This window comes from Aegilops tauschii, chromosome 7, assembly GCF_002575655.3.
Source record: "Aegilops tauschii subsp. strangulata cultivar AL8/78 chromosome 7, Aet v6.0, whole genome shotgun sequence".
Classification (NCBI taxonomy): Eukaryota; Viridiplantae; Streptophyta; class Magnoliopsida; order Poales; family Poaceae; genus Aegilops; species Aegilops tauschii.
The window spans coordinates 129,377,696-129,449,784 of record NC_053041.3 but is presented as its reverse complement, the minus strand read 5'-3'; the positions used below and the strand labels follow the sequence as shown (position 1 = coordinate 129,449,784).

The window sequence follows — 72,089 nt, the reverse complement described above, 5'->3', positions numbered from 1 at the left end:
CATTGACCCTCTATCAAACGGGCAGCCTCTAAGACGTCTTCAAAATAATGCTCCGGTGCGTGATGGTCCTTGCCCTTGGGTGGACTCTTCGCCGCAACATCGATGGCCTTCATCTTCCCCCAGTATGTCTTGACACGGGCAAAGGCCATCCATGCACCCTCAATGCACGCCGACCGCTTCACAGCGTCGATACGTGGCACCGCATCAACAAACGGCTGCACCAAGCCGAAGTAGCTATTCGGAACAGGCTCAGTCGGCCATAGCCGGATTATGACGTTCTTCATGGCAGCGCCGGATATCCTAAGAAGCTCGGCCCATTGGGACATTTGTTCATTCAGCAACAAAGGGCGCTTTGACGCGCCAAATTGTGACCAGAAAAGCTTCTCCATTGCATACCCCTCTCGCGCTTGGTAAAACTGCGCCGCATCGGAAGAACTCTTCGGCAAGTCTAAAAACTCGTCCAGAGAACTCAATGATAACCCACAAGTATAGGGGATCAATTGTAGCCTCTTTCGATAAGTAAGAGTGTCGAACCCAACAAGGAGCTAAAGGTAGAACAAATATTCCCTCAAGTTCTATCGACCACCGATACAACTCTACGCACGCTTGACATTCGCTTTACCTAGAACAAGTATGAAACTAGAAGTACTTTGTAGGTGTTTTTGGATAGGTTTGCAAGAATATAAAGAGAGTGTAAATAAAATCTAGGGGCTGTTTAGGTAAAGACACAACTAAATTAGTTTTAGTAAAGAGCTTTTGTTACGAGAAAGTTATTTGTCCCTAGGCAATCGATAACTAGACCGGTAATCATTATTGCAATTTTATTTGAGGGAGAGGCATAAGCTAACATACTTTATCTACTTGGATCATATGCACTTATGATTGGAACTCTAGCAAGCATCCGCAACTACTAAAGATCATTAAGGTAAAACCCAACCATAGCATTAAAGCATCAAGTCCTCTTTATCCCATACGCAACAACCCCCTTACTCGGGTTTGTGTTTCAGTCACTCACGCAACCCACTATAAGTGAATCATGAACGTATTGCAACACCCTACAGCGGGGATCCCTCACGCTTGCGCGACACGAAGAGCACCATAGGACAGCACCAATAATAAAACATGCAACTCAAACCAATCTTGATCATCAAATGTGACACCCAAAATTTTATTTGGCCTTTTCAAAAAATTTATTTGACTTGAGGGAGGTGTTTTAAATTTTTCTTCAAAAGAACCCTCCCTTTCAAAATATTTTTTTCTTTATGGCAAGAGTTTTATTTGGATTCCCCCAAGACTTGATTTTGGGTCTTGGAGGTTCTTTCTTTTTAATTGGACTCAAACCAAAATACTTTTCACTTGGGAAAAATATCCTTTGAAAATTTCTTTGAAAATGCCCTATGGCTTTTGGAATGATCCTTTGCCTCTTTCAACAAATCTCTCTTGCCATGACCTTAGTGCAAATCCACTCTCATAAACCTTTCCTCATCTTTGAATCATGATTTACTTCAAATCCAGCAAGTTGAACCTCTCCATATAAATTTTCCCATTTATTTCTTATCAAAAACAATTTCTGCCTTATATCTTGATCCTTGGAGGTTTACAAAGGAACTACTCCTTCTGCTTTGATTTTTGCCCCAAACCAATTTCCCTTCCTAGTCCTTTGAACCCTCAACCAAGATCCATGAAGATCCACTGGTCTCCAGTTCAAATTTTTCAAACTATACTTGCTGCAAGTTTGGACCAGATTTGCCAAATTTGATGAAATTCATTCAAATCCTTCTCCAAAAATTCTGAGAAAAATCAGGCAGCCTCTGGGTGCATTGAGAGGTCACCTCACCAAGTCCCAGCTCCAGGAAAAAAATTCTTCATACCATATCATTTCATCGAACACCTTCAGAGCACTGTCAATGTCATGTTCAGTCAAATTCAGTTAACAGTGTCTGAACCACTATCGTTTCTTCAGTGTCCGTTGCCAATCTCACCAATGCCCCGGCGTCGCCGTGTTCCCTGTCCCCTCCCCCTTGTCCTCTGCACCGCACGAGCGCCTGGAAGCTTGCGGACGTCGGCGACGAGCAGCAGGAGGTGCGCCGCCCCGTGACCGACGCCAGCGGCGGCTTTGCGGCCGTCAGAAGAGAGACGCAGCGCAGACGGCGCCGTCCGGCGCCGCCCAAGCCACCGGAGATCGCCGCGTGGTCTTCCACTCCCCAGTGCGCGCTGCCACCGTCATCGTGAACCGCTGGGCGCGGAGCGCGCTCTCTGCCGCCGCCGTGCCAGTACGGCGACCCCGACGAAGACCGACGCCATTACGCCATGCCCGACCGAGTTTAGCAGTGGAACGGGACCAGTAACTCTCACTGGTGCTGCCTGGCCACCTAAACCCTCTGCCAAGCCACTGCCTCGCCGTAATCGCTCGCCGGAGATTCTCCGTTCACGGCCACCCCCTCGAGCTGCCTATAAATAGAGGCCCCGAGCTCCAGCTAGTACCCACACCACCTCTGCACTCCACCAAGACCCCGCCTAGCCACTGGAAGAGCCCCGAGGGAGTCTCCTTCCTCAACTTCGGCCGCCGCGACCCGCCACGGGATCCAGCTCGATTCGCTCCCGTGCATGCACCTCTGCCTCCCATCTCTTGCCAGTAGCTCTCTAGTGCATCCCTCCTTCTGACCCGCGCTTCAATTCGAAGTTTGCAGCACACCACCGGAGTTCCCCACCATCGCCCGAGCCGCCGTCCGCCGGAGAAAGTGTCGTCGTCGACGTGGTGCACCCCGACGCCCAAGTCCACCACCCACCGACGCGGAAGGACACGCTGATACTCTTGGTACACTCCGATCTCCCTGACTCGCCGTGGTTCGACGCCGGCGACCACCGCAGCCTTCGAGCGCCGGCGAGGTTTTTTCAAACCTGACATGTGGACCCCCACGTCAGCCTCTCTTCTTTCACCCCCGAAGCGTTTTCTATTGGCGCCTTCGGGCAGAGTACGTTTTCTCTGTGGGCTGGCGCGTTTCTATTCGAACCGTCTTCTGTTTTCTCAGTTAAGTCCCTGGATATTTTCTGTTTCATTACAGATGAGTCCCTGGACAGAAACCCTTATAACTTTTTAATAAAAAGTGATTTTTGAGTGATTCTTTTTTTGGCAGTCTTATAATTTTTTCTAGTTTTTTATGGGATTTATTTGGAAAAAATTTGGAACAATTTTTATGCACGCGTTGGTTTTCACGTTAGTATGCATTTTTCGCTATACCGTAGGTTCCGGGAGAGGTGACGGAGCCGCGAACTTCGCCGAGCTAGACTCCGACTTCTCCGAACCAGGCAAGCATGTTTGAATCTTTGATATGATAGGTGTTTTGCATGTTTGCGTGAAAGGTTGTGCATGGCATATGAGTATCGGTGAGTATCTCGTTGCATGCGAGGCAGCTACCCGTGTGTTCCAAAGTTACTGTGATATCTGATGAGAGATGGCCTAGTCATGTGGTGACATGAAGGGCAGTAAGGTGGTACTGTTGTAGCATGCCAGCCTTACGTCATCCGATTTATTTCCGACGTTAACGTGGACGGAGTCACGTTATCGTTCTTCCCCCTTCCGTGCTACCACATGTTTTCTGCCAGAATGCGGTTTAGTAAGTTGGTAACCTCTTTCCGTGTACACACCAAACAGAGGGGCCGGGATGAGGGTTCCATGGCCCTGGATTAAAGCCAGTCATCCGGTCAGGGGGCATGGGTGTTTCCGGTTGGGACCGAGAGGGGGGCACCCCTTAGAGCGCGCGTATAGAAATTTGATCCCATGCTACGCGAGGTTGTAGCCTCCCCGTCTCAAGGTTTTTCTTGAACGTTGCCGAGGGTGATTCCTGGCTTCGGAATGTTGAATGGGTGTGTACTGGTTAGATGTGTTTCTTCCAAAACACCGTAAACGGAACTAGTCCCCATGACTACTGATATCCGTTGGCTGTGGTTAAAGTACAAACTCTGCAGAGTCAAATCCTTCCGAGTCATCGTATCCAAGGTCAAGTATCGTGATCAGTGTATCCATATCTATGTCAAGTCCTCGTGGTATTATCCCCGGTAACCAAACTTGAGTGGTAGACTTGGTTAAACATTTTTCTAAGGATGGACTAACCCCTGTTATTTACCTTATACTTGATTATTCCTTTGTTATGATTTAAATTCTTGAGCTACTAAGGTATTAAGTTATGAAGCCCTTTATGTGATGTCGCTCAGACGTCCGACTGTGGTACTCTTGTTATTTACTCTTGATATAAGCCCTTTAAGTGATGTCGCTCAGACGTCCGACTGTGGCACTCTTGTTATTTACTTTTGATATAAGCCCTTTATGCGATGTCGCTCAGACGTCTGACTGTGGCATGCACTATCTTTTATTTTCTATTATAAGCCCTTTATGTGGTGTCGCCCTGACGCCCGACTGCGGCATTGTTATTCCTGCATTTTCCTCTCAGGGAGTCATTCAGACCCTCGTTTGGCACCCAGTATTTATTTTTGGATTTTGGGAGGTCTACCGCCCGACTTCTCTTTTATTTCCCATGCAGTATTATCTCTATTTCTGAGTGCACTTGTTAACCTGTTCAAATGCATCATGTTTACATTTGTTATATGTTATGTCCGAACTGTCTTGCGAGTACTTTCATAGTACTCACCTGGCTGGTTGATTTGGCCAGATGTTGACGAAGGCGACCTCTTGGATGAAGAGTTTGATAGTGAGTCCGACGCCTAGAGGAATCCCAGTCAGTCCCGTGCGATCCTGGATATTGGTCACTTGTATTATATACGCTTCCACCACCCGCAATAGATCTCCTCGAGCTTCACCCCGACGCTCGAAGAGCTGTAGTTTTCAGGAGTCATATCACCCGCTCCGCTGTGATATTTCCACCACCGTTGTTATCGTGAGTTAGTAGTTATGCCACCCTATCCGCCGTTATGTTTTATCGGTGTACATGTAATAAATTGTTGAGAAGTCTCCGCTCGACCTTGTATTATATTCAGTACTCCTGGTATTTTTCTTCTGTGACCAAGATATTGTCTACCAGTGAGAAGGAATTCTTCTTTACTGGTCCGTAAAAGGGATTGGTCTCTCAATAAATATTTTATTGAAAAACCGGTCGTGACAAGCTTGGTATCAAAGCCAGGCTGACTGTAGGAAGCCACTAGGTGCGATCGCTAATCGGTTATTAGCGTCTTTTGCGCTTTTTCAGCATTTTGCAATTGTAGCTATTTTCTGTTGGTCATCATAAATTTATGACATGACTATTCAGAATTTTTGCCTACTTTTGCAGATGGCTGGCAGCAACTGCGAGACTCGGGTGTTCACAAACGTGCCCGACGGGTTTGTCAAACTCCTCGTCTCCATCACCAAGCTCGCAATCGGGCCAGCGACTCGTCCGGAGTTCACGCTTTACCAGCACAAGCTCAGCGACGACGTGTCTATGCACCAGGCCGTGGTGCAATTCAAGGGAGGACGTTCTGCGTCTCGCCACTTCCGTTTTGTGGGAAGGGCCATGCCTACGGAGAGGCATGCCATGCAGATGGTTGCCCGTGAGGCGATAGCTTGCCTTCGGGATATCCTTCCTATGATGAAGACTCGTCGCTACTGCTACCTCCCATGCCATGTGCCATACACTTGTCACTATGCATTCGCCTGCCATCGGGGAGAGCGAGATGAAGCCATCGAGATGGTTGTGGAGTATCTCAAGGCTCTGGAGGAGTCTTTCGACAACCTCATGGACGATCTTGTGGCTGCCCGGATGGACTTAGTTCGGGGCGGTCCTGCCTGCAGGAAGGAGCTTCTCCACACGGCACCGCCTCTGACATTCGTCTCGTCTTCAGCCTCTTATGCACCGGCCATTTTGGCCACTGCTCTCCGTCTGCCTACCACTGAGGAGTTCGACAGAGTCATCGCTCCTACTCCAGTCAGAGCTGCACCGCCTGCCACACCCGCGCTACCACCTGTCGCACCCGCGCCATCACCGCAGCGTAGTGTTACGCGCCAGGAACCTGCTAGAGAGGAGGTGGAGGTTGAATCTCCTGTACCGCTGAGTCTTGCCCTCGGCAAGGGAAAGGACATCGTCACCATCTCCGACTGAGAGCGCGGAGTAGCCGCGCGTTATGTCTGCTTGTATGTTGTGTTTTATCTGTACGATAGTTTGTAGTAGTTGTGAACGCTGCTTTCCAGAGGAGTGTGCTAGTCTATATAACATGTCAGGATTGTGTACGCACATCCTGAGTGCTGTATCATGTGTTTGCTTTTCGCGTGTAAGATTGTGTTATGCAATTCGTCTCCGTGCGAAATCATTTATGCTTTCTTGAAAAATCTTGAGGTCTTTTAAATTTTTGCCTTTGCAAGATTTTCCTTGTGCCACACAGTTCTTCTCATGAGTGTTGCAAAATAATACCCCAGACTGGAAAAATGTCTCGTCCGTGGACTCGTTCCATGCCCAATCAGCCAGAAGAAGTTTATGGGACACAGACTAGCAACAACTTCACTCAGGGACAGTCCAGTCAACAGGACAGCGAAGCAGCCCTGTCTCAAGTATGCCGTCTCTTCGAACAAAGCCAGCAACAACACCAAGAGATGATGAATCACGTCATCAATATGGGAAATCACCGTGAGCCGTACCAACCCCACTCCAAGTTATCTGAGTTACAAAAGACTCGCCCTCCAACTTTTGCTCACACTGATAGGCCGTTGGAAGCCGATGACTGGCTTCGCGACATCGAGAGGAAGCTGATTATTGCTCAGTGCTCAGATAATGAGAAGGTGCTTTATGCACCACACTACCTTACTGGAGCAGCTGCAGCATGGTGGGAAAACTTCCTACACATGCATCCCAGTGAACACAACATCACCTGGGAAGAGTTCAAGGAAGGCTTCCGTGGGGCACACATCCCCCGAAGCATCATAAAAATCAAGAAGAGAGAATTTGATGACCTCAAGCAAAGAGGCATGTCAGTGACCGAATACAACGGTCAGTTTACCCAGCTATCTCGTTATGCCTACGACGAGCACATGACAGAGAATAAGAGGATGGAAAAGTTCTTGGACGGCCTGGCACCGGCACTAAGATGCCAACTGGTTGTACACACTTTCCCGGATTTTAAGACTCTGGTTGACAAGGCCATTACCTTGGAGAATGAGCGCTGTAGCCTGGAGGATATCCGTAAGCGAAAGAGGGATAAGACGACCCTTGCTCGCAACAACCGAAGCAAGACGGATGTTCAGAGGACTGAAGCAAGGAAATCCACAACTACTGCTGTAAGGCCAACCAGACAGTTTCATTCCAGGGACAAGGACTTCTCATACCATCCAGGGGTCACATGCTATGCTTGTGGTGAAGAAGGGCACTATGCTAAACAGTGCCCAAAGCCGAGGAACTCGGCCCCCAAGCCAAACAATGGTGGGAATAATCCAGCCCCCAAGCGCAACAATTTCAATCCCAACAACAACCACAGGAAGGGTCACCTAAACCATGTGACCAGGGAAGAAGCGCAGAACGCCCCAGACATCGTGCTCGGTACGTTCCCTGTCAACACAGTACCTGCCACGGTTTTGTTTGATTCTGGAGCTTCCCATTCGTTTGTTTCGAAGAGTTTTGTTTTGCAACATGGTTTTTCGATACTTCCCTTGGAAAAAATTATGGTCATTAAGTCCCCCGGAAATAAGCAAATCGCTCAGAGTTACTGCCAAGGAGTGATCATTGAGTTTGAAGGACTACAGTTCCAAGCTAATCTCATCGTGTTGGAAAATAAAGGACTGGATGTCATTTTTGGGATGGACAGGTTGACCACCAACAAAGGATTCATTGACTGTTTCAATCGGACCGTGATTCTCACTCACCATCACGGCAAGACAATAAAGGTTACAGCTCAAGAAAGGCCCCGGTCACGGCAACCAAAGCTGAACAAAGTGGACATTTCAGAACTGAGAAAAGTTCCAGTGGTATGCGAGTTTCCTGGCATATTTCCTGAAGAACTACCAGGTATGCCACCAGACCGAGAGATAGAATTCAGCATCGAACTAGCACCTGGCACCGCTCCCATCTATAAGAAACCTTATAGAATGGCACCCTCAGAATTGGTGGAGTTGAAGAAGCAGATAAAGGAATTATTGGACAAAGGATTTATTCGAGCCAGCTCCTCACCATGGGGTTCGCCAGTATTATTCGCCAAGAAAAAGGATGGGACACTGAGACTGTGTATAGACTATCGAGCTCTCAATATGGTCACCATCAAAAACAAATATCCGATGCCACGGATAAATGATTTGTTTGACCAGCTCGCACAAGCCAAGGTGTTCTCAAAAATTGATTTGAGATCGGGATATCATCAATTGAAAGTACGGACAGAAGATATCCCTAAAACAGCATTCACCTCCAGATACGGATTATATGAATTCACAGTGATGCCTTTTGGACTAACGAACGCCCCCGCATTTTCGTCCACCTCATGAATAAAGTGTTCATGAAATTCATGGACAAATTTGTTGTGGTGTTCATCGACGATATTCTGGTTTACTCAAGGACACCGGAAGAGCATGCTGAGCATCTCAGAATTGTTTTGGGAGAATTAAGGAAACATCAGTTGTATGCCAAATTTAGCAAGTGTGAATTTTGGCTAAGGCAAGTTGGTTTCCTAGGCCACATATTAAACCAAGAAGGCGTGGCCGTAGACCCAGAGAAAGTCAAAGCCATACTTGACTGGAAGCCACCCGCCAACGTGACAGATGTGCGGAGTTTCCTGGGAATGGCCCGATATTACAGAAGATTCATTGAAGGATTCTCCACTGTGGCAAAGCCTATAACACAGTTGCTCAAGAAAGACAAGAAATTTGTATGGACGGAAGCATGCGAGAAAAGCTTCCAAGAGCTCAAGGAGAAATTAACAACCGCACCGGTCCTAACTGTGCCAGATATACACAAGAGTTTTGAAGTATATTGTGACGCGTCCCGAAAGGGCCTTGGGTGTGTACTAATGCAGGATGGCAAAGTCGTTGCGTATGCCTCTAGGCAGCTGCGAAAACATGAGGAAAATTACCCAACACATGACTTGGAGCTAGCAGCAGTCATACATGCACTCAAGGAGTGGAGGCACTTTCTGTTGGGAAATCGCTGTGAAATATATACGGACCATAAGAGCCTTAAATATATTTTCACGCAACCAGAGTTAAACTTACGCCAACGACGCTGGTTGGAATTGGTCAAGGACTATGATGTCGGTATTCACTACCATCCAGGGAAAGCAAATGTAGTGGCTGATGCCCTTAGTCGAAACCCCAGCCCGGACAACGACGGCCCGCAAAACTTGAGGCCTGAGTTTCAGCAAGAGTTCGCTAGGCTCAACATGGTGTTAGTCTCTGAGGGCACCGTATCAAATCTGGAGATACAACCCACCCTAGTGGAACAAATTAAGATGGCTCAACAGGGACATCCCAGCATCGAAGGTATAAAAAAGAAAATGAACCTTGGTAAGGCTTCAGAGTTCGTCACAGACGGTGAAGGAATATTATGGTACGGAGACAGACTTTGCGTACCTAACATTGAGGAACTCAAGCAACAAATCCTAACCGAAGGCCACACCGCTCCATACTCGATCCACCCTGGAGGAACCAAAATGTACAAAGACATTCAGGAGAGATTTTGGTGGCACGGTATGAAAAGGGATATAGCCGCATTTATTGCTTGTTGCGATTCATGTCAGCGCATCAAGGCCGAGCATCAAAAGCCAGCAGGGCTACTCCAGCCAAACAGGATACCGGAGTGGAAATGGGATGAAATAGGAATGGACTTCATCATCAGACTACCTCGATCACAACGCGGAAATGACGCCATATGGGTCATCACAGACCGACTAACCAAGGTTGCTCATTTCATTCCCGTGAAGACTACCTACTCCACACAAAGGCTGGCCAAGCTTTATCTCTCTCGTATAGTTTGTTTGCATGGAGTCCCAAAGACTATAATATCCGACCGAGGCACCCAATTTGTCTCCAAATTTTGGGATCACCTGCAACAAGCTCTGGGCACGCAACTAGCTTTCAGTACAGCGTACCACCCTCAGACTGATGGACAAACGGAACGTGTGAACCAAATCCTAGAGGACATGCTGAGAGCCTGTGTGCTCACCTATGGATCCAGTTGGGAGGAAAGTTTGCCATATGCCGAGTTTGCCTACAACGACAGTTACCCAGCCACCTTACAAATGGCACCCTTTGAAGCATTGTACGGACGGAGGTGCCGTACCCCACTGAATTGGTCAGAAACAGGTGACAGTCGTATCTTCGGCCCAGACATGCTCAAGGAGGCCGAGGAGAAAGTTAAACAGATCAGGGACAGACTCAAGACAGCACAGAGCCGACAAAAAGAGCTACTACGATCAAAAGCATCGTGAGGTCAGCTTTGAACCCGGTGATTCCGTATACCTCCGAGTATCTCCTATGAGGGGTCTGCAACGGTTCAAAATTAAGGGGAAGCTAGCCTCGAGATTTATTGGACCATTCTGTATAATTGCACGAAGAGGCACGGTAGCCTACCAATTAGACCTACCCAAGGAGCTGCCAGACGTTCATGACGTGTTCCACGTCTCACAATTAAGAAAATGTGTAAGTAACCCGGAGAAGCATGTATCTCATGAGAGCATTGATGTGCAACCAGATCTCACCTACAGAGAGCGGCCAGTAAAGATACTGGAAGAGTCTGAACGGAGGACCCGTCAGAAAACGACAAAATTTTTCAGAGTTCAGTGGAGCAACCACACTGAGGATGAAGCTACATGGGAAAGGGAAGATTTGCTTCAGGCAGAATATCCATATCTATTTGAGGATCAGCTGAAATCTCGAGGACGAGATTTTCCTAAGGGAGGTTTGTTGTGACACCCAAAATTTTATTTGGCCTTTTCAAAAAAATTATTTGACTTGAGGGAGGTGTTTTAAATTTTTCTTCAAAAGAACCCTCCCTTTCAAAATATTTTTTTTCTTTATGGCAAGAGTTTTATTTGGATTCCCCCAAGACTTGATTTTGGGTCTTGGAGGTTCTTTCTTTTTAATTAGACTCAAACCAAAATACTTTTCACTTGGGAAAAATATCCTTTGAAAATATCTTTGAAAATGCCCTATGGCTTTTGGAATGATCCTTTGCCTCTTTCAACAAATCTCTCTTGCCATGACCTTAGTGCAAATCCACTCTCATAAACCTTTACTCATCTTTGAATCATGATTTACTTCAAATCCAGCAAGTTGAACCTCTCCATATAAATTTTCCCATTTATTTCTTATCAAAACCAATTTCTGCCTTATATCTTGATCCTTGGAGGTTTACAAAGGAACTACTCCTTCTGCTTTGATTTTTTCCCCAAACCAATTTCCCTTCCTAGTCCTTTGAACCCTCAACCAAGATCCATGAAGATCCACTGGTCTCCAGTTCAAATTTTCAAACTATACTTGCTGCAAGTTTGGACCAAATTTGCCAAATTTGATGAAATTCATTCAAATCCTTCTCCAAAAATTCTGAGAAAAATCAGGCAGCCTCTGGGTGCATTGAGAGGTCACCTCACCAAGTCCCAGCTCCAGGAAAAAATTTCTTCATACCATATCATTTCATCGAACACCTTCAGAGCACTGTCAATGTCATGTTCAGTCAAATTCAGTTAACAGTGTCTGAACCACTGTCGTTTCTTCAGTGTCCGTTGCCAATCTCACCAGTGCCCCGGCGTCGCCGTGTTCCCTGTCCCCTCCCCCTTGTCCTCTGCACCGCACGAGCGCCTGGAAGCTTGCGGACATCGGCGACGAGCAGCAGGAGGTGCGCCGCCCCGTGACCGACGCCAGCGGCGGCTTTGCAGCCGTCAGAAGAGAGACGCAGCGCAGACGGCGCCGTCCGAAGCCGCCCAAGCCACCGGAGGTCGCCGCGTGGTCTTCCACTCCCCAGTGCGTGCTGCCACCCTCGTCGTGAACCGCTGGGCGCGTAGCGTGCTCTCTGCCGCCGCCGTGCCAGTACGGCGACCCCGGCGAAGACCGACGCCATTACGCCATGCCCGACCGAGTTTAGCAGTGGAACGGGACCAGTAACTCTCACTGGTGCTGCCTGGCCACCTAAACCCTCTGCCAAGCCACTGCCTCGCCGTAATCGCTCGCCGGAGATTCTCCGTTCACGGCCACCCCCTCGAGCCGCCTATAAATAGAGGCCCCGAGCTCCAGCTAGTACCCACACCACCTCTGCACTCCACCAAGACCCCGCCTAGCCACTGGAAGAGCCCCGAGGGAGTCTCCTTCCTCAACTCCGGCCGCCGCGACCCGCCACGGGATCCAGCTCGATTCGCTCCCGTGCGTGCACCTCTGCCTCCCATCTCTTGCCAGTAGCTCTCTAGTGCATCCCTCCTTCTGACCCACGCTTCAATTCGAAGTTTGCAGCACACCACCGAAGTTCCCCACCATCGCCCGAGCCGCCGTCCGCCGGAGAAAGTGTCGCCGTCGACATGGTGCTCCCCGACGCCCAAGTCCACCACCCACCGACGCGGAAGGACACGCTGATACTCTTGGTACACTCCGATCTCCCTGACTCGCCATGGTTCGACGCCGGCGACCACCGCAGCCTTCGGGCGCCGGCGAGGTTTTTTCAAACCTGACATGTGGACCCCCCCGTCAGCCTCTCTTCTTTCACCCCCGAAGCATTTTCTGTTGGCGCCTTCGGGCAGAGTACGTTTTCTCTGTGGGCTGGCACGTTTCTATTCGAACCGTTTTCTGTTTTCTCAGTTAATTCCCTGGATATTTTCTGTTTCATTACAGATGAGTCCCTGGACAGAAACCCTTATAACTTTTTAATAAAAAGTGATTTTTGAGTGATTCTTTTTTTGACAGTCTTATAATTTTGTCTAGTTTTTTATGGGATTTATTTGGAAAAAATTTGGAACAATTTTTATGCACGCGTTGGTTTTCACGTTAGTATGCATTTTTCGCTATACCGTAGGTTCCGGGAGAGGTGACGGAGCCGCGAACTTCGCCGAGCTAGACTCCGACTTCTCCGAACCAGGCAAGCATGTTTGAACCTTTGATATGATAGGTGTTTTGCATGTTTGCGTGAAAGGTTGTGCATGGCATATGAGTATCGGTGAGTATCTCGTTGCATGCGAGGCAGCTACCCGTGTGTTCCAAAGTTACTGTGATCTCTGATGAGAGATGGCCTAGTCATGTGGTGACATGAAGGGCAGTAAGGTGGTACTGTTGTAGCATGCCAGCCTTACGTCATCCGATTGATTTCCGACGTTAACGTGGACGGAGTCACTTTATCGTTCTTCCCCCTTCCGTGCTACCACATGTTTTCTGCCAGAATGCGGTTTAGTAAGTTGGTAACCTCTTTCCGTGTACACACCAAACAGAGGGGCCGAGATGAGGGTTCCATGGCCCTGGATTAAAGCCAGTCATCCGGTCAGGGGGCATGGGTGTTTCCGGTTGGGACCGAGAGGGGGGCACCCCTTAGAGCGCGCGTATAGAAATTTGATCCCATGCTACGCGAGGTTGTAGCCTCCCCGTCTCAAGGTTTTTCTTGAACGTTGCCGAGGGTGATTCCTGGCTTCGGAATGTTGAATGGGTGTGTACTGGTTAGATGTGTTTCTTCCAAAACACCGTAAACGGAACTAGTCCCCGTGACTACTGAAATCCGTTGGCTGTGGTTAAAGTACAAACTCTGTAGAGTCAAATCCTTCCGAGTCATCGTATCCAAGGTCAAGTATCGTGATCAGTGTATCCATATCTATGTCAAGTCCTCGTGGTATTATCCCCGGTAACCAAACTTGAGTGGTAGACTTGGTTAAACATTTTTCCTAAGGATGGACTAACCCCTGTTATTTACCTTATACTTGATTATTCCTTTGTTATGATTTAAATTCTTGAGCTACTAAGGTATTAAGTTATGAAGCCCTTTATGTGATGTCGCTCAGACGTCCGACTATGGTACTCTTGTTATTTACTCTTGATATAAGCCCTTTAAGTGATATCGCTCAGACGTCCGATTGTGGCACTCTTGTTATTTACTTTTGATATAAGCCCTTTATGCGATGTCGCTCAGACGTGCGACTGTGGCATGCACTATCTTTTATTTTCTATTATAAGCCCTTTATGTGGTGTCGCCCTGACGCCCGACTGCGGCATTGTTATTCCTGCATTTTCCTCTCGAGGAGTCATTCAGACCCTCGTTTGGCACCCAGTATTTATTTTGGGATTTCGGGAGGTCTACCGCCCGACTTCTCTTTTATTTCCCATGCAGTATTATCTCTATGTCTGAGTGCACTTGTTAACCTGTTCAAATGCATCATGTTTACATTTGTTATATCTTACGTCCGAACTGTCTTGCGAGTACTTTCATAGTACTCACCTGGCTTGTTGATTTGGCCAGATGTTGACGAAGGCGACCTCTTGGATGAAGAGTTTGATAGTGAGTCCGACGCCTAGAGGAATCCCAGTCAGTCCCGTGCGATCCTGGATATTGGTCACTTGTATTATATACGCTTCCGCCACCCGCAATAGATCTCCTCAAGCTTCACCCCGACGCTCGAAGAGCTGTAGTTTTCAGGAGTCATATCACCCGCTCCGATGTGATATTTCCACCACCGTTGTTATCGTGAGTTAGTAGTTATGCCACCCTATCCGCCATTATGTTTTATCGGCGTACATGTAATAAATTGTTGAGCAGTCTCCGCTCGACCTTGTATTATATTCAGTACTCCTGGTATTTTTCTTCTGTGACCAAGATATTGTCTACCAGTGAGAAGGAATTCATCTTTACTGGTCCGGAAAAGGGATTGGTCTCTCAATAAATATTTTATTGAAAAACCGGTCGTGACATCAAATAACCCATAGGACAAAACGGATCTACTCAAACATCATAGGATAGCCATACATCATTGGGAAATAATATATAGCGTTGAGCACCATTTTTAAGTAGAGATTACAGCGGGTAAGAGAGAGGTTACACCGCTGCATAGAGGGGGGAAGAGTTGGTGATGATGGCGGTGAAGTTGTTGGTGAAGATTGCGGTGATGATGATGGCCCCCGGTGGCACTCCGGCGCCACCGGAAGCGAGGGGGAGAGAGCCCCCTCCTTCTTCTTCTTCCTTGACCTCCTCCCTAGATGGGAGAAGGGTTTCCCCTCTGGTCCTTGGCCTCCATGGCGTGGGAGGGGCGAGAGCCCCTCCGAGATTGGATCTGTCTCTCTGTCTCTCTCTGTTTCTGCGTTCTGTCCTGCTGCCCTTTCACCGTCTCGTATATATATGGAGATCCGTAACTCCGATTGGACTGAAACCTTCGCCGTGATTTTTTACCAAAAATTAGCTTTCTTGCGGCTGAAGAAGGGCATCAACCGCCTTACGGGTGGCCCACGAGGGTCAGGGGCACGCCCAGGGGGGCAGGCGCGCCCCCTGCCTCGTGGCCACCTCGGGCACCGTTTCGCGTTGATCTTTCTCCTAGATTTTCCAAATATTCCAAAAATAAGTTCCTCCCGTTTTTATCCCGTTTGGATTCCGTTTGATATGGATATTCTGCGAAACCAAAAACATGCAACAAACGGGAACTGGCACTGGGCACTGGATCAATATGTTAGTCCCAAAAATAATATAAAAAGTTGCCAAAAGTATATGAAAGTTGAATAATATTGGCATGGAACAATCAAAAATTATAGATACGACGGAGACGTATCACTCAACACTTGGTTAAGCTGAGCATAGTTCGGATCGCCGAACATAGTCTGAAGCAAAAAAGGGCTTACCGGCCGCAATCTCCCCAGCTTGCCGGATCTCCTCACGGGCTGCTCTGGATTCAGACCGCGCTTCTCTCGCCTCTCGTAAGGCCTTGTCAAGTTCAACCATTTTGGCTTCATTCTCCTTCTCAAGAAATTCACAGCGGCTAGTAGCATTTTTTAGTTCGAGCGCCATCGTGGATATTTTCTCCTCGTCTTGGCGCCGAGCAGCTTGTTCGGCCTTTAACTCAGCCGATGCCTTTTCTGCAACCGCATTACTAAATCAGGCCTGCTCCTTGGCCCGGGCCAGCTCCGCCGGAAGAATCTCAAAGGCGGCGGCACCATCTCCAGCCATGCATATCCCAGTATGCAACTTTCAGCGTCATGTGTATATTACAAACATGTATGTGTACGGATTGCTCCGAATACATACCTTGCGACTCGTCAAGACGCATATTGATTAACACAATGTCATCCCCTACCACATCAAGCTTCCGCTGCAGCTCGGCAATATCCGTAGCCTGCGAAGTTGCCAGGGGAGAAGCAGCCTGTGTTCCACTTAACCAGATTAGTCCTTGAGAGTTTCTTCTTGATCCTCCGTTCGCCTCCCATGGGAAGCCAACCTGAGTCTCGGAGGCTACTACCTATACACGGGTGCATTTTTGCAAATAAAATATAGTTGAAAATATTACATCACAAACCTCGAAGCCTCTTAGCAGGCTCATGAAGGCTTCATTCAATCCGCTCTTCGCGGACAGAATCTTCTCAACCACCATACCCATCAAGGTATGTTGTTCCTCCGAGACAGATGCTTTTCGCAGCATATCCCTCAACATATCCGGCGCCGCCGGGTCTCCGGAAGCCGTTGTAGGAGTACGACCATCCTTTGAAGGAACCCGTTCACCCGTCTCTAGAATCATCGTTGGCTGAAAACCGGATAGTCCGGGGCCTTCATTGTTAGCCCCTGAATCCCGGACGACCGGAGGTCCACCTTCGGGTACTGCCTCTTTCATCCCCCATGCCGCTTGTTGATCAAGAAAAACCCTCCGAGATGACACTTCGGAGTCGTCCGCCTTATTGGGCGAGGAGGTCGGGGGAGGCGTCTCGCTTTCCATCATCTCTGGGAGGAGATCTCCCGAAGAAGAGGATTGCCCAGGAAAACTCTGTGCTGAACTGTAAAAATACACAGGCACGTTACATGTCTCTTCGGTAACTGGAAAGGAACGGGATGCGATCAACGCACCCCGGGTTCACTTACGATTTGGTCAAAGGCTTGTCCTCACGACGGAGCTGTTCAATGGCGTCGCCTTCCAATCCCGAGCCGCCCGACGGTGGCATCTTGCCCTTCTTGGGAGGCCACCCCTCCCAACCTTTGGAGGTGGCCCTTTTCTTCCTGAATGGGGAAGGGATACTTGCTTCTCCTTCACCTTTGTCTTCGGGCGAAGAAATGTTGATTTCTCCGGACGCGGTATCTAATTAACCTCCGGAACGAAGGTCATCCCGGGTCTTCCCACTTTCCACCTTACCCTCCTCTACCAGCGCCTGGTACGGCGCTGGTACCAGCATCCTTGTTAACACGGGGTCCGCTGAGTCTTCGAGAAGAGGGGCCGGACACCTAATCCATTCCGCTTTCTTTATCCAGCCCTGGAAAAAGATGGTTTGCTTAGTGTCTTACCATAGGATACCTGATTAGGAGGTGTTCGGCGGACGGATACTTACCATGGTGTCCGGATGGTTGCAGTCAAGGCCGATGTCTTCGGTAGTATCTGGCCACTGTTTTCGTTTCCCAAAAAATAATTTCCACATTCCTTCGTGCGTAGTATCGATGAAGTGCTGAAGAGTCTGTGGCCCTTCTGGGTTAAACTCCCACATGCGGAGAGGTCGTCGCTGGCACCGCAGGGTCTGGCGGACCAGCATTACCTGGATAACGTTGACAAGATCGATATCCTTCTCAATGAGGCTTCGGATGCGGCTCTGCAGAGTCCGCACTTCGTCAACTGATCCCCAGTCCAACCCCTTATTAATCCATGATGCAAGCTGAATTGGGGGGCTGGATCGGAACGCAGGCGCAGCTGCCCACTTGGAACCACGGGGCTCGGTGATATAGAACCACTCCCGCTGCCATAAGTCGGAGGATTCTGTGAAGGATCCTTTTAGCCAAACGGCTCTGGTAAGCTTGCTCACTGAGGCCCCACCGCACTTCACCTGCTCCCCCTCTATCACTTGCGGCTTCACAGTGAAGGTCTTGAGCCACAAGCCGAAGTGTGGAGGAGTTCGGAGGAAGGCTTCGCACGTGACGATAAACGCCGAGATGAGAAGAACAGAGTTCGGGGCGAGATCGTGAAAATCTAGTCCGTAATAGAACATGATCCCCCGGATGAAGGGATTAAGGGCAAACCCTAATCCTCAGAGGAAGTGTGAAACGAACACGACCCTCTCGCCGGATCTGGGCGGGGATAACCTGCCCTTTCGTGGGAAGCCGATGGAGGATTTCTGCGGTCAGATATCTTGCCGCCCGAAGCTTCGCGATATCCTCCTCTGTGACAGAAGAAGCCACCCACCGGCCTCGACGGCTGGATCCGGACATGACTGAGGCTTGCGGCAATTGAAACCTGGGTGTTGGAACTCGAGGTAGTAAGGGTTGAGGAAGAAGCAAGCGTGGAGAAGAAAGACGGGTCTGTACCCCTTTATAAAGGCTGTGAATATCAAACGCCTCCTCCTGGGCCTTAAAACTTGCCTATTCCCAAGGAGTTGTACCCTAAAGGCGGTTGGGTTACCCACGTCCGTGTCGATAAAGAATCCCTTAATAAGGGGACACAATCTCTACTCGGATAAGACGTGCCAATGACAACCGCGTCTCGGAATGTGGGGCGGTAGGCGAGAAAACGATTCGAAATAATGACCGGACGGACATGATGTCATCTTGTAAAAAGTTGCCAGAGGATTGGACTTATAAATTATTATGCCCACTGTGGAAGTATATTCTACTTGTGTTGCAGAGCCGAACTCGATCGTCCGAAGACCATTGTGAAGTATACGGAAAGGGGGGAACCCGCCTTGCAATGCCGAAGACAAATCTGCGCGCCGGACTCCTCGTCATTGAAGCCAGGTTCAGGGGCTACTGATGTCTACTACGCAACCTTCTCCTTGTAGACGTTGTTGGGCCTCCAAGTGCAGAGGTTTGTAGGACAGTAGCAAATTTCCCTCAAGTGGATGACCTAAGGTTTATCAATCTGTGGGAGGCGTAGGATGAAGATGGTCTCTCTCAAGCAACCCTGCAACCAAATAACAAAGAGTCTCTTGTGTCCCCAACACACCCAATACAATGGTAAATTGTATAGGTGCACTAGTTCGGCGAAGAGATGGTGATACAAGTGCAATATGGATGGTAGATAAAGGTTTTTGTAATCTGAAAATATAAAAATAGCAAGGTAACTAATGATAAAAGTGAGCGTAAACGGTATTGCAATGCTAGGAAACAAGGCCTAGGGTTCATACTTTCACTAGTGCAAGTTCTCTCAACAATAATAATATAATTGGATCATATAACTATCTCTCAACATGCAACAAAGAGTCACTCCAAAGTCACTAATAGCGGAGAACAAACGAAGAGATCATGGTAGGGTACGAAACCACCTCAAAGTTATTCTTTCCAATCAATCCGTTGGGCTATTCCTATAAGTGTCACAAACAGCCCTAGAGTTCATACTAGAATAACACCTTAAGACACAAATCAACCAAAACCCTAATGTCACCTAGATACTCCAATGTCACCTCAAGTATCCGTGGGTATGATTATACGATATGCATCACACAATCTCAGATTCATCTATTCAACCAACACATAGAACCTCAAAGAGTGCCCCAAAGTTTCTACCAGAGAGTCAAGACGAAAACGTATGCCAACCCCTATGCATAGGTTCATGGGCGGAACCCGCAAGTTGATCACCAAAACTACATCAAGTGAATCACGTGATATCCCATTGTCACCACAGATATGCACGGCAAGACATACATCAAGTGTTCTCAAGTCATTAAAGACTCAATCCTATAAGATTACTTCAAAGGGAAAACTCAATCCATTACAAGAGAGAAGAGGGGGAGAAGAAACATAAGATCCAACTATAATAGCAAAGCTCGCGATACATCAAGATCGTGCCAAATCAAGAACACGAGAGAGAGATCAAACACATAGCTACTGGTACATACCCTCAGCCCCGAGGGTGAACTACTCCCTCCTCTTCATGGAGAGCGCCGGGATGATGAAGATGGCCACCGGTGAGGGTTCCCCCCTCCGACAGGGTGCCGGAACAGTGTCCCGATTGCTTTTTGGTGGCTACAGAGGCTTCCGGCGGCGGAACTCCCGATCTATTCTGCCCTCGATCGTTTTAGGGTATATGGATGTATATAGGTGGAAGAAATACGTCAGGGGAGCCACGAGGGGCCCACGAGGGTGGAGGGCGCGCCTAGGGGGTGGGCGCGCCCCCTGCCTCGTGCCTTCCTCGTTGCTTTCTTGACGTGGACTCCAAGTCTCCCGGGTTGCTTTCCTTCCAAAAATAACTTCTCCAGAAGGTTTCATTCCGTTTCGACTCCGTTTGATATTCCATTTCTTCGAAACACTGAAACAAGGGAAAAAATAGGAACTGGCACTGGGCTCTGGGTCAATAGGTTAGTCCCAAAAATAACATAAAAGTGCATAGTAAAGCCCATAAAACATCCAAGATGGATAATATAATAGCATGGAACAATAAAAAATTATAGATATGTTGGAGACGTATCAGCATCCCCAAGCTTAATTCCTGCTCGTCCTCGAGTAGGTAAATGATAAAAGAAAGAATTTTTGATGTGGAATGCTACTTGGCATAATTTCAATGTAATTCTTCTTAATTGTGGTATGAATATTCAGATCCGAAAGATTCAAGATAAAAGTTCATATTGACATAAAAATAATAATACTTCAAGCATACTAACTAAGCAATTATGTCCTCTCAAAATAACATGGCCATAGAAAGTTCATCCCTACAAAATCATATAGTTTAGTCATGCTCCATCTTCGTCACACAAAAATGCTCTCATCATGCACAACCCCGATGACAAGCCAAGCAATTGTTTCATACTTTAGTAATCTCAAACTTATAGACCCTCACGCAATACATGAGCGCGAGCCATGGACATAGCACTATGGGTGGAATAGAATATGATGATGGGGGTTATGTGGAGAAGACAAAAAAGGAGAAAGTCTCACATCAACGAGGCTAATCAATGAGCTATGGAGATGCCCATCGATTGATGTTAATGCGAGGAGTAGGGATTGCCATGCAACGGATGCACTAGAGCTATAAATATATGAAAGCTCAACAAAAAAACTAAGTGGGTGTGCAACCAACTTGCTTGCTCACGAAGACCTAGGGCACTTGAGGAGGCCCATTTTTGGAATATACAAGCCAAGTTCTATAATGAAAAATTCCCACTAGTATATGAAAGTGACAAAACAAGAGACTCTCTATCATGAAGATTATGGTGCTACTTTGAAGCACAAGTGTGGTAAAAGGATAGTAACGTTGTCCCTTCTCTCTTTTTCCCTCATTTTTTTGGGACTTCTCTTTTTTTGTGGCCTTTCTTTTTTTTATTCCTCACTTGGGACAATGCTCTAGAAAATGATGATCATCACACTTCTATTTATTTACAACTCAATGATTACAACTCGATACTAGAACAAAGTATGACTCTATATGAATGCCTCCGGCAGTGTACCGGGATATGCAATGAACCAAGAGTGACATGTATGAAAGAGTTATGAACTGTGGCTTTGCCACAAATACTATGTCAACTACATGATCATGCAAAGCAATATGACAATGATGAATGTGTCATGATAAACGGAACGGTGGAAAGTTGCATGGCAATATATCTCATAATGGCTATGGAAATGCCATAATAGGTAGGTATGGTGGCTGTTTTGAGGAAGATATAAGGAGGTTTATGTGTGAAAGAGTGTATCATATCACGGGGTTTGGATGCACCGCCGGAGTTTGCACCAACTCTCAATGTGAGAAAGGGCAATGCACGGTACCGAAGAGGCTAGCAATGATGGAAGGGTAAGAGTGTGTATAATCCATGGACTCAACATTAGTCATAAAGAACTCATATACTTATTGCAAAAATCTACAAGTCATCAAAAACCAAGCACTACGCGCATGCTCCTAGGGGGATAGATTGGTAGGAAAAGACCATCGCTCGTCCCCGACCGCCACTCATAAGGAGGACAATCAAAGAACACCTCATTTTCAAATTTGTTACATAACGTTTACCATACGTGCATGCTACGGGACTTGCAAACTTCAACACAAGTATTTCTGAAATTCACAACTACTCAACTAGCACAACTTTAATATCACTACCTCCATATCTCAAAACAATCATCAAGCATCAAACTTCTCTTAGTATTCAACACACTCATAAGAAAGCTTTTACTAGTCTTGAATACCTAGCATATTAGGATTAAGCACATTACCATGCTGTTTAAGACTCTAAAAATAATATACGTGAAGCATGAGAGTTCATCTATTTCTTCAAAATAAAGCCACCACCGTGCTCTAAAAGATATAAGTGAAGCACTAGAGCAAACAACAAACTACTCTAAAAGATATAAGTGAAGAACAATGAGTAGTCGAATAATTATGCAACTATGTGAAGACTCTCTAACATTTAAGAATTTCAGATCTTGGTATTTTATTCAAACAGCAAGCAAAACAAAATAAAATAAAATGACGCTACAATCAAAACACATATCATGTGGTGAATAAAAATATAGCTCCAAGTAAAGTTACCGATGAACGAAGACGGAAGAGGGGATGCCATCCGGGGCATCCCCAAGCTTAGGCTCTTGGTTGTCCTTGAATATTACCTTGGGGAGCCTTGGGCATCCCCGAGCTTAGGCTCTTGCCACTCCTCATTCCATAGTCCATCGAATCTTTACCCAAAACTTGAAAACTTCACAACACAAAACTTAACAGAAAATCTCGTGAGCTCCGTTAGCGAAAGAAAACAAAACACCACTTCAAGGTACTGTAATGAACTCATTCTTTATTTGTATTGGTGTTAAATCTAATGTATTCCAACTTCTCTATGGTTTATAAACTATTTTACTAGCCATAGATTCATCAAAATAAGCAAACAACACACGAAAAACAGAATCTGTCAAAAACAGAACAGTCTGTAGTAATCTGTAACTAACGCAAACTTCTGGAACTCCAAAAATTCTAAAATAAATTGGTGGACCTGAGGAATTTGTCTAGTAATCATCTTCAAAAATAATCAACTAAATAGCACTCTCTAGTAAAAAGTTGAAGCTAATCTCGTGAGCGCTAAAGTTTCTGTTTTTTACAGCATGATCATAAAGACTTCACCCAAGTCTTCCCAAAGGTTCTACTTGGCACAAACACTAATTAAAACATAAAACAACATCTCAACAGAAGCTAGATGGATTATTTATTCCTAAACAGAACCCAAAATCAAGAAACTAAAATAAAATTGGGTTGCCTCCCAACAAGCGCTATCGTTTAACGCCCCTAGCTAGGCATGATGATTTCAATGATGCTCACAAAAAGATAAGAATTAAAACATAAAGGGAGCATCATGAAGAATATGAATAGCACATTTAAGTCTAACCCACTTCCTATGAATAGGGATTTTGTGAGCAAACAACTTATGGGAACAATAATCAACTAGCATAGGAAAGCAAAACAAGCATAACTTCAAAACTTTAAGCACATAGAGAGGAAACTTGATATTATTGCAATTCCTACAAGCATATGTTCCTCCCTCATAATAATTTTCAGTAGCATCATGAATGAATTCAATAATATAACCAGCACCTAAAACATTCTTTTCATGATCTACTTGCATAGAAATTTTACTACTCTCCACATAAGCAAAATTCTTCTCATTCGGAATAGTGGGAGTATCATAAGAGACTTGAATACTATAAATTGTTTCTACATTAAAAGAGTAATGTTCAGAAAAAGGGTAATCATAATCATGACAAGTTTTATAAATATAATCATCACTACTTTTTATAGCATAAGTTTCATCACAATAATCATCATAAGTAGCAACTTTGTTCTCATCATAATCGATTGAAACCTCTTCCAAGATAGTGGAATCATTACTAAATAAAGTCATGACCTCTCCAAATCCACTTTCATAAATATTATAAGATTCAACATCCTCCAAAATAGTGGGATCATTACTTCCTAAAGTTGACACTCTTCCAAACCCACTTTCATCAATATAATCATAATAGGTAGAAGGCATGCTATCATCATAACAACTTTGCATATCAAAACTTGGGAGGCTAAAAATATCATCTTCATTAAACGTAGCATCCCCAAGCTTGGGACAAACATTAATTTCAGCAAATATATTCTCAAACATGTCATCCTCATCAAACATTGCTTCCCCAAGCTTGGGCCTTTTCATATCATAAGCATAATCACTCTCATCATTAATAGTATGGATAGCACCAATAGTATAGCAATTATCATATTCTTCCAAGCAAGTGCCAAAAAGATTTTCAAGATCATAAGAAGTATCATTATCTTCCCAATCATAATCATCACAACAAGAAATAGGCATAACGAGATCATCATCAAGTGCATCATCTTCCACAATTATTTTTGATTCATTTTCATGAGGCACAACAATATAATAGGAGCAATATTATTTGGGAGAGATATATTTTTACCTCTCTTCCTTTTTCTTTTCTTCTTCTTCACCACATCGGGTGTGGGTTCAATCCTCTTTTTGGAGCTCCTTATTAATGAGATTGGTTGAATAGAAGGCTCCTCCTCGTTACCTGATTCATCATAAGAAATAATAGGAGAATATTGGGAAGTCTCTTCCCTTTCGTTAGTATTCTCTTCATCTTCTATTTGTGTTCTTTTCTTTATGTAATTGGCAATATAAGGATTTTCAATGCAATTCACCGCACAATACATATAAATTTCCTCTAGATCAAAATGAAGAACTCTATCAAGGGAAAATTCTGGAATATCCTTAGTTATACGTTTCATTTCTTCATAACCCATAAGCAAACTAAGTTCATTATAATGTGCAAGGGAAATCAAGTCATCACAATTTTTTGACACGATACGATCATGAAACAATTTGCATTGGGTACTGAAATGATCATGTTCATTGCAAAGTTCACAAGTACGGCTAAGAAAATTTAAATTTTCAGCACAAACATCTAGCCCTTCTTGCAACCATTTCGTTTCTAAATGCTTATGCTTCTTGCAATATCTATCTTCCCTATTTGGTGTGTACTTGCAAACCCAATGCACTCCACAAAAATTGACATGTTTATAGGAGACATTTTCGTCATAACTAGTGCAATCATCATTAGTACTATGGATATTCAAGGAGTTCATACTAACAACATTGCAATCATGCTCATCATTCAAAGATTTAGTGCCAAACATTTTATTGCATTCTTCTTCTAACACTTTGGCACAATTTTCCTTTCCATCATACTCACGAAAGATATTAAAAAGATGAAGCGTATGAGACAAACTCAATTCCATTTTTTTGTAGTTTTCTTTTATAAACTAAACTAGTGCTAAAACAAGAAACAAAAAGATTCGATTGCAAGATCTAAAGATATACCTTCAAGCACTCACCTCCCCGGCAACGGCGCCAGAAAAGAGCTTAGTTGACGGGGTGTGAGTGCCGCTTACCTAGCCTCCCAGGCAACGGCGCCAGAAAACAGCTTGATGTCTACTACGCAACCTTCTCCTTGTAGACGTTGTTGGGCCTCCAAGTGCAGAGGTTTGTAGGACAGTAGCAAATTTCCCTCAAGTGGATGACCTAAGGTTCATCAATCCGTGGGAGGCGTAGGATGAAGATGGTCTCTCTCAAGCAAACCTGCAACCAAATAACAAAGAGTCTCCTGTGTCCCCAACACACCCAATACAATGGTAAATTGTATAGGTGCACTAGTTCGGCAAAGAGATGGTGATACAAGTGCAATATGGATGGTAGATAAAGGTTTTTGTAATCTGAAAATATAAAAACAGCAAGGTAACTAACGATTAAAGTGAGCGTAAACGGTATTGTAATGCTAGGAAACAAGGCCTAGGGTTCATACTTTCACTAGTGCAAGTTCTCTCAACAATAATAACATAATTGGATCATATAACTATCCCTCAACATGCAACAAAGAGTCACTCCAAAGTCACTAATAGCGGAGAACAAACGAAGAGATTATGGTAGGGTACGAAACCACCTCAAAGTTATTCTTTCCAATCAATCCGTTGGGCTATTCCTATAAGTGTCACAAACAGCCCTAGAGTTCGTACTAGAATAACACCTTAAGACACAAATCAACCAAAACCCTAATGTCACCTAGATACTCCAATGTCACCTCAAGTATCCGTGGGTATGATTATACGATATGCATCATACAATCTCAGATTCATCTATTCAACCAACACATAGAACCTCAAAGAGTGCCCCAAAGTTTCTACCGGAGAGTCAAGACGAAAACGTGTGCCAACCCCTATGCATAGGTTCATGGGCGAAACCCGCAAGTTGATCACCAAAACATACATCAATAGAATCACGTGATATCCCATTGTCACCACAGATACGCACGGCAAGACATACATCAAGTGTTCTCAAGTCCTTAAAGACTCAATCCGATAAGATTACTTCAAAGGGAAAACTCAATCCATTACAAGAGAGAAGAGGCGGAGAAGAAACATAAGATCCAACTATAATAGCAAAGCTCGCGATACATCAAGATCGTGCCAAATCAAGAACACGAGAGAGAGAGAGAGAGATCAAACACATAGCTACTGGTACATACCCTCAGCCCCGAGGGTGAACTACTCTCTCCTCGTCATGGAGAGCGCCGGGATGATGAAGATGGCCACCGGTGAGGGTTCCCCCTCCGGTAGGGTGCCAAAACCAAAACAGGGTCCCGATTGCTTTTTGGTGGCTACAGAGGCTTGCGGCGGCGGAACTCCCGATCTATTCTGCCCTCGATCGTTTTAGGGTATATGGATATATATAGGCGGAAGAAATACGTCAGGGGAGCCACGAGGGGCCCACGAGGGTGGAGGGCGCGCCCCCCCTGCCTCGTGCCTTCCTCGTTGGTTTCTTGACGTGGACTCCAAGTCTCCCGGGTTGCTTTCCTTCCAAAAATAACTTCTCCAGAAGGTTTCATTCCGTTTCGACTCCGTTTGATATTCCTTTTCTTCGAAACACTGAAACAAGGGAAAAAACAGGAACTGGCACTGGGCTCTGGGTCAATAGGTTAGTCCCAAAAATAATATAAAAGTGCATAGTAAAGCCCATAAAACATCCAAGATGGATAATATAATAGCATGGAACAATCAAAAATTATAGATACGTTGGAGACGTATCAGCTACTGAGGGAGTCCTGGACTAAGGCGTCCTCGGGCGTACGGCCTGTTAGCCATGGGCCGGGCTGATGGGCTGTGAAGATACGAAGACCGAAGACTGCACCCGTGTCCGGATGGGACTCTCCTTGGCGTGGAAGGCAAGCTTGGCGACCAAATATGTAGATTCCCTTCTTTGTAACCGACCTTGTGTAACCCTAGATCCTCCTGGTGTCTATATAAACCAGAGGACTTAGTCCGGAGGAGGGAGAAGATACTCATTACCTTAGTCATACAGGCTAGACTTCTAGGGTTTTGCCATTACGGTCTCGTGGTAGATCAACTCTTGTAATACTCATATTCATCAAGATCAATCAAGCAGGAAGTAGGGTATTACCTCCATAGAGAGGGCCCAAACGTGGGTAAACATTGTGTCCCCTGTCTCCTGTTACCATCGACCTTAGACACATAGTTCGGGACCCCCTACCCGAGATCCACCGGTTTTGACACCGATAGGCGCCCCAGGTGCGGGCGCCGATCTTGACGTGGCGCCGCCTGAGGCGCCGCTTGCTTGAGGCCCTGTGCGGAGTAGCTGCTTCTTCTTCTTGGGGATGGCCTCAGGAGGGTACTCGCCCTTGCTGTCGGGGTCATCGATTGGTGTAGCTTGGAGGGCGCGCTCGAGGGAGCACACCGCATCTCTTTCTTCGCAGGGGACTGTGATGATGCCACCACTTCCTGGCATCTTGAGGACGTTGTAGCCGTGGTGGGTCACCGCCATGAACTTGGCCAGGGATGGATACCCGAGGATGGCATTGTATGGCAGACGGATGTGGGCGACGTCAAAGTCAATGAGCTCAGTGCGGTAGTTGTCGCGCTGTCCGAAGGTGACTGGGAGGCGGACCTGCCCTATCGGGGTGGTGGAGCCATCGGTCACTCCTGAGAAAGGCTTGGTAGGCTGAAGCTGATCGTAGGGCACTTGAAGGTTGTCGAACATCTCGACGGACAAGACATTAAGCCCCGCGCCGCCGTCGATGAGGGTCTTGGTGACTTGCACGTTGCTAATGACGGGTGAACAGAGCATCGGGAGAGCACCAGCGGTGGCCGCGCACGTGAGCTGGTCTGCCGAGCTGAAGGTAATAGCACACTTGGACCACCTGAGCGGGCGTGTGCCTCGAGCTTGGGGAGGACTGCGTTCACCTCGCGAGCAAACTGCTTGAAGATGCGCTGTGAGGCTGGGGCTTGAGCTCCGCCCAGGATGCAAGCAATAGCACGCGGCTCCTGGAAGCCCCCAGCCCCCTCGTCTTGATGGTGGTCGTTCCTTCTTGGTGGTGGCGGTAGTGTACGGAGCCCAGCGTTGCCCTGAGGACGGTCCTCGCGAGGCTGATCCCTCCAGGCACCTTCGCGAGGCCGATCCTGCCAGCGGTCCTCACGAGGCCGGTCGCGCCACTCCTGGCGTGGGCCTCGGTCATCCCAACATCCTCCGCCACGTCCTCCTCCTCGGCTGTAGCCCCGGTCGTTGCGCTCGGGGCATCAACCGAAGCGTCCATCGCGAATGGCCCTGAGCTCTTGACAGTCGTTGGTGTTGTGGTTGTGCATGTTGTGGAAGGCGCGGAACGGTCGACTGCTCTTGGATGACTCAGGCAGGTCCCTGCCGTGCTTCGTGTCCGGCTTTGCCGCGAGTACGGCCGCTCCCTTGCGCTTCACGTCCTTGGCCTTGGCTTTCTTCTCCTCCAGGTCGGCAGCTAGGAGCTCGAGAAGGGAAAGGCGCCCTTCCTCAGCCCTTGCGCACTTGGTCGCCAGGTTGAACAGCTCCAGGGATGTGCACAGCTCCTCGTGGATGGCGAGCTCCTCCTTCATCTTGACGTCGCGGAGATGATGGCCTCGTCCGTCACCTTGGGGATCTTGAGACGAACGTTGTTGAAGCGTTGGATGTACTTCTGGAGGGTCTCCCTGGTTGTTTCTTGACGCGGCGCAGGTGACCCGCGACCGGAGGGCGGTCGCGAGTGCCCTGGAAGTTGGCGACGAAGCGGTCGCGCATCTCGTTCCAGGAGGAGATGGAGCCTGGAGGCAGGTTTAGGAGCCACGAGCGTGCGCCATCCTTGAGAGCCATGGGGAACCAGTTCGCCATGACTTTCTCGTCGCCATTGGCCGCCTCGATGCTCAGCTCATAGAGCTGCAGGAACTCTGCGGGGTCGGGGGTGCTGTCGTAGCGCGGAGGCAGGTCTGGCTTGAACTTGCCCGGCCAGGCGACGCTACGCAGCTCGGGGGTGAAGGCGCGGCAGCCCGCGGTGGTCACCGGGACTCTTTGCTGATGTGGGGCCTGGCCTTGACGTCCTCGCACCGCCATCACAGGCGGCACATGGTCTTGTCGTAGCGGCGCCGGGAGAGCAGGAGCGTTTTCTTGCGGATGAGGGACTTCTTGGCAGCTTCCTTCTTCGCGTACGGGTGCCCGACGCGGTGGATCGCGTACGGGTGCCCGACGCGGTGGATCGCGTCGGGGGGCCGCACGCCTTGGCACCAGGGCGCCGTCTTGGGGCAGATGTGGTGGAGGCGCTCCATGAGCCACGTCGCCCGCAGCTGGCGGAGGGCGAGGCAGCGAGAGGGACGGCACAGGGGAGACCCCTGCGGCACTGACAAGCTCGGCGATGCGGTCGAGCTAGTCCTCGTAGAGGTCATCAATGGGGCGGTAGCGCAGGAGTTCGCGCGCCATCCACAGTGCGGCCTGCGCGTTCGTGGGAGCACGACGGGCGTGGGATGACGAGCCGGCCAGGGTCAGCGACGGAGTGGCGGTGCGGCCATCCCGCCGTACCGAAGGGTGCCGCGAGGAGGCTTGCTGTTCGTTCCCCGCTGGTACGGTGACAGCGTTGGCGGCAGGCGACTGAGAATGACGGGGTGGCCCACCGACGGCAGCCGTCTGAACGGCGCGGGCGGCCCGCCGCTTAGCGCGAGCTCGGCGAGCGTCCGCCATGGAGACGACGAGGAGACGGGACGCGGATTGACGGAAGGAAAGCTCCGGCACACCCCTACCTGGCGTGCCAAATGTCAGATCTCGGGTTTCGGCAAAACCCTCAAGGTTCGAACACTGGGGTGCGCACGAAGATCTCCCCCTACCAAATCACGCCCTCAATCTCACTACGATCTCAAAGTCTAGCTCGACGAACTCGCAACACAAGAGACACAAGATTTATACTGGTTCTGGCCACCGTTGTGGTGTAATAACCTACTCCAGTGTGGTGTGGTGGACTGCCTCTCGGGCTGAGGATGAACAGTACAAGGGGAAGAACAGCCTCCTGAGGCGAGGTGTTCTTGTGCTTGGTGGGTGTGAGGATGAGTTGGATCTAGTCCAAGATGAGATGGTTGAGGCTCAGTTCGAGTTGAGTTCTACTGTGGTGGCTACTCCTATTTATAGAGGCCCTGGTCCTCTCCCCAAATATTGAGCGGGAAGGGAGCCAACAACGGCCAATTTGAAAGGGGATAGCTAGTACAAGCTATCCTGACAAAAGTAGTCTTCGCCTGCCAAAGGCTCTGGTGGTGACGCCGCCTTGGGCTCCATGGTGACCTCCGTCTTGCTGTCCTGCTGGTCTTGGTCTCGTTGCACCGATATGGAAACCTTTGCTTGATGCCTTGGTACTCCTCGCCTGCGCTTGCCTCCTTAGCACCAAAGAGGAAGCAAGGACACTGCGCACGCTGGCGCCCGCCTGGTCTCGATCGTCATGGCTCACGTCATTGGAATCTCGCGAGGTTTGCCTTGCCTTGATCTCTCCGCCCCTCGCGAGCCAGCCTGGTGAAGGCGCCCCCGAGGAGGTCTTGTGGCATCCGCCTCACGAGGCTTGGCCCCTCGCGAGGGTATCGAATGCTTGTTGGTGAAGATGAGCCGTACGGGCCCGCTCGAAGAGCCACGCCTTGGGCCGCAGGCAGGCAAGTCTGGGGACCCCCATTCCCAGAACGCCGATAGCGTTGGGCTCTAACTAAACCCGAGCAAGGCGTTGGGCTCTAACTGAACCCGAGCGAGGCATTGGGCTCTAACTGAACCCGAGCGATTGCACTACAGGCTACGCGTTACTGAACCCGAGCGATCGATCGATGGCTCTTAACTGAACCCGATCGAGCGACTCCTTCGCTACTGCTGCTAACTGAAGCCGATCGATGCTGCCTCTGGATGAACAGTGAGTGTTGCTGGGGGGGTTTGGATGAACAGTTCCCGATGGGGGTGGATGAACAGGACCCCGTGGTGTTGCCTCTGGATGAACAGGACCCCGATCGATCGAGCCGGTTGGGGCTGGATGAACAGGACCCCGTGGAGGGCTGGATGAACAGGACCACCCCGTGGAGGGCTGGATGAACAGTAGACGGTGGAGGGCTGGATGAACAGTAGCCCGTGGAGGGGTGGTTGAACAGGAGCCCGTGGAGAGGGCTGGTTGAACAGTAGCGCGCGGTGGAGGCTGGATGAACAGGAGCCCGTGGATGAACAGTCGCGGGTGGAGGCTGGAGGAGGTCGACGGATGAACAGTAGCCCGTGGAGGCTGGAGGGGGTCGACGGTGGAGATGAACAGTATCCCGTGGAGTCCCGTTTTGCGGTACGCCACACCCCTCCCGATGAACAGGACCCCCGTTTCGACCGTAGCGCTCCAACACAAGTCCGTTTCCTCCGTTTTGCGGTACGCCACACCCCTCCCGATCAACAGGACCCCCGTTTCGACCATAGGAGGTCCATTTATTTTGCGGTACGCCAGACCCCTCCCGATGAACAGGATCCCGTTTCAAACATGGTCGGTCGAACACAAGGCTGTTTCCTCTGTTATGCGGTACGCCAGGCCTCATTTCCATCGGCTGTTCCGTCCAAGCCCTCCCGATGAACACGACGACGCATTCCGTTCCGACCCAGCCGGTTGGCTCCCCATGAACCCGACGACGACGTTGTTTCTTCGTTCCGACCCAGCCATGTACACGATCCCTGGCGGTACGTATGCGTGAGTAGGCGTTTGAGACCCCGTCCGTATGTACGTACGTGGCCGTATTTTCTTTCTTGCACATTGGCCGCTGTACGTACGTGTACATGCTACATGCGCGCCTCTACTACGAAACGTGCGCGCTCTACATCGACCAGTATGTACGTACACGTTCGCGACCAGAATGACAATGCTACGTACGCTTCGACCGGGTGGGTCCCGACTGTCAGGCACTTCCTTGCGTGCGAAGATATAGCTGGTGGGTCTCAGCAGTCAGGGGGGCGAATCATTTTTTTTCCCGGACGCACTTCCTTGCGTGCGAAGATGTAGCTGGTGGGTCCCAGCAGTCACGGGGGAAACGTTTTTTCGCGAAATACGGTGGCCCGTCCAGTGGGTCCCTACTGTCAGGTGCAGGAATAATTATTTTGTGCGTAATAAGGAGGCACTTCCTTGCAGCCGGCGTGGACCCAGTTGTTAGCCTCTCCACGTACAGTACTCTTCCGATGGAAGTCGTTCCTTGACCACGTTGACCACGCCGCACCGAGAGCACCAGGGCGGTGGACGACGGCGAGGCCTAGGAAGGGGACGACGCGGAGCTGGGGAAGATGCGGCAGTGCAAGCCCGCGCGGAGAGGAGTACGAGGGTTCATTGGTTCGGCTGCGGTGTGAAGCTGTCGTCGCCGCAGAATAACAGGGGGTGTGGGTGAGTGGAGGGATGGCCTGGCCAGCGGTGGGAGTAGTAGGGAGCGGTGAGGCCTCCGCGGCAGCACAGCCGGCCACGGGAGGTAGGAGCAGGCGGCACGGCCGGCGCTGCTTTGGGCGGCTGGAGCAAGAAGACCAGAGGTTGAAGAAGCACTACGGTTGTTGGATGGGCATCGTACGGTCACTGCAACTAGAATCGTTTATATTGACTAAGTTGACAAAGCCCTTGGTACGCGTCAACTTAGTAGGCCCACAGGTCAGCTTCCGAAACGGTGCGCCCCAGATGTCAGGGGGAGGAATCATTTTTTGGGCGGGTGTCGTGGAATTGTCACGGCAGATGTCCTAGTGTGACGACTTAGTCGTGAGGCCAACGCATCTATGCGGTAGCTTGAAGGGGATGATCGGAATCGAGAGACGTAACACGCAAGACAAAGATTTAGACAGCTTCGGGCCCCGGGAAACATCATCCGGTAACAACCCTACATGCTGTTTGTGGCTAGGTCTCATTATCAACATGAGGGAGTCGCTGTAAACCGGCTCTTTGTGTCTAGCCCTAGAGATTGTTTCTTCTTTCTTGTCCCTCTTTGGGGAGCCCTGCCCCTCCTTATATATGTTGAAGGGGCGGTTTACATGACTAGTCCTAGTTGGATTAGGATTACTCTATTACAAGTGGAGTCCTAGTCTTGCTTCCTTTGTAGGAGAATAGTCCTTACGCTTTCCTCTTAAATCGGCCCACCATTAACATGAACCGGCCTTCTGGTCCTTGGGCCTTGTCCTTTATCTGACCCGTCGTCGGGGTCATTCATGAATCGCCAGGCTCGTAAATCGTCAGACCAGTGAACCGCCAGATCCATGAATCACCAGTCCTCTGGCGGGTTATAATGAAGCACCAACTCCGGCCGGGTTAAGCTAGAATATCCGAGATTGAAGAAGAAGCACGGCATCCGTTGGATGGACATCCAACGGCCACTGCTGCTAGAACCGTGTGTTGACTATAATAAGTTGACAAAGCCTTGCATATGCGTCAACTTTTTTTAGGGGACGCGTCACTTAGTAGGCCCACAAGTGTGTGGCAGAGAACTTATAGCCCATTTGCGATTTGTAAGAATGTACAACCCATTTTTGAATTCTAACGGAATTTACTACAGCCCATTTACAGTTTGTTAAAAGTACAGCCAATTTTCTAGCTAGGACAACGATTAATAATTTCAACCAACCGTTCAAGACAGAATTAAATAAAATTTCCCACATTTTGATGGGATCCGAAATATTTTTATCCCAAAATTTCTAGTCAGATTAAATATAAATTTTTATTACATAAAAATCTAATGAAACATTGCGCGCGCAACAATTAAAAATTAAGATTTTCAAAATCCATAAATAATATTTCATGATTGTTGCCAACACCGGTTCATGATTATTGATGACGCCGGGTTATGATTGTCGGTAACACCGGGTCATAATTGTTGCAGACACCGGGTCAATCTGGTTAGCTCAAAACTGAAAATTGGAAGATATTTCTCCCTTATATCCATATTACCTGTAGCCCCCAAGTCTTGAACAGAACAAAGTGATGATTTGAGACTTGTTTCCATATAATTACTGCCACTTTGAAGAAATCCATGTTGTTCATCTCAGTCACTAGTAAAAACTGAATACTCCATATATGTAGCCCCCAAGTGCCGAGTTGTCATGCTTGCAGCAACCTGGGACTTGTAATTTCCTTATACTCATAAAAACTTCAACCAGTGTAGCCCCCAAGGGCCGGGTCATTATGCAATAATGAGCAGGGACTTTGTAAATATAATCATGCAGATTTGAGCAGTGATGTGTAGCCCCCAAGGGCCGGCTCAGTAAGATAATATTGAGCTGGGACTTTATATATACTTCATTGAAAATAACATCATATAATGTAACCCCCATCACGGGGCTTGAATCCACGTCCACAAGGTTAAGAGCTTTGTGCTTTACCAACTGAGCAATAAACCTTCAATATAATGGATTTAAGACTTGTGTACCTTGAATTGTTGATAGGAGCAATTGGTAGCCCCCAAGGGCCGGCTCATTACATTGTGATGAGTCGGGTCTTCAATAAGGTGAGCAAAAAATGACTTCGCATTAGCCCCCAAGTGTCATGGTGCATGCTTGCAGCGACACGAGACTTGCATATTTGATGTAATCTCAACTTAAATAATGTAGCCCCCAAGTGTCGGATCGTAAGCCTGCAGCGACTTGGGACTATTCCTTCAATTGTAGAATAAATCATATCCATTGATAATACGATAGCCATTGCGCTAAAGCGACTTTGAAAACCCAATGATTTATAAGCGCATGATTCCAATGGCGCAATCCCAATATATACTGGCGACTTATAGTCCAAAGCCAGGCCGGGTTAACAAACACCGGATAATTTCTCATCATACACCGGTGACTTATCGTCTTAAAGCCAGGCCGGGTTAATAAACACCGGATAATTTCTCAGCATACACTAGCGACTTATCGTCTTAAAGCCAGGCCGGGTTAATAAACACCGATGATTTATAATTATGCTTTATTCAACCTGTTTCTGCATACAGCAAGTTTAAAGTGTCCTTGCGGTTTACCGCCGGACGGGTCATAATGCCCAACATATAACCTGGGTTGATAACCAAGGCTGCACTTAAGAATAATCAAATATGAAACATATCATACCTATGAATTGAATCACATCGTTGGTTGGCCAACTTTATTGTAGTAAAGGTGATAACCCTAATCTTGAGTACTGATAACTCGTTCCATATTGTGCCGGTTTATGATAAAACCGTACTGGGTTGTGACAAAAAACTCCGGGTTATAAGTGATTATGTACTGACAACTTGTAGTTGACAGCTGAGCCGGGTTAATGAACACCGGTTTATCAAAAAACATCATAAGTCTTATCAAAAGATAGAAAAACTTGGAAAAAAGCAAATGAAAACTTGTAGTCGAGGCTTTTCACGGGCTGCCAGGCCCCAAATTCGAGGCTTTTCATGGGCTGCCAGGCCACTGAGTTAAACCATTTCACAAAGCCTTTTAAGATGGTCCTCAATCCTTAACCAATCGTCGTTTTCACTTTGACAAGTTCAGGGTCTCATTTAGATTGACTTGTCATAGTTCGACGGGTCATACCAGGTTTACCTGGACGGAGTGACTTACTTAAAAAAGGCACGCTAACCCGGGGTTTTAGGTGTATACACCAGGCTTCCAAGCCGTGGCTTGATAGCCTATTACAAGTGTAGATTCTTTATTCATTTTCGATAGCAAAGAATCCCCAAGCAATATTTTGAGCTGTGCTCAGTGGGTGCCTATGTTTGAGTTGTTCTTTTGCAACACTCTCTTTGGCCCCTAAGTAGTTTTCTGGTGTAGCTATGGTTCGGACATGACCAAGCCCCACAAGTAATCAATAATATGATAAGCCAATAAGGCAGGATACCCATGTTTGAACCGCGCATCATGGCAGCAGGTCCTCTTCGGCAACCTTTAACTTTTTGCAAGAGATAAATTCTTCTTGAACCGGGATTTTCAACCGGGTATTGAGAGCTTCAAAGCTTTGTGGGAGACATCTTTCCCTTGAACCGGATTTTAAACCGGAATCTTCATTTTCAGCCGGAAATTTTCTGACGGCCTTTAAACTTGAACTTGTGAGAAGTTAATTCATTTTTGAACCGGAAATTCTTAAACCGGATTTGAGAGCTTCAGCGATTTGTGAGAGACAGCTTCCTCTTAAACCGGATATTGAGGGCTTCAGCGCTGTGTTGGAGACGGGATTTCCCTTGAACCGGATTGTAAACCGGAAGCATCATTGTGAGCCGGAATATTTCTGACACCCTTTTAAATTTTCATTCATATGGTAGTAGCCTCCGGGACCGGGTTATCTTTCCCTCCAACGTCCTGGGGTTCTTGACTTCACTGAAAACCGGCAACATTTGCTGAGTCATATTACTGTAGCCCCCGAGTCTCAAGGTGACTCGAGGAGCCGGCTTGAGATTTCTCCATATTTGATCGTGATATATAAACCGGCATAAGTTGTATATCATTGGTGTTGATAGCACGATGTGAATACACAGAAGGTTGAGGTGACTGCGGCGGGTTCTAAATGATTCCGTATGAGCCGTGTCAGCAACTCGGACAATGGTTCCTTCCAACTGGCAATTTGAAGTTAACCAAACTGTAGTGGCAGCGACTTGTGCGCCCGCCCATTGAGCCACCCAGTGCAGACGGTGGTTGATAGCGTACGATAATTTGCCTCCATATTGTTGAAAGAAAAACCGGGCTACCCAAGCTGTGACTTGCTCAAATTGCTCATGCAGACAGGTGCGGCCCGTTGTGTTGATGTAGACCAGGCTGCGAGAGACGGACGGTAAAAACGACCGCAGCATCAAAGGCAGCACAGATGAATCCGCCACGGCGTTGTACGCCGGTGCGGACAAGCAAGTTGTCTTCCTCGTTGTAAGCCGGCGCGGATGCATGAACCGGCCGCGAGAGCGGACGGGCGAGTCGTCCGTGGCGTTGTAAGCTGGTGCGGACGCGCGAGTCAATCACAGGCGTAGTCCCAGCTAGTTGATGTAGACCGGGCCGTACGGGCGGCGGCTTGTGCGCGTCCATTCATCGGGTAATATATTACGGACTATCGTCGGGCGGATTATTGTCAGCCCGTGCTCCATACCCATGGTATAAACCATATTTGTAGTGAATGATTGTCGGGTGAGTCGGCCACGGGAGCAGACAGATGAGTCGGCCCGGTGTTGTAAACCGGTGCGGATGAGCAAGTTGTCCTCCGCGTTGTAAACCGGCGCAGACGCGTGAACCGGCCGCGAGGGCGGACAGGCAAGTCGATCGCAGGTGCGGTAAACCGCACGGACGGTCGGTTCGGCCTCGTCATGTAGATATAAACTAGGCCGCAGTCGCGTGTGTTGATGTAGCGGGGGTGACGACCTGTGCAGCACAGCATGGACAAGTGCTAGTGCAAAAATAATACTGGTGCGCGCCCCTTGTGCGACACCATTGTAATAAACAATAATCCTGCGAAAAAATATCACAGACCAGAGTGATTGTTTTTCGATAAAAACACTATGCACTAAAAATAGATAGACAAGATAGCACCTGATGTTTATTTGTCGGATGAACGTGGATACTGGGATCAAATCATATCAAATCTCTGATGTCTCCACGTGACCTTCTCCTCTTGTCTTAATCTCTCATGGAGGACCTGATTGAAGTGCCAGCGTGTGCATGCACTGCTCTTTAACAACAGCGTACAAACCCCGGCCTCGTGAGTGGAGCGCCCAAAACGCCTGCAGCCTCTACGCGTCGCGCTGCATTTTTTTTCAAACTGTGCAAGTGGCAGCAGTAGTACTTTCAACTACTCCCTCCGCTCCAGCAATTACACAGCAACAGGCAACTTGGTAGTTCGAGGCACAGCATCGGCTGAAGAAGGGTTGGAGTCGAGGACGACTCGGAACAGGCCGGCTCAGGGCGAGTCGGCAAAGTAGGGACCGCGGCGGTGGTTTGAAGTAAGGCGGCCATGACCGGCTCTCAGAGGAGACAAGCAGCGGCAGCACCCTACGGCGGTGAGGCCGTGCAGCGAGGGCAGCTCGGGGCGGAGCCTGCAGAGATCGGCGAGGCAGAGACGGGACGGTGCGTTGAGCCGGTGAGGCGAAAACCGAATCCATGTCCTACGTCCACCCCGGTCGTGTCCGTACTAACAATATTACCTTGGCACCATCAGTAGTTCCTCTTTTCCTTTTTTTCTTTTGAACCTGAATCCTGGATCCCGTAGAAAGTTCTCTGAATCCAAATCAATGTTGGGGGTTGCCTTTTATATTTAATCCTTCCTTGGAATCCGTGTGTGTGTAGTGGTTGTACTAGTTGAGGGATCCTTCACGTGCGTAGTGACTCGCAGATTCCTCAAGCCTAGATTGATTTGGATGAGAATTGATTTGATGTATCTATTTCCATCGATGGAACCTGCCAGTTTTAACAGTTCGCACGAGGCGGCGGTTTATCTTTGGCGAGACCGATTTCCTGCCTGTCTCGGCGGCTTGGGGGCGCGGCGTGACGCAACCCTAAACTTCCATGCTCCATCTTCTATACGTTGCTGCTGAAAACTTCTTTAATCCTGACTGTTGAACTTCGTAATTGACGTGAATTCTTCCACGCCGGCTCTTGCTGATCTAGCGGGTCATAGCTTCTCGATCCCTAAGGGATCCCTTCAAGAACTCAACACCATCTTGCGCGAGCCCATGGTGGGCGCCAACTGTCGTGGTTTTGTCACGGTAAATATCCTAGAGAAAGGACTTAGTAATGGAGCCATCGCGACGGGTTAGCTTAAAGGGGTTAAAGAGGACAAGGGACGGAAAGCGTTTATACTGGTTCGGCCCCTTGTGGTGAATGTAAAAGCCTACGATCCAGTTGTTGTGGGATTGCTAGAGTTTCGATGACCAGGGGGCGAATACGCTTTGCCTGGGTCTCGAGTTGTTGTCTGTTCTGATTGCCATGAAAACCTGAACTAGAACTGCCTCCACCGTAACCCGGCCCATGAGATCTAGGGCCTGAACCGCCGCCCGGTCCGTGATCATACCGAAAAAAGTCGGAGTTTTTGAACTCCTGCATGATATAACAATCTTTCCAGAGGTGCGTGGACGGTTGATCCTTCGTCCCGTGCTTCGGGCAAGGTTGGTTTAACAGATAAGATAGGCGCTCCGGATTAGGACTTGGTCCTCCACCACGCTGGGGCGGTTTACCCTTACGCCGCCGGCCTTTGTCCTGCGTGTTAGTGTTAGCCACAAAATCTAGGCTGTTATCCGCTTTACGCTTACCACCGTTTCCATGACCCGCCGGGTTATGCTGCTGCCCCTTGGTGTTGCCGCTCTTCTTTCCCTTCCCTGTCGTGTCATCATCAGACTCGGGGTCCTTGGTACTATCAGAGTCGCCATACTTTACCAAAGCTGCCATGAGCGTTCCCATGTCATTACAATGACGTTTGAGCCGTCCCAACTTCAACTTCAGAGGTGCAAACCGGCAATTGCCTTCCAAAGTCAAAACCGCTGTATCAGCATTGATGCGGTCTGATGAATGCAAAATCTCCGAAACCCGGCGCACCCAACGGGTTGTTGATTCTCCTTCCTCCTGGACACAGGCAGCTAAGTCCACAATTGACATGGGCTGCTTGCATGTATCCTTGAAATTCTGGATAAACCGGGCCCGTAATTTGGCCCATGACCCAATGGAGTTAGCCGACAAGTTGTTCAGCCAGGTGCGGGTTGTCCCCTCCAGCATCATGGTGAAGTATTTGGCGCACGCTGCCTCATCCACATCCAGCATTTCCATTGCCATCTCATAGCTTTCAACCCATGACTCGGGGGACAAATCGGTGGTGTAATTCGGCACTTTACGTGGGCCCTTGAAATCCTTAGGCAGGCGCACGTTGCGCAGCACTCGGACGAGACACGGTACTCCCAAAGAGCTTCAAGTAACCCCTGGTTCCACCGGTGTGGTTGGACGAACAGGAGTAAATTGGCGGGCTTCATGCTGTGCTGCTAACTCGGCTTCTCGAAGTGCCCTAGCACGATCCACCACATCCTGAGCCTCACCACCGCCGCCCGCCAGGTTATGGCCTCGGGGCGGATCGCGGTTTCACGCAATGCTTGACACGGCCGGTTCATCGATATTCCTGCTGTAACTCTGGCTTGGGCGGGGAGTAGAATGGATCCTTTCGCGACTATATGAATAAGCCTGCTGTTGAGTCAAAGCTGTCTGAAGGAGCTCCCTAGTCCATCGCGTCTCGACCGCTACTGGGGACTCGCCTTCGATCGGGAGAGCCGCCAGTCGTGAAGCGGCCGCGACAATGTTATCCATTGGGTTAGAGTAGTGGCCCGGCGGTGCTGGGACGCGCTATGACGGGAAGTGTGTCGACGTTCTGGGAACTGGGGTCCCCAGACTTGCCTGCCTGCGGCCCACAGCGTGGCTAAGCCAGCAGGCCGTACGTCCCATCTTCATCAACAAGGCATCCAAGACCCTCGCGAGGGTCCGAGCCTCGCGAGGCGGACGACGCAAGACCTCCTCTGGAGTGGCCTAGCCAAGCAGGCTCACGAGGAGCGGAGATATCAAGGCGGGGCAAACCTCACGAGGCCCTCGTGACGTGAGCCATGACGAACGGCACCAGGCGGGCGCCAGCACGCGCAGTGTCCTTATTTCCTCTTTGGTGCTAAGGAGGCCAGTGCAGATGAAGAGTACCGAGGCATCAGGCAAAGGTTGCTATATTGGTGCAACAAGACCAAGACCAGGAGGACGGCAAGACGGAGGTCATCGTGGAGCCCAAGACGGCGTCACCACCAGAGCTTTTCGCAGGCGAAGACCGCTTTTTTCAGGATAGCTTGTACTGGCTGTCCCCCTTCAAATTTGCCCGCCGATGTTGGCTCCCTTCCCACTCAATATTTGGGAAGAGGACCAGGGCCTCTATAAATAGGACTAGCCACCACAGTAGGAGGGGAGGGGTCTCGAACTGATTTAGATCATCCTCAACCACACAGGCACAAGAAGACCTCAACCTCAGGAGGCTGCTCTTCCCTTGTATTGTTCATCATCAGCCCAAGAGGCAATCCACCACCACCACACTGGAGTAGGGTATTACACCACAACGGTGGCCTGAACCAGTATAAATCTCGTGTCTTTCTGTGTTGCGAGTTGGTCGAGTTCGTCCGCGAGATCTTAGCGAGCTAGGGCGTAGATCGGTAGGAGGGAAAGACTTCGCGTGCACCCCAGTGTTCGTACCTTAAGGGTTTGCCGGAACCCCGCATCCGACATTTGGCGGAACCCAAGGTCACGGACGAGGCCATCATCTCCGCGTTTTCCGACGGCGTCCGTGACGTCAAGATGAAGGAAGAGCTCGCTATCCACGAGGAGCTCAGCACATCTCAGGAGCTGTTCAACCTGGCGACCAAGTGCGCAAGAGCTGAGGAGGGGTGCCTCTCTCTCCTCAAGCTGCCAGCTGTAGGAGCGGAGGAGAAGAAGGCCAAGGCCAAGGATGTGAAGCGCAAGGAGGCAGCTGTGCTCGCAGCGGAGCCCGACACCAAGCGGGGCAGAGATCAGCCCGAGTCATCCAAGAACGGCCGACCGTTCTACGCCTTCCACAACCTGAACACCCACAACACCAGCGACCGTCAAGAGCTCAGAGCCATATGGGAAGGACGCTACGGTCGACGCCCCGAGCGCAACGACCGGGGCTACGGCCGCAGAGGAGGACATGGAGGTGGACGCTGGGACGATCGTGGCCCGCGCCAGGAGTGGCGCGACCGGCCTCGTGAGGACCGCTGGCAGGACCAGCCTCGCGAGGGTGCCTGGAGGGACCTGCCTCGTGAGGATCGCCCCCAGGGCAACACCGGTCTTCCCCCGCTGCCGCCACCAAGAAGGAACGACGACCACCACCAGGACGAGGGGGCTGGGGGCTTCCAGGAGCCGCATGCGATCGCCTGCATTTTGGGCGGCGCCCAGGCCCCAGCCTCTCAGCGCATCTTCAAACAGTTCGCTCGCGAGGTGAATGCAGTGCTCCCCAAGCTCGAGGCCACGCGCCCGCTCAGGTGGTCCCAGTGTGCCATCACTTTCAACTCGGCGGATCAGCTCAAGTGCGCAGCCACCGCTGGCGCCCTCCCTATGCTGTGTTCCCCAGTCATCAGCAATGTGCAGGTCACCAAGACCCTCATCGACGGTGGCGCAGGGCTTAACGTCCTGTCCGTCGACACGTTCGACAACCTCCAAGTGCCGTATGAACAGCTCCATCCCACCAAGCCTTTCTCAGGAGTGACCGACGGTTCCACCACACCGATAGGGCAGGTCCGCCTGCCTGTCACCTTTGGGGAGCGCAAGAACTACCGCACCGAGCTCATCGACTTTGATGTCGCGCACATCCGACTGCCGTACAATGCCATCCTCGGGTATCCAGCCTTGGCCAAGTTCATGGCAGTCACTCATCACGGCTACAACATTCTCAAGATGCCAGGAAGCGGAGGAATCATCACGGTCCCGTGTGAGGAGAGGGATGCAGTGTGCTCCCTCGAGCGCGCCTTCCAAACTGCAGCAATCGACGACCCCGACAGCAGAAGTGAAGGCCCTCCGGAGGCCATCCCCAAGAAGAAGCAGCCGCGCCGTGCAGGACCTCAGGAGGATGGCGTCGAGGCAGGAGCCTCGTCAGGATCAGCGCCCGCTCCAGGGGCACCTCCCTCCATCGCATAGGAAGGCGCGCCCAGCGCCCTCCTCGAGCAGGGCTCGGGGGCTCTCTTCTGGAGGGCCTCTGACCTTGCCAACCGCACGAGGGAGGTGCTTGGGCACCACTTGGAAGTGTGCTTCGCGGCACATGTTCCTCAGGAGAGCACAGGGCAAGGAGTGCCCACCACTCACGAGTTCATCAGCAAGACCACTCAGGAATTGCAAGAAGCAAGAGCCATGCGCGGCGACAGCCGCTCACGAGGCGTAGCTCCGCACCCTGGCGAGGATGCTGGGCTGCGTGTCTCCATCGATGTCCCAGGGCTCAACAGGGCCGCATCTCAGGAGCGCTTCTGGCCATCGCGTGTGGGCCGCTGCGAGGGCCCGCCACACAGCTACGTTCGCATGCCCTTCGGCTTGCCGAGCGTGGCATCAGCCTATCAACGCGACTTACGGCGTGTCCTGGCGGCTCAGGAGGCCAGGTACCACGCCGTCCTGGAGGAGATGGAGACGGTCTTCAGGGAACCTCCTGAGCCCCCAGAGCCTCCCGAGGCTCAGGATCCCGGTGGCTCATGAGGAGTCATTTCTTCAACGCACGCCTTCAGCTGCACCAACTCTACTTCGTCTACAGAACCAGGTGACATCTTCCGAGCTCGTTTAAGCTGGGAGCGCCCCTCGGGCTGCATTATTCCCAGGCCACATGGGTCCATCCCTGTGGCATGTATCCCTTTTGCTTATGTCTTTAGCTTACCTTGCTGGGGGCGCCCCTCGGGCTGCATCATCCCCAAGCCGCTCGGGCCGGACCCGGTGGCATGTATCTTCCTGCATTTATCCAAGTTGATCTTCTCTCCATGCTTAACCTGCCAACGGCTATCGCCTGCTCGATTGCCGCCCGCCACGGGTCTGTTCATCCTATGCAATTCGCTTGCACGTTAAAAGGGGGGCTCCTGAGCATCGCGACTCAGGAGGTCTTACTGTCTCTCTAGCCCTCACCCCCTGGCCTTGACCACGGCATCGCGACCTGGCATACCAGTGGCGGCTGAGCTCGCTCGAGGGCCGGGACCTGAGGACGTAGAGTGCTTGCATCTAACCGCCTTGCAGGAACATACAGTCACCAAGACTCAAGACCAGGTGCAACCCGCCTTGAGGTAGATCCTCATGAGTCCCGCGCTGGCTCACGAGTGCCCAGATACACCTCGCAGCCCTGCCGTGCAGGCCACGTGTCAGGGCGGGGTTGTACACGCCCCGGGGGCTCCTCCCGGAGGGGGGCCCCCATCCCACGCTCAAGTGGAAGCACCATGCTTCGTGCTGGCTATCAACACTGCCGAGGAGCGGCTATGCCCGTGCACAAGCGGAAGCACTATGCTCCGCGCTGGTGATAAAGAACTGAGGGCGGCCCCACGGTCGTACCAACCTCAGGGAGCCCAGAGCTCAGCGTCCAGCCTCACCGCAACGCCTTCCCCCGGGAGAGCCGCGCGAGGGGGCTGGGCACGGGGGCCGCGCTCGGGTCACGCCCGAGCGCACGCCACCCAACCAGGTCTCCCGGACCTGGGCGTCGCGCGCCCCTCCCGAGGCCTCGGCGAGGGCAGGTATGGAAATTGTTTGCACGTTAAGGGGGACTCCTGAGCATCGCGACTCAGGAGCCTAACTAGTCGCGTAGCCCCTCACTCCTTGGTCCGTCCTGGTCTCCAGTCGGCCCAATGGCAGTTGAGGTATGCGCGTGGCCGGGCTCTGCCGACGTAGAACATTAATCTATCCTCACGAACTCTCCCTATATGATGTTTGCGCGTCAAGGGGGACTCCTGAGCATCGCGACTCAGGAGCCTAACTGGTCACATAGCCCCTCACTCCTTGGTCCGTCCTGGTCTCTGGTCGGCCCAATGGCAGTTGAGGTATGTGCGGGGTCGGGCTCTGCCGACGCAGAACGCAAAGCAAATACGAAGGAAATCGCAAAATCTCGAAGCAAATATTACAAGCATATTGTCCTCACAATACCAAATGAAAAGTCTAAACGCCTCCACGAGGCCTGATACATGTCGCAGGAACGGAACGGGAAGAATGGCCGCGGGTCACCTTTAGACGTCGCCGTCGCCTGCGGAAGGTGCTCCCCCGTGAGCAATTTTGTCTTCACCTTCACCACCAGCTGCCAGGTCGACGACATCGTCGGACAGAGGAGCGAAGACAAAGCCGCGGAACTTCCTTAGCAAGGCTCCCACCTGATCTTGCACGACCGCGGCAGCCGCCTCACATTGATCTTCAGCTACAGGCTCCAGCAGCTCATCAAGGCAAGCGTTGGGGTCGCGAAGGTGCAGGTGGCTAAAAACGCGAGTCAGCACGGCTGAAGACAGGACGCGAGCTTCTGCCTCCGCCATGGGACCGAGACCATCAACGACCTCCTCAAGCGCCTTCACCACGAGAGGAAGCAGCTGGGCGCGGCCGTCCTCGTCGGTGTCCAGAGGCTTCTCCAGGCCGTGCTCATAGAGCGTCTTTAGCGCCTTGCGAGATCTCTTCTCGAGATCGACGAAGGCCACGCGGTCTTCAGCCAGGACTCGCGCCTTGGCATCAAGATCGGCCTCCCTCGTCCCCATCTTCTGCTCCAACTCTTCCAACCGGTTGCGCTCGGCGGCATGCTTTTTTCCCAGCTCCGCCAGCTCAGCATCACGGTTCTTGACGGCTTCCTCCCGGGCCTTCATCTCCACCTCCTTCGCTTGGCTGCAGGGTACCTCTTCGGCGTGCTTGTCACACAAGCTCTGCAACTCGCCCTCCAGCACTTGGTAGCGGTCACGGGCGGCCTTGGCGTCTTTCAGCGCCGCCTCATGATCGGCTGCGGTGTTGGCGGCACTCTGCTTCTCTTTCTCGGAAGCCACAGCGGCCTGGCCCAACGTCGCGCGAACAGCCAAGTCGGAGTGGAGCCAGCCCGAGGCCAGCTCTAGGCGCCCAGCCACAAGACGTGGGTCCGTGCTCAAGAGATCTGCCTGCAGCTGAGTCATCTCCGAAAGAACACGCTCCAGGGCAACAGCAGCAGAAGAATCTAGGAGTGGAGGTGTAGCAGCGGGAGGAGGCGACATCATCACCAGAGTCTGGGGGATCGCGGGTTCCGGAGCAGCTGGGACCTCATCAGCCGCGCCAAGTACCGGCACCTCCAGAGCCAGCGGGGCCATGGGGGCTGATTCCACGCGGCGATGCTCCTCTTGGCCTCGCGAGGACGACCAGGCCGGGGAGATGCGGGCGCTGCTGCCTCCTTTCCCTGCGGAGGGAGGCATGGCCGCCGTATCCTCCTTCCTCTTCTTCGCCGAAGATGTCGGCCTGATCGACCAAGGGCGGGCGTTAGGAAATAACAAGTACCAGTAGGGATAAAGAGAAGCTCGAGACACCTACCGGCCACCGCGAAGTACTCCACCCTCCGCTTGGGAAGCTTGAAGCCTGACAGCATCGGGACCTAAGGGGCTGGTGTTCGGGTCCCGGCAGCAGCAGGCGGTGCAGAAGCAGAACCGGATCCAGCCCCAGGAGGTGTCGGGGCGGAGGCGGCACCACGGGCCACCAGCGACGACCTACCCTTCGTCGGGATGAGGGGCTGCTCCCTCTCCCCTTGGTAGGCGTCGGCCTCGGCATAATCAGGAAGGGCGCGGAGAATCTCGGCCTTGCTCAGAGGGGAAGTCTCCCCCACCTCTTCCAGGGTCTTCTCCGAGTCCACCTCCACTTCCCCCTCTCCGCGGGACTCGCCAGAAGACACCTCCGCTGGTTTCTGCGTCGTAGGAGCTCCCGGAAGCGCCGGCGGCACTAGCCCGCGCGCATCAAAAGTCGGCCTGGAGGCGACGAATTCCTCTCGGTCCCTGCGTTGGAACAGGGGAACGAAGGCGCTAGGCGGGTACTCCTGGTTGTCCCCGACTATGAGGCGCAGGACGGCGTCCAATTCATCGCCAGGCAGGTCCTCTGGCCTCAGGCGGGTCTTGTTCTCCTCTTCTTCAAGCTCCCAGAGGGGGTGCGCGTGCGCCTGGAGTGGGGCAACCTGCAGCATCAAGAACTCCCTTAGGAGCATCGCCCCCGTTATCTTGGCCGCCCTCGCGTTGCCCGGCTTCAAGTCGGTCATCATCTGCCCCAACACCGATGATGCCCGCTCATCGACAAGCTCCGCCTTGGGCCACCCCTTGCCCTGCCGGGGTGCCTCCGTCGGCAACGCCAGGCGTGGATCGGCACGCTGGGCATCCATCATGACCCATTTGGATCGGATGTTGTCGGCCCTCTTCCCGGTGCTCGAGATCGAGTTGGCCTTGCCGCATGCGACGAAGTTAGCGCATCCGGAGATGTGACCCTCGTTGACACGAATGAAGAAGAAATGGTGAAGCAACGCCACGGACGGCATCATGCCCAGGTACGCCTCGCAGTAGTAGGCGAAGATGGACAGGAGGAGGACAGAGTTGGGATGGAGATGCAGCGCCTGCAAACCGTAGTGGTCGAGGACTTCATAAAAGAAATCAGAGAAGGGGGGAACCAACCCGACGGCGACACCGCTCGAGAAGAAGGGGAAGAAGGTGCTTCCCTCGGGCTCCGGCACGTCGGAGGCAAGCCGGAGCTCGGTCGCCCCCCACTCATTGCTCTCGCCCGCCGTCAGCAGGCGCACGGAGGCAAGGCTTTTTTCCGTGACGGTGGGCGCCTCAAGGGCCGGCTCATACCAAGCCGGTGCTGAGGAAGTCTTGACTTTGCGCGGCGCCATGGAATGCGGGTGCAAGATGAGAATGGAGCAGATCTGGAGGTAGCGGTGGCGAGGAGCAAGAAAGGGGATCTGGAGCGAGGCAAGGAAGAAGCAATGAAGGCAAGAACTGCCCGCGCCAGCCTTTTGTCAGATCAAGCAGTTGCCGAGGTAGCGTGGGGAAGCGGAGACACCCACGTCCAATCAACCGCCACGCGTCAACCGAGGCCGCAGGCTTTTGGGGCCCGCGGTGCTCCGAACTTGACCCTTGGCTTCGTCGCGAAGCCAAGCCCGAGCGCACCTTGGGCCCGGGGGCTACTGTCGGCGTTCTGGGAACGGGAGTCCCCAGACTTGCCTGCCTGCGGCCCACAGCGTGGCTAAGCCAGCAGGCCGTACGGCCCATCTTCATCAACAAGGCATCCAAGATCCTCGCGAGGGTCCGAGCCTCGCGAGGCGGACGACGCAAGACCTCCTCTGGAGTGGCCTAGCCAGGCAGGCTCACGAGGAGTGGAGATATCAAGGCCGGGCAAACCTCACGAGGCCCTCGTGATGTGAGCCATGACAAACGGCACCAGGCAGGCGCCAGCGCGCGCAGTGTCCTTATTTCCTCTTTGGTGCTAAGGAGGCCAGCGCAGGCGAAGAGTACCGAGGCATCAGGCAAAGGTTGCTATATTGGTGCAACAAGACCAAGACCAGGAGGACGGCAAGACGGAGGTCATCGTGGAGCCCAAGACGGCGTCACCACCAGAGCTTTTCGCAGGCGAAGACCGCTTTTGTCAGGATAGCTTGTACTGGCTGTCCCCCTTCAAATTTTCCCGCTGATGTTGGCTTCCTTTCCGCTCAATATTTGGGAAGAGGACTAGGGCCTCTATAAATAGGACTAGCCACCACAGTAGGAGGGGAGGGGTCTCGAACTGATTCAGATCATCCTCAACCACACAGGCACAAGAACACCTCAACCTCAGGAGGTTGTTCTTCCCTTGTAGTGTTCATCATCAGCCCAAGAGGCAATCCACCACCATCACACTGGAGTAGGGTATTACACCACAACGGTGGCCCGAACCAGTATAAATCTCGTGTCTTTCTGTGTTGCGAGTTGGTCGAGTCCGTCCGCATGATCTTAGCAAGCTAGGGCGTAGATCGGTAGGAGGGAAAGACTTCGCGCGCACCCCAGTGTTCGTACCTTAAGGGTTTGCCGGAACCCCACATCCGACAACGTGGTTCTGACGAGGCGGATCTGTTGGACGTGGCTGAACCGGCGCTCCCGTTCCAGGTGCCTCTGTCCGGTTTACTACTGGCGGATTACTGGTCCCCACTCCTGGGGTATTGAAGAGGTTCCTGGCGTCATAAACCGGCAGCAGGTGAGACCGGTACCTTCTCCTCATGACATCGTTTGACGCGCTCTGATCCAGCATAAGCCGATAAGCCTGTGCATCCAATGCGGCCCGTTCCGCAGCCATCCTGGTATCCTCAGCTGCTAGGTCGGCTTTGTCCTGGGTTATCTGATCTTTCACTTTCGCGACTTCCGCATTATGCTCATCTTGATTCACCAGGTTAACCTCCGCCATCAGTGCTGCCAAAGCGTCAAATAAATTAGATAAAACCTGAGCAGGCGGTCGCACGGGGCTTCCTGCCCCGGCTGCTGTCGTTGCCACTGATCCGGAAATCATCGCCGCTGCGGTTGAAGAGTGGAGCGCTGGCTGTGTACCGGCCATGAAGATCGCAACCCGGTTTGGCAGATCGAAGGGGTCCGGAATACTGTCGCCATCGGAACAGCCCCCAATCCGGCCATCTTGCAACTGGTACAATGACTCGGTCTCTCCGGTCGATGACTCGTCGCTGGAATAAACGACGGTTTCACCACCAGATTCCGATCTATACTCACATTCCACTCCGTGGATGACTCCCACGAAGGCACGCTTCACGGCGGGCTTAACCCGGGTAGATCTCGCATGCTGAGCCGTCTTGATGATGTCGGTGGAGATGTTCGGCTCAGGGCCGCCGAAGGGGACCCGGTACCGGTACTTGATCGAGCCGGCCTCGGGGCCCCAACCTGCGTCGTCGATGTAGAGCTTGCCGCAACGACTCTTGGTCATCCGGCCCACAGTGTATCCCTTGAGTCCTTTGAAGCTGCCCTCCAAGAACTCGAAACCATCGTGTGATAGCCCCATGGTGGGCGCCAACTATCATGGAATTGTCACGGCAGATGTCCTAGTGTGAGGACTTAGTCGTGAGGCCAACGCATCTATGCAGTAGCTTGAAGGGATTGATCGGAATCGAGAGACGTAACACGCAAGACAAAGATTTAGACAGCTTCGGGCCCCGGGAAACATCATCCGGTAACAACCCTACATGCTGTTTGTTGCTCGGTCTCATTATCATCATGAGGGAGTCGCCGTAAACCGGCTCTTTGTGTCTAGCCCTAGAGATTGTTTCTTCTTGCTTGTCCCTCTTTGGGGAGCCCTGCCCCTCCTTATATATGTTGAAGGGGCGGTTTACATGACTAGTCCTAGTTGGATTAGGATTACTCTATTACAAGTGGAGTCCTAGTCTTGCTTCCTTTGTAGGAGAATAGTCCTTACGCTTTCCTCTTAAACCGGCCCACCATTAACATGAACCGGCCTTCTGGTCCTTGGGCCTTGTCCTTTATCTGACCCGTCGTTCGGGTCATTCGTGAATCGCTAGGCTCGTAAATCGTCAGACCAGTGAACCGCCAGATCCATGAATCACCAGTCCTCTGGCGGGTTATAATGAAGCACCAAGTCCAGCCGGGTTACGCCGCGGGGTATATCCCCGACAGCGGGTGAAGCTAGAATATCCGAGATTGAAGAAGAAGCACGACATCTGTTGGATGGACATCCAACGGCCACAGCTGCTAGAACCGTGTGTTGACTATAATAAGTTGACAAAGCCTTGCATACGCGTCAACTTCTTTTTTTAGGGGACGCGTCAACTTAGTAGGCCCACAAGTGTGTGGCAGAGAACTTATAGCCCATTTGCGATTTGTAAGAATGTACAGCCCATTTTTGAATTCTAATGGAATTTACTACAGCCCATTTACAGTTTGTTAAAAGTACAGCCAATTTTCTAGCTAGGACAACGATTAATAATTTCAACCAACCGTTCAAGACAGAATTCAATAAAATTTCCCACATTTTGATGGGATCCGAAATATTTTTATCCCGAAATTTCTAGTGAGATTAAATATAAATTTGTATTACATAAAAATCTAACGAAACATTGCGCGCGCAACAATTAAAAATTAAGATTTTCAAAATCCATAAATAATATTTTATAAACTAATTTCGTGTTTGGTGCATTTTTTTATAGTTACTGCCTAGTTTTTACAATTACATCTCATTTATTATTTTTTAAAGCCCATTTGCCTGTTAAGCCTAATGCATCCCTCCTAGGAAAGATTTGCAGCCCAGCGGGGCGGAGAATAACAAGTTGACCTTGCCTGGGTATTCCTCAAAAAAACGTATAGCTGGGCTAGCCATTTTCATCTTGAAAAAAAAATTATCTGGGCTGGATATCTGTCCTGGGCTAGACGGGCCACAGCCCGCCCAGTTAATACCCTGCTCTCCTCTGAACAACAAAGAAAACATCGCCAAGAAAAACTCTGCAGTGCTCATGCCTCAAAAACACAAATACTGCTCGAGCTGCTTGGTCCCAGCTATCGGCCGCACCTTGTGCAATTCTCTCGTTTATATTGACTGCATAGGTTGACAATGGTGTGGGACCGTGATGTCAGGAAACCAGGAGGAAGCAAAAAAAATATGGGTGTACATAATAAGGAGGCACTTGCGTACGTACGGCTATGGCCCTAGTGGGTCCCTACTGTCATCCAGTCAAAATAAAGTCATCTCCTGAATCCTCATGTTCATTGACCATGTTAACAATGCTCGGCGCCGCGGGATGACGGAGAGGGCCTCGCGGGCCCTATGGATGGTCTGATACAGCGCCCGCTGCTCATTCAGGAAGCCAGGATCAGCGGACACCTATGAGCACCTTCGAGAGACTGAGACGGCATGAAATGGTAAGGCCGCGCTTGGGAGCTCTAGTTTATTTCACACATGTATTAAGATACAAGTGTAATTTACTCGTCATCGGAAACAACGCGTAAAATACAGGCGAAATGAAACCGAGGGCCCGAGGTCTGTAAGTAAAACCGGCGGGTTACGCGTGTAATTTGAGAGACCGGTGTATATTTTACTAGTCGAAATCGACCAACCAAGCGCTTCGCCCGAGACCATCTGCTTTTATTTACAAGCGTCAGTTTTACAAGCGGTTTTGGTTGGAAAACGACGATCCAATCACGGCCTAAGATGATGAGTTGGTCGGAAGATCATATGGTTTCACGTCTAACCTACCCGACTTGTCGTATAGGCTATGAATGAAACATAAGACGATGAACTTCTTAAGAATGGAAACAACAGAAGAGGATGATCTTCCTAACAAGCAAATCACTGGCATTAGATCGACATGCAAAACAATACGAAGCATTATTCTCAGGAGGCACGGTGAACAGCTCGTGATGCCGCATGCCACAACATTCCAAGCTCAACTTTGCAATCAAACACAAGGCCTGGCATTACATAGACAATATTCAGAACAAACTCTTAAAATATCTTACATAAGTCAACATTCATGTGACTATGCATCTCAGCAGAGTAAATATTTACTTCTGAACTGAAGACAGGAATAGGAAAAAACGATCGACGTTGCTCACAGCAAAGGGCGTCCCACTCAAAAATATCAAATGCATGTCTTCTGGCTAACATCAATGAGCAAAAATTGACAAGGTTTTCCAATTCCAATATATTAAACTAATGTCAACTTTGACAAGCTTTTCCCATTCAAAATATGTAATGCCTATGATTGTGGAACGGGCAGGGTTTGTCATCTGATAGTCCGGTGGCTCAAGGTGACGACGAATGATTAGAGAACCATTCGATGTATTGTGCATGATGAAGTATTATGGAGGACACGAACCATCTGAACATTTTGTGAAGTTCCACTAAAATCAAGCTGGGCATCCCTGTGGATTTCGTATTTATATGCTACCAGAAAACAAAGACACATCATCACACACATGAATATTGGCCCCAGTGTCAACCCACCAATCAGTGGACTAACAATCTGAAAGTACGGTAAACAGATTACCATACCCAGATGCCCCATCATTGTTTCTTAGAGTGACATTAACAGACTTGGAGTCCTGTCCTGGCTTCTTGGTACTTGTTTGGGCACTTGTTTGCCCAGTGTTCCTCCGAACCACAAGTAAAGCAGCCATATCTCTTTTTGTCTTTCTTCTTACCCTTCTTAATGGCCGACGCTAGCAGCACCATTCAAACATATAGTCCGGTGGCTCAAGGTGACGACGAATGATTAGAGAACCATTCGATGTATTGTGCATGATGAAGTATTATGAAGGACACAAACCATCTGGACATTTTGTGCAGTTCCACTAAAATCAAGCTGAGCATCCCTGTGGATATCGTATTTATATGCTGCAAGAAAACAAAGACACAGCAGCACACACATGAATATTGGCCCCAGTGTCAACCCACCAATCGGTGGACTAACAAACTGAAAGTAAGGTAAACAGATTACCATACCCAGATGCCCCATCACTGTTGCTTAGAATGACATTGACAGATTTGGAGTCCTGGCCTGGCTTCCTGTACTTGTTTAGGCACTTTTTGCCCAGTGTACTCCATGTGTTGTAGAGTTTCCTATGCTCTCTGCAGACTAGTCATGTCACCAGCGTCTACTAATACTCTGTAAAGCTTCTCGATCATTCCTTGTGTAATGTAGCGCAAACAGTGACTGCTTCTTTTTGCAAAGTGGTAAGACCAACTGGACCCACTAATGCAGCAGTTTGCCTTAGACACATTGGCTCCTTTTGTGCAGTTCAACTAATATCAAAGACAAAATAAACCCGAGCTTTAATTTTGATATCCCTGTAAGCAACAATAGGTATAAGGGAAACAATTACTGAGAAATAACGGTTGATGACTGATACGTCTCCGTCGTATCTACTTTTCCAAACACTTTTGCCCTTGTTTTGGACTCTAACTTGCATGATTTGAATGGAACTAACCCGGACTAACGCTGTTTTCAGCAGAATTGCCATGGTGTTATTTTTGTGCAGAAATAAAAGTTCTCGGAATGACCTGAAACTTCACGGAGATTATTTTCGAAAATAATAAAAAATACTGGTCAAAGAATCAAGGCCACGGGGCCCACACCCAGTCCAGGAGGGTGGGGGGCGCGCCCCTGCCTCGTGGGCCCCCTGGAGCTCCACCGACCTCAAATCCAAATCTATATATTCATGTTCGGGGAGAAAAAAATCAGAGAGAAAGATTCATCGCGTTTTACAATACGGAGCCGCCGCCAAGCCCTAATCTCTCTCGGGAGGGCTGATCTGGAGTCCGTTCGGGGCTCCGGAGAGGGGAATCTGTCGCCATCGTCATCATCAACCATCCTCCATCACCAATTTCATGATGCTCACCGCCGTGCGTGAGTAATTCCATCGTAGGCTTGTTGGACGGTGATGGGTTGGATGAGATTTATCATGTAATCGAGTTAGTTTTGTTAGGGTTTGATCCCTAGTATCCACTATGTTCTGAGATTGATGTTGCTATGACTTTGCTATGCTTAATGCTTGTCACTAGGGCCCGAGTGCCATGATTTCAGATCTGAACCTATTATGTTTTGATGAATATATGTGAGTTCTTGATCCTATCTTGCAAGTCTATAGTCACCTACTATGTGTTATGATCCGGCAACCCCGAAGTGACAATAATCGGGACCACTCCCGGTGAAGACCGTAGTTTGAGGAGTTCATGTATTCACTATGTGTTAATGCTTTGGTCCGGTACTGTATTAAAAGGAGGCCTTAATATCCCTTAGTTTCCATTAGGACCCCGCTGCCACGGGAGGGTAGGACAAAAGATGTCATGCAAGTTCTTTTCCATAAGCACGTATGACTATATTCGGAATACATGCCTACATTACATTGATGAATTGGAGCTAGTTCTGTGTCACCCTATGTTATAACTGTTGCATGAATAATCGCATCCGGCATAATTCTCCATCACCGATCCAATGCCTACGAGCTTTTCACATATTGTTCTTTGCTTATTTACTTTTCCGTTGCTGCTGTTACAATCACTACAAAACTATCACTGTTACTTTTGCCACCGCTACAGTTACTTCCATATTACTTTGCTACTAAATACTTTGCTGCAGATATTAAGTTATCCAGGTGTGGTTGAATTGACAACTCAACTGCTAATACTTGAGAATATTCTTTGGCTCCCCTTGTGTCGAATCAATAAATTTGGGTTGAATACTCTACCCTCGAAAACTGTTGCGATCCCCTATACTTGTGGGTTATCAAGACTATTTTCAGGCGCCGTTGCCGGGGAGCATAGCTCTATTCTTCGAGTCACTTGGGATTTATATCTGCTGGTCACTATGAGGAACTTGAAAGACGAAAAAACCAAGATTTTTCCCTCAACTACGAGGGGAGGTAAGGAACTGCCATCTAGCTCTGCACTTGATTCACCTTCTGTTTTGAGTAAACTTGCGACACCTAAACCTGCTTCTGCTATTAATTCTGATATGTCGCATGTTATTGATGATGCCACTTCTGCTATGCATGATACTTATGATGAAACTACTTCTATGCTTGATACTACTGTGCCACTTGGTGAATTTCTTGATGAATAACTTGCTAGGGCTAGAGAGAATGAAATTATTGAAACTGGTAATATTGATGAAAGTGATGATGAAGATTCTCCCCCTAGATAATTACTTTGGTTGAATCTGATCCTTTGTGTGGCTATGAATCTGAAACTGTTGTGGCACATCTTACTAAATTAAATGATATAGCTACCCTGTTCACAAATGATGAGAAAACTCGCTACTATTATATCCTTAAATTATTTTCGTTCTCATTAAAGGGTGATGCTAAGATATAGTTTAATTCTCTTGATCCTGGTTGTGTGCGTACTCCCCAGGATATGATTTATTACTTCTCTGCTAAATACTTTTCTGCTCATAAGAAACAAGCTGCTTTAAGGGAAATATATAATTTTGTGCAAATTGAAGAAGAGAGTCTCCCACAAGCTTGCGGGAGGCTTCTCCAATTACTTAATGCTTTGCCTGATCACCCTTTCAAGAAAATAAAATACTTGATATCTATCTATCTATATCTATATCTATATCTATACTTACTTACTTATACTAATTACAGACTCCCTAAAAATTCCCACGTTAATTAGTAAATACTAACCGTTAATCATGTGGGGCCGAAATAATAACGGTTTAGATTAATTCATAGAATCCTTTCGGAGTTTCCATCTTAAAATAAAAAAACAAGTTCCTTCTCAAAAGAACAGGTTTCCATCTCAAAAGAAAGAACACAGAATATTTTTGATCTGATATTAGATTAAAAGAAATGCCACGGTCGCAAACTCTAACTAACTTTCTCACATGTGTAGTTGTCAAAAAAAAAACTTTCTCACATGTGTGTTCTAAAAGAACAATGCTCTCAACATAATTTAATTTCCATCTCTGCTCCGGCTATCCTGGCCTTCCTCGACCTATACGCCATCGACGCCGCCGCCGCCATCGACGCCGCCGCCGCCGCCATCACACGATGTCGCCGCCGCTGCTGTGGACTCCTTCCCGAGGCTCAGGGCGGGGCGGTAGAACTGCGCTTGGCTGCAGTGCGTGTTCCCGGCGCCATTGCCGACTGTCGGTGCGCCACCGTGCTGGCACCTCGACGGGCTGCTCGAGGTAATGGCCGTGAGGCGTACAAGTTGACCTCACGCTGCAATCGCTCTAATAAAAAGGGCCACGATTCAGTCGATCCCCATGTCATACTGAACTTCAGATTTCCATCCAACTCAGCAATCGATCTGAAAAGAGGTCATAGACTCACAATCCCTTTCTTCTTCTTTCTTGAATCATCTCAGATTTCAGGTTCTGACTATGAGGCTTCCCAAACATATTTTTTCTAGGCCAATTATTGAATCAATCTTACACCGGTTGATGCAGCGGAGGAGGAGGCGGCTGCAGTAGGCAGTAAGGCTGCCGAGTGAAGGGACTACAGGGATTTGCTGGCCCCACGATCCCTGCTCTGTTCTTAAATCCTTTCAATTCATCACAGAAGATACAGGCATACAATTTGGCTTGATCCCTAATGTTTGGACAAGAAAAAAAGTTGGTTGTGTACATGCGTATCCATAAGTGGTCCTTTTGACTTGATTGTGTGATGTAGGAAGAGAAAGCATGCAAGTTGCCATGGGCTGCATAACGACATTGCTTCCAGTGGCACCAAAGATATATATGGTAGGCCTGCCTACGGACAGAAGATCCCTTTGATGTTTCTAGGAGGTTTAAATTATAGATGCTTTCAGATGACCCTATGTTAGCCAACCAAATTAGTTTTCTTACATGGCAACCAAATTAGCTGATGTCGTTTCGTTTGTACCAGAATTGAATGATGCGTGTGTTTTTCTCGAGTACAGGCTACACATCGGATTAACTGGATGGTACATCCGATCATCCATCCATTACATGGAGGTACGTTGCTTAGAGTTTGAATATTTTTCCATGTCTTTAACTGCTAAATTGTGCAGTTTCATTTTTGTTAGATCAGGTAGTCAGATTTTAAAACTATTGGCCATACAATTATTAGCTTCAAGTACTACTTGAGCTGCACAGGTGGGCACAATACTATGTTCGTCAGTGCAAACTGTTTTGTGTAATATTTTTGCAAATATGGTCAATGTATACTGTTTTTTGTAATATTTTTGCAACTATGGTCAACGTATACTGTTTTCTGTAATATTTTTGCAGCTTCAGAGAAACTATGTGTAGGTCTCTTCACCATTCTTAGTATTTTAAGTTTAGTGCTACAGCTAGCTCTTTATTGTGCTTAGCAGCAACTGTTATGACAGGACTAACTTCTCTTTTTCGTTCATGAATTCACATGCTAGGATTCTATGTTAAATAGGCTGATTCTTCCAAGGGGTCGTTAGAATGGGAAATCGGAAGATGATGTTGTATGAACTCTTTGAAAATCCCTAACCACATCTACTAAACATTTAAAATTCTATATCCTGCCCATCGAATTAGTGTTGCGTAGTTTTGCTTATGCTACCACAATTGCTCTGTAGGTTAACGGAAATCCCAACCACTTGAATACATGAATGCATAATGTGATTTTCCAGAAAATTTAGGACCCTTTTATATATGCAACCACACTACTAAGTCCAGAGCTCATGAACTACAAGACAAGTTCAACGATAACCTATATTCATATTAACCAGAATATCATGCAAATGAATTATTATGTTTATTGGATATGACAATCCCGTGCAGGTTTAGGCAATCATTCCACCTTCTATTGTTAAGCAAAGGTATAAACCCTAGATTGCAAACATTTTCCTATACATATGGCATTAAGTTATGCCAATTTCCTTACATCCACCGGCCACAAGCTACCCATGCAATAGGTAATTATGACATGTCAATGATGCAATGGTGTTTGAAATATTTGGACTCCTAGTGAAACTTAAGATTCAAAAGCTAGCTCGCTTATCGATTATATATATATTACAACACTAATTTGATACCTCCAACAAACAGAACGTAATAAAAATATATGATCCGCTCATCTGATGTGACCGAGTTATAACGGTGTGGATTAACATCTGTAATCATCGACTGAAACCCTTAGAATCATTAGATCTTTGGTACTGTAGTTGAATTACCCACCTATGCCATCAAATTATGTGCACACATCCTTTAAGAGAAATCCACCAATGTGTTTACCACCCAGAATTGAAGAGTCGCAATATAGAATCAAACTTTTCGATCCCTCATCCATGTCTCTCTCCTGCAATGGTGTCATGCCTAAGTGCTACCACCATTCGCACCCCACTATGATATGTCTTCAGGTTGATCTATCTGCTAATGGTCGCCGGCTGGCTGGTGAGCGTTGTCGCCATTTGTAAATTTGACGATGCCTTGACGCATAAGACGTTCTTATGCTGCACTTACTAAGAGCAGCAGCGTGGTTAATTAAGTTTATGAGAGAAGTGTCAGTTCATGCCGACGATGGTCGATGGAGCTTTAATGTGGTTGTCGAGGCATAAAAAGCATGGTGATCAAAAATATTTCTAAGGGTAAGGTGCAGGCAGCGCTAGCTGATACTAGCATGCCGTTTTTTATTGTCTCTTAATATATTTATTTTCCAGCAGATATCCCGGATTGGATCAAAAATTATTTTTCCCAGTTTGTAACCCAATATGTTTGTGCACAAACACATGTAATGCTGAGGTACAGTTTATGCTACAGCAGGTCCGGATCATTTGTCGCTCCGAGAGGAGTTCTTTCTGCGGTGAAGACACACTTACACGCAGCCTTTAACAATTTCTTTCCGGTGAGACACAAGTATAAGGATTTAAGCACCCTTGATTGATTCATGGAGAGCATACGAAATGATTCTGGCTAATCTAATCTAGCTACTGGATCTGGATGGACCGGATGAAGAACGGAACACACGCCGGTGATTGCCCAAGTCCAGTCCTAACAAGGCCATTAATCACATGGATACGTTAATTCCAGCAATTTATCTGTTGTGCTTCCTGATGTTATCTTATTAACTGGACTTAGAAATGGAGAAATGCCATGATGTAATGTGACTTGGTGGTGCAAGGTTATATTGCTGGACCAAGATCTGCATCTATATTTCCTAAAGTCTTTCACTTACATTCTTTTATTTCCTGTCCAGTTTTACTTCTATGTGATGTCCGATTTCTTCCTTTCTAAAGTTGTTTGGTAATGAACGAGCCTAACCTGAAATTAAGTAGGCTTAAGGTGACTTGATGAGTGATTTTCTGGTCAACGGTTGGTATTATATTATTTGCAAGTTTTGCAACTCCACTATGCCATTGGATTTACTTGCTCATATATTGGCAAACCTTATACCTGCCATACACCTACATGGCTGCATGCACGTCCTCAGCGAATACACAACGCTACTTTACAGGATGGAATCCTGAAAGAGAAGAAAAAAAAGTAAGGTGAAGTTGAGAAAATATTATCATCTATTTCAGTGATGACTTTACATGGTAATACTTTAGTATGTCTGTGTTATTAGCGATCAAGAATATCCAAATCCATCGGTGTTGAAACATTTGTGGGAGGTCAGTGCATTGCGATTATTAACAAATTAATTCTAGCATGCCTAGCATGAGAAAGAAAATGAGGGTGTTTCTAAATTACAAGGAAGCAAATATCACTGGCTTATTTCTTCTCAGATTTTGCTACATCCAGCATGTCATCCACAGAATATGGTCGATCCCTCAATTAATTAATCAGTATTTTTTTGTGAGTGCAAATTATAGTTTTGTTGCCGTACTATAATAGATACATTGTTCTCCTTGGCACAATCTTACTGTTCTTCACTATTTTATTTAATTCTCTGTTGTCTTCATGTTGTCAACTCAACTACTCAAGTTACATTTTACATAGGCACTTTAATGAGCATAGTTGATGAGATTGTGCAACATATAGCAGCTAGCCCGTGCATGTGCACGGGTCGACGACTAATCTTTTATAATGGACTAACCGATGCTTCCAGAGACCATCTGGATAGTTGTGATAGTTGTGTTGGTTGTGTTTTCAGGGAAAGAACTGTTGATGAAGCTGAAATTCTATTGAATAATATGCTGACCAATGAAAATAATTGGACACTTCCTGAACCAACTCCTAAGCCAACTCCGAAGGAAAGGGGTGTTCTATTTCTAAGTCCCGAAGATATGCAAGAGACAAAGAAATCTATGAAAGAAAAAGGTATTAAAGCTGAAGATGTTAAGAATTTACCTCCTATTGAAGAAATACATGGTCTTAATTCATCACCTATCGAAGAAATACATGGCCTTGATAACCCGACACAGGTAGTAAAGGTAAATTCTCTCTATAGATATGATAAAGCTGAAATCCCGCCTACTAAGTTTGCTAGCCAATGGTTAGATGAGTTTGATAATTTTATGGTTAAGCAAGAAGATTTCAATGCTTATTTTGGTAGACAATTAAAACACAATGCTTATATGATTGAACACTTGAGTGATTATATGTCTAGAGTTAAAGGTGAACTTAAACTCATTAGTAAACATGCTTCTATGGTTACCACTCAGGTAGAACAAGTACTTAAAGCTCAGAATGACTTGCTCAATGAATTAAATAATAAGAAGAATGATAATGCTGTTAGAGTTATGATAGAGGGGGTCAAATGACTCAGGAACCTTTGTATCCTAAGGGCCACCCTAAGAGAATTGAGCAAGATTCTCAGAGAACTAATGTTGATACACCTAGTCCCTCTAAGAGGAAGAAAAAGAAAAATGATAGGACTTTGCATGCTTCTAGTGAACCTGTTGAAGACACACCTGAGAATCCCAATGATATTTCTATTTCTGATGCTGAAACACAATCTGGTGATGAACATGAACCTAGTGATAATGTTAATGATGATGTTCATGTTGATGCTCAACCTAGTAATAACAGTGATGTAGAAATTGAACCTGCTGTTGATCTTGATAACCCACAATCAAAGAATCAACGATATGACAAGAGAGACTTTGTTGCTAGGAAGCACGGTAAAGAAAGAGAATCATGGGTTCATAACCCATGCCTTTTCCTCCCAAACCATCAAAGAAAAAGGATGATGAGGATTTTGAGCGCTTTGCTGAAATGATTAGACCTATCTTCTTGCGTATGCGTTTGACTGATATGCTTAAAATGAATCCTTATGCTAAGTATATGAAGGATATTGTTACAAATAAGAGAAAGATACCGGAAGCTGAAATTTTCACCATGGTTGCTAATTATACTTTTAAGGGTGGAATACCTAAGAAACTTGGAGATCCAGGAGTACCAACTATACCCTGCTCCATTAAAAGAAACTATGTTAGGACTGCTTTATGTGGTCTTGGAGCCGGTGTTAGTGTTATGCCTCTCTCTTTATATCATAGACTTGATTTGAATAAGTTGACACCTACTGAAATATCTTTGCAAATGGCTGACAAATCAACTGCTATACCTGTCGGTATTTGTGAGGATGTGCCTGTTGTGGTTGCAAATGTTACTATTTTAACGGACTTTGTTATTCTTGATATTCCCGAGGACGATAGTATGTCTATTATTCTTGGAAGGCCCTTTTTGAATACTGCAGGGGCTGTTATTGATTGCAACAAGGGCAATGTCACTTTTCATGTTAATGGTAATGAGCATACGGTACACTTTCCGAGGAAACAACCTCAAGTCCACAGTATCAATTCTATTGGAAAAATTACATCGATTATTATTGGAGGTTTTGAATTTCCTCTTCCTACTGTCAAAAAGAAATATGATATTCTTATTATTGGGGGTGTGCATATCCCCGTTGAGGTAACATAGTGTTATTCGAAATTTCTCCGGTTTCATGTTATTCGAAATGAGTTTGTTAACAAGACCTGATCAACCTTGTTAGTGGATTCCTTTTGATGAGCATGAGATGGATGAAGTTAGAAAGCACAACCTTCTGTACCCTTCTTTTACTTTCTGTTATTTAGATTAAATAAAGCAAAAATAGTATTTTTCTATCAGTTTTCTAAATTATCCGTGCAATAAAAAATTACCCCGAAAATAAAAGTTCTCCAAATGCCCCGAAATTGAAATATGATTTTTTCTGGAATATTTGAGAATATCTGGCACTGAGAACACATCAGGGGGAGCAAGCACCCGGCCATGAGGGTCCAGGGCGCGCCCACCCCCCTAGGCGCACCCCCTGCCTCGTGGGCCCATGGTGGCTCCCCTCCACTCATTCCAGCCACCACACACTCCTTCCTTCCAAAAAAAATCACCAACCAGCTCAACCACGAGTTCTAGCTCATTTTGCTGCTATTTTCGATCTCCTAGCTCAAAGCTCCACTCACAAAACTGCTTTGGGGGATTGTTCTTCGGTATGTGACTCCTCCAATGGTCCAATTAGTTTTTGTTCTAGTGCTTTATTCATTGCAAATTTTTGCTGCCTAGATGACCCTGTTCTTGAGCTAGCATGTCAAATTTATTTGGTCCCAAGTAGTTCTAATGCATGATATAGTCGCTAGGCACTTGTGGGAGTAGTTACTATTAATTTTGTTGAGTTTGGTTCACTTTTATTTGAAGTTACTAAAAATTTCAGAAATTTTCAGAAAATGATGAAGAGATTTTTGAGGGGTTCTTCGAGCCAAAGCTCGAAGGATAAGCAAAGTGAAGAAGACGAGAGGCCCAAATATAATCTCCCTCGCACCACGGGAGTTTGGCCTTGTGAATGGCCTTGTGATAATTTCTTTAGAGCAGCCGGGATTTATGATGATTTTTATGAGTTGGCTGAGAATGCAGGCCTCACCGACTTCCTCCACGATAGTCTGTTTACCAGTGGGATCCGGAGGAGATTGCCAACCAGTGGCAACCCGAGGCTCCATCACAGTACGACCCCAACTATAACTTTGGATATCCGCCAGGCCAGCCGTGGCAATAGACCAACTTAGGCCAAAAGCCAAAGCTTGGGGGAGTACGTATTTCTCACTGACATTACATTTATATTCACACACTCATGCTAGTTGTCGGTGCTCATACTTTTTCATTGTACTATCCATGCTAGTTTATTTTCCTTTTTATGCTTTCTTCTTGTGCGTTCGAAAAACCTTAAGAAAAACAAAAAAAATTAGTTGTAGCTTTTAGCTAGTTTACTTTTCATGCTGTAGTAGTAATAATTAAAAGAAAACCCAAAAAGATTTCTTGTTCTTCTTTTGCTTGTTGGGAGCTTCCCATGTAAATAGTTTTATTTCTTTTCTTTTCTTTGGGGGTCGAGAGGAGAAGACCATAATGGAAATGTTGAAGTGGCTCTTATATGCATTATTGTTGATTTAACCAAGAGCCCATATTGTCTTGTCTTCTCCTGTTTATTGAATGCCTGCAGATTCCAGCTTAGTCCAATGCACGTGCACTATTATTATTCACATTGTTCGGTCGTGCAAGTGAAAGGCAATTATGACGATATATGATGGACTGATTGAGATGAGAGAAGCTGGTATGAACTCGACCTCTCTTGTTTTTGTAAATATGATTAGTTCATCGTTCCTGATTCAGCCTATTATGAATAAACATGTTTGCAATGAAAATTAGAGATTATAGTTGCTCATGCCATGCTTAATTAGCTAGGAGTTTATAATGGTTTACCTTGCGTGCCAACATGCTATTAAAATGGTTGTGATGTGGTATGATAGGGTGGTATCCTCCTTTGAATGATTCAAGTGACTGGACTTGGCACATGTTCGCACATGTAGTTGAAACAAAATCAACAGAGCCTTCACGATATTTATGTTCATGGTGGATTATATCCTACTCATGATTGCACTCAATGTTTATTAATTTTAATGCATGTTCATGACTGTTGTCACTCTCTAGTTGGTCGCTCCCCAGTCTCTTTCTAGCCTTCACTTGTACTAAGCGGGAATACTGCTTGTGCATCCAATCCCTTAAACCCCAAAGTTATTCCATATGAGTCCACTATACCTTCCTATATGCGGTATCTACCTGCCGTTCCAAGTAAATTTGTATGTGCCAAATGTTGGGGATCGTAGCAGAATTTTAAAATTTCCTACGCATCACCAAGATCCATCTATGGAGTATACTAGCAACGAGGGGAAAGGAGTGCATCTACATACCCTTGTAGATCGCGAGCGGAAGCGTTCTAATGAACGGGGTTGATGGAGTCGTACTCGCCGTGATCCAAATCACCGATGACCAAGTGCCGAACGGACGGCACCTCCGCGTTCAACACACGTACGGAGCAGCGACGTCTCCTCCTTCTTGATCCAGCAAGGGGGAAGGAGAGGTTGATGGAGATCCAGCAGCACGACGGCGTGGTGATGGAAGTAGCGGGGATCCCGGCAGGGCTTCGCCAAGCGCAAGCGGGAGGGAGAGGTGTTGCAGGGGGAGAGGGAGGCGCCAGGGGCTGTGGTGCTACTGCCCTCCCTCCCCCCCCCCACTATTTATAGGCCCCCTGGAGGGGGGGCGCCGGCCCTGGAACCCATCTACATGGGGGGGGCGGCGGCCAAGGGGGAAGGGGGTGGCTTCCCCCCCCCCCCTCCCAAGCCAAGTGGGGCGCCCCCCACCCCTAGGGTTTCCAACCCTAGGCGCAGGGGGAGGCCCAAGGGGGGCGCCCCAGCCCACTAAGGGCTGGTTCCCTTCCCACATCAGCCCATGGGGCCCTCCGGGATAGGTGGCCCCACCCGGTGGACCCCCGGGACCCTTCCGGTGGTCCCGGTACAATACCGATAACCCCCAAAACTTTCCCGGTGGCCGAAACTGGACTTCCCATATATAATTCTTCACCTCTGGACCATTCCGGAACTCCTCATGACGTCCGGGATCTCATCCGGGACTCCAAACAACTTTCGGGTTTCCGCATACTAATATCTCTACAACCCTAGCGTCACCGAACCTTAAGTGTGTAGACCCTACGGGTTCGGGAGACATGCATACATGACCAAGACGCCTCTCCGGTCAATAACCAACAGCAGGATCTGGATACCCATGTTGGCTCCTACATGTTCCACGATGATCTCATCGGATGAACCACGATGTCGAGGATTCAATCAATCCCGTATACAATTCCCTTTGTCAATCGGTACGTTACTTGCCCGAGATTCGATCGTCGGTATCCCAATACCTTGTTCAATCTCGTTACCGGCAAGTCTCTTTACTCGTACCGTAATGCATGATCCCGTGGCTAACTCCTTAGTCACATTGAGCTCATTATGATGATGCATTACCGAGTGGGCCCAGAGATACCTCTCCATCATACGGAGTGACAAATCCCAGTCTCGATCCGTGTCAACCCAACAGACACTTTCAGAGATACCCGTAGTGTACCTTTATAGTCACCCAGTTACGTTGTGACGTTTGGCACACCCAAAGCACTCCTACGGCATCCGGGAGTTACACGATCTCATGGTCTAAGGAAAAGATACTTGACAATGGAAAAGCTCTAGCAAACGAACTACACGATCTTTGAGCTATGATTAGGATTGGGTCTTGTCCATCACATCATTCTCCTAATGATGTGATCCCGTTATCAATGACATACAATGTCCATAGTCAGGAAACCATGGCTATCTGTTGATCAACGAGCTAGTCAACTAGAGGCTTACTAGGGACACGTTGTGGTCTATGTATTCACACATGTATTACGATTTTCGGATAACACAATTATAGCATGAACAATAGACAATTATCATGAACAAAGAAATATAATAATAACCATTTATTATTGCCTCTAGGGCATATTTCCAACAGTCTCCCACTTGCACTAGAGTCAATAATCTAGTTACATTGTGATGAATCGAACACCCATAGCGTCCTGGTGTTGATCATGTTTTGCTCTAGGGAGAGGTTTAGTCAACGGATCTGCCACATTCAGGTCCGTATGTACTTTACAAATATCTATGTCTCCATTTTGAACACTTTCACGAATGGAGTTGAAGCGACGCTTGATATGCCTGGTCTTCCTGTGAAACCTGGGCTCCTTCTCAAGGGCAATAGCTCCAGTGTTGTCACAGAAGAGAGTCATCGGGCCCGATGCATTGGGAATCACCCCTAGGTCGGTAATGAACTCCTTCATCCAGATTGCTTCTTGCGCTGCCTCTGAGGCTGCCATGTACTCCGCTTCACATGTAGATCCCGCCACGACGCTTTGCTTGCAACTGCACCAGCTTACTGCCCCTCCATTCAAAATATACACGTATCCGGTTTGTGACTTCGAGTCATCCAGATCTGTGTCGAAGCTAGCGTCGATGTAACCCTTTACGACGAGCTCTTCGTCACCTCCATAAACGAGAAACATATCCTTAGTCCTCTTCAGGTACTTCAGGATATTCTTGACCGCTGTCCAGTGTTCCATGCCGGGATTACTTTGGTACCTTCCTACCAAACTTACGGCAAGGTTTACATCAGGTCTGGTACACAGCATGGCATACATAATAGACCCTATGGCCGAGGCATAGGGGATGACACTCATCATTTCTCTATCTTCTGCCGTGGTCGGGCATTGAGCCGTGCTCAATTGCACACCTTGCAATACAGGCAAGAACCCCTTCTTGGACTGATCCATATTGAACTTCTTCAATATCTTGTCAAGGTACGTACTCTGTGAAAGACCAATGAGGCGTCTTGATCTATCTCTATAGATCTTGATGCCTAATATATAAGCAGCTTCTCCAAGGTCCTTCATTGAAAAACACTTATTCAAGTAGGCCTTTATACTTTCCAAGAATTCTATATCATTTCCCATCAATAGTATGTCATCCACATATAATAAGAGAAATGCTACAAAGCTCCCACTCACTTTCTTGTAAACACAGGCTTCTCCATAAGTCTGTGTAAACCCAAACGCTTTGATCATCTCATCAAAACGAATGTTCCAACTCCGAGATGCTTGCACCAGTCCATAGATGGAGCGCTGGAGCTTGCATACCTTGTTAGCATTCTTAGGATCGACAAAACCCTCCGGCTGCATCATATACAATTCTTCCTTAAGAAAGCCGTTAAGGAATGCCGTTTTGACGTCCATTTGCCATATCTCATAATCGTAGAATGCGGCAATTGCTAACATGATTCGGACGGACTTCAGCTTCGCTACGGGTGAGAAAGTCTCATCGTAGTCAACCCCTTGAACTTGTCGATAACCCTTAGCGACAAGTCGAGCCTTATAGATGGTCACATTACCATCCGCGTCTGTCTTCTTCTTAAAGATCCATTTATTTTCTATGGCTCGCCGATCATCGGGCAAGTCAGTCAAAGTCCATACTTCGTTTTCATACATGGATCCTATCTCGGATTTCATGGCTTCTAGCCATTTGTCGGAATCCGGGCCCGCCATCGCTTCTTCATAGTTCAAAGGTTCACCGTTGTCTAACAACATGATTTCTAGGACAGGGTTGCCATACCACTCTAGTGCGGAACGTGTCCTCGTGGACCTACGAAGTTCAGCAGTAACTTGATCCGAAGCTTCATGATCATCATCATTAACTTCCTCCCCAGTCGGTGTAGGCACCACAGGAACATCTTCCCGCGCTGCGCTACTCTCCGGTTCGGAAGGGGTGACTATCACCTCATCAAGTTCCACTTTCCTCCCACTTAATTCTTTCGAGAGAAACTCTTTCTCCAGAAAGGACCCATTCTTGGCAACAAAGATCTTGCCTTCGGATCTGAGGTAGAAGGTATACCCAATAGTTTCCTTGGGGTATCCTATGAAGACGCATTTTTCCGACTTGGGTTCGAGCTTTTCAGGTTGAAGTTTCTTGACATAAGCATCGCATCCCCAAACTTTTAGAAACGACGGCTTAGGTTTCTTCCCAAACCATAATTCATACGGTGTCGTCTCAACGGATTTCGACGGAGCCCTATTTAAAGTGAATGCGGCAGTCTCTAAAGCATAGCCCCAAAATGAGAGCGGTAGATCGGTAAGAGACATCATAGATCGCACCATATCCAATAGAGTGCGATCACGACGTTCGGACACACCGTTTCGCTGAGGTGTTCCAGGCGGCGTGAGTTGTGAAACGATTCCACATTTCTTTAAGTGCGTACCAAATTCGTGACTTAAATATTCTCCACCACGATCTGATCGTAAGAACTTTATTTTCCTGTCACGTTGATTCTCAACCTCACTCTGAAATTCCTTGAACTTTTCAAAGGTTTCAGACTTGTGTTTCATTAGGTAGACATACCCATATCTACTTAAGTCATCAGTGAGAGTGAAAACATAACGATATCCTCCGCGAGCCTCAACACTTATTGGACCGCACACATCGGTATGTATGATTTCCAGTAAATTGGTTGCTCGCTCCATTGTTCCGGAGAACGGAGTCTTGGTCATCTTACCCATGAGGCATGGTTCGCACGTGTCAAATGATTCGTAATCAAGAGACTCCAAAAGTCCATCTGCATGGAGCTTCTTCATGCGCTTGACACCAATGTAACCAAGGCGGCAGTGCCACAAGTATGTGGGACTATCGTTATCAACTTTACATCTTTTGGTATTCACACTATGAATATGTGTAACATCACATTCGAGATTCATCAAGAATAAACCATTGACCAGCGGGGCATGACCATAAAACATATCTCTCATATAAATAGAACAACCATTATTCTCGGATTTAAATGAGTAGCCATCTCGAATTAAACGAGATCCAGATACAATGTTCATGCTCAAAGCTGGCACTAAATAACAATTATTGAGGTTTAAAACTTATCCCGTAGGTAAATGTAGAGGCAGCGTGCCGACGGCGATCACATCGACCTTGGAACCATTCCCGACGCGCATCTTCACCTCGTCCTTTGCCAGTCTCCGCTTATTCCGCAGTTCCTGTTTTGAGTTACAAATATGAGCAACCGCACCGGTATCAAATACCCAGGAGCTACTACGAGTACTGGTAAGGTACACATCAATTACATGTATATCACATATACCTTTGGTGTTGCCGGCCTTCTTGTCCGCTAAGTATTTGGGGCAGTTCCGCTTCCAGTGACCACTTCCCTTGCAATAAAAGCACTCAGTCTCAGGCTTGGGTCCATTCTTTGACTTCTTCCCGGCAACTGGCTTACCGGGCGCGGCAACTCCCTTGCCATCCTTCTTGAAGTTCTTCTTACCCTTGCCTTTCTTGAACTTAGTGGTTTTATTCACCATCAACACTTGATGTTCCTTTCTGATCTCCACCTCCGCTGATTTCAGCATTGAATATACCTTAGGAATGGTCTTTTCCATCCCCTGCATATTGAAGTTCATCACAAAGCTCTTGTAGCTCGGTGGAAGCGACTGAAGGATTCTGTCAATGACCGCGTCATCCGGGAGATTGACTCCCAGCTGAGACAAGCGGTTACGTAACCCAGACATTCTGAGTATGTGCTCACTAACAGAACTATTTTCCTCCATTTTACAGCTGAAGAACTTGTCGGAGACTTCATATCTCTCGACCCGGGCATGAGCTTGGAAAACCATTTTCAGCTCTTCGAACATCTCGTATGCTCCATGCTTCTCAAAACGCTTTTGGAGCCCCGGTTCTAAGCTGTAAAGCATGCCGCACTGAACGAGGGAGTAATCATCAGCACGTGATTGCCAAGCGTTCATAACGTCTTGGTTCTCTGGGATTGGTGCTTCACCTAGCGGTGCTTCTAGGACATAATCTTTCTTGGCAGCTATGAGGATGATCCTCAGGTTCCGGACCCAGTCCGTATAGTTGCTACCATCATCTTTCAGCTTGGTTTTCTCTAGGAACGCATTGAAGTTGAGGACAACGTGGGCCATTTGATCTACAAGACATATTGTAAAGATTTTAGACTAAGTTCATGATAATTAAGTTCATATAATCAAATTATTCAATGAACTCCCACTCAGATAGACATCCCTCTAGTCATCTAAGTGAAACATGATCCGAGTTAACTAGGCCGTGTCCGATCATCACGTGAGACGGACTAGTCAAGATCGGTGAACATCTCCATGTTGATCGTATCTTCTATACGACTCATGCTCGACCTTTCGGCCCTCCGTGTTCCGAGGCCATGTCTGTACATGCTAGGCTCGTCAAGTCAACCTAAGTGTATTGCGTGTGTTCCGAGGCCATGTCTGTACATGCTAGGCTCGTCAACACCCGTTGTATGCGAACGTTAGAATCTATCACACCCGATCATCACGTGGTGCTTCGAAACAACGAACCTTCGCAACGGTGCACAGTTAGGGGGAACACTTTCTTGAAATTATTATAAGGGATCATCTTACTTACTACCATCGTTCTAAGCAAATAAGATGCAAAACATGATAAACATCACATGCAATCAAATAGTGACATGATATGGCCAATATCATTTTGCTCCTTTGATCTCCATCTTCGGGGCACCATGATCATCTTCGTCACCGGCATGACACCATGATCTCCATCATCATGATCTCCATCATTGTGTCTTCATGAAGTTGTCACGCCAATGATTACTTCTACTTCTATGGCTAAGGCGTTTAGCAACAAAGTAAAGTAATTTACATGGCGTTATTCAATGACACGCAGGTCATACAAAAAATAAAGACAACTCCTATGGCTCCTGCCGGTTGTCATACTCATCGACATGCAAGTCGTGATTCCTATTACAAGAATATGATCAATCTCATACATCACATATATCATTCATCACATCTTCTGGCCATATCACATCACATAGCACATGCTGCAAAAACAAGTTAGACGTCCTCTAATTGTTGTTGCAAGTTTTTACGTGGCTTGTATAGGTTTCTAGCAAGAACGTTTCTTACCTACGTAAAACCACAACGTGATATGCCAATTTCTATTTACCCTTCATAAGGACCCTTTTCATCGAATCTGTTCCGACTAAAGTGGGAGAGACAGACACCCGCTAGCCACCTTATGCAACTAGTGCATGTCAGTCGGTGGAACCTGTCTCACGTAAGCGTACGTGTAAGGTCGGTCCAGGCCGCTTCATCCCACAATAGCGCCGAAACAAGATAAGACTAGTAGCGGCAAGAAGAATTGGCAACATCTACGCCCACAACTGCTTTGTGTTCTACTCGTGCATAGTAACTACGCATAGGCCTGGCTCATGATGCCACTGTTGGGGATCGTAGCAGAATTTAAAAATTTCCTACGCATCACCAAGATCCATCTATGGAGTATACTAGCAACGAGGGGAAATGAGTGCATCTACATACCCTTGTAGATCGCGAGCGGAAGCGTTCTAATGAACGGGGTTGATGGAGTCGTACTCGCCGTGATCCAAATCACCGATGACCGAGTGCCGAACGGACGGCACCTCCGCGTTCAACACACGTACGGAGCAGCGACGTCTCCTCCTTCTTGATCTAGCAAGGGGGAAGGAGAGGTTGATGGAGATCCAGCAGCACAACGGCGTGGTGGTGGAAGTAGCGGGGATCCCGGCAGGGCTTCGCCAAGCGCAAGCGGGAGGGAGAGGTGTTGCAGGAGGAGAGGGAGGCGCCAGGGGCAGTGGTGCTGCTGCCCTCCCTCCCCCCCACTATTTATAGGCCCCCTGGAGGGGGGCGCCGGCCCTGGAACCCATCTACATGGGGGGGGCGGCGGCCAAGGGGGAAGGGGGTGGCTTCCCCCCAAGCCAAGTGGGGCGCCCCCCACCCCTAGGGTTTCCAACCCTAGGCGCAGGGGGAGGCCCAAGGGGGCGCCCCAGCCCACTAAGGGCTGGTTCCCTTCCCACTTCAGCCCATGGGGCCCTTCGGGATAGGTGGCCCCACCCGGTGGACCCCCGGGACCCTTC

At 48.4% G+C, this 72,089-nt stretch overlaps 1 long non-coding RNA gene across 1 annotated transcript; it reads left to right on the top strand.

The window, feature by feature from the left end:
• Positions 1 to 55,065: 55,065 nt before the first annotated feature.
• LOC109754834 (uncharacterized) lies at positions 55,066 to 59,487 on the top strand. Its single transcript, XR_005764760.2, has 2 exons — positions 55,066 to 56,627; positions 56,720 to 59,487. It is a non-coding gene; the product is annotated as an uncharacterized lncRNA (long non-coding RNA).
• The last annotated feature ends 12,602 nt before the right edge of the window (positions 59,488 to 72,089 follow it).